Source organism: Myzus persicae, unplaced genomic scaffold, assembly GCF_001856785.1.
Source record: "Myzus persicae strain clone G006 unplaced genomic scaffold, MPER_G0061.0, whole genome shotgun sequence".
Taxonomy (NCBI): domain Eukaryota; kingdom Metazoa; phylum Arthropoda; class Insecta; order Hemiptera; family Aphididae; genus Myzus; species Myzus persicae.
Window position 1 is genome coordinate 333,231 of NW_019100680.1, and position 60,948 is coordinate 394,178.

General features: G+C 28.1%; 4 protein-coding genes across 5 annotated transcripts in view; 2 read left to right on the forward strand and 2 right to left on the reverse strand.

Moving 5' to 3' along the window:
• The window catches only part of LOC111040726 (nephrin-like), a 155,111-nt gene extending 147,830 nt beyond the window's left edge, over positions 1-7,281 (forward strand). The window contains exons 13-14 of the mRNA XM_022324738.1: positions 1-87; positions 5,318-7,281. The exon at positions 1-87 is cut by the window's left edge and continues 429 nt beyond it. Of these exons, the coding sequence (XP_022180430.1) occupies positions 1-87; positions 5,318-5,440 (210 nt within the window). The 3' untranslated portion in view covers positions 5,441-7,281. The remainder of the gene's footprint in view (positions 88-5,317) is intronic.
• A 4,544-nt stretch (positions 7,282-11,825) lies between these two features.
• On the reverse strand, positions 11,826-12,951 carry LOC111040692. Its single transcript, XM_022324701.1, has 2 exons — positions 12,634-12,951; positions 11,826-12,005 (listed from the first exon to the last, which is right to left on the reverse strand). Exons 1-2 carry the CDS (start codon positions 12,949-12,951, stop codon positions 11,826-11,828), a joined length of 498 nt encoding a protein of 165 aa, XP_022180393.1.
• An 11,917-nt stretch (positions 12,952-24,868) lies between these two features.
• LOC111040660 (abhydrolase domain-containing protein 2) lies at positions 24,869-37,826 on the reverse strand. 2 transcript variants are annotated; one of them, XM_022324659.1, is made up of 8 exons: positions 37,402-37,826; positions 36,893-37,323; positions 30,834-31,009; positions 30,566-30,733; positions 28,799-28,985; positions 28,294-28,488; positions 26,328-26,482; positions 24,869-25,970 (listed from the first exon to the last, which is right to left on the reverse strand). In XM_022324659.1, the coding sequence occupies exons 2-8, from the start codon at positions 37,045-37,047 to the stop codon at positions 25,795-25,797; spliced, it is 1,212 nt and encodes a 403-aa protein (XP_022180351.1). In that variant the 5' UTR covers positions 37,048-37,323; positions 37,402-37,826; the 3' UTR covers positions 24,869-25,794. The 2 variants fall into 2 exon arrangements, with proteins under 2 accessions (XP_022180351.1, XP_022180343.1); XM_022324651.1 differs by having other exon boundaries at positions 37,398-37,826.
• Positions 34,528-59,652, forward strand: LOC111040653 (ras and EF-hand domain-containing protein homolog). The gene is made up of 12 exons (XM_022324639.1): positions 34,528-34,672; positions 45,682-46,190; positions 51,181-51,333; positions 51,418-51,604; positions 51,669-51,847; positions 51,926-52,002; positions 52,086-52,195; positions 54,403-54,625; positions 54,885-54,956; positions 56,510-56,634; positions 58,382-58,578; positions 59,384-59,652. The coding sequence occupies exons 2-12, from the start codon at positions 45,856-45,858 to the stop codon at positions 59,472-59,474; spliced, it is 1,749 nt and encodes a 582-aa protein (XP_022180331.1). The 5' UTR covers positions 34,528-34,672; positions 45,682-45,855; the 3' UTR covers positions 59,475-59,652.
• The last annotated feature ends 1,296 nt before the right edge of the window (positions 59,653-60,948 follow it).

Here is a 60,948-nt window from a genome sequence, read left to right on the forward strand (position 1 = left end):
CAAGACCGTTCTGCCGAGATACCTCTGTTGTTGGCCGCCCAACCTGGACTTCAACACCACCATCAGCTTCACCAGCGCGAGAGCACGGTATAAACACACGCTCGTCGACATAGCTCTTCTCCCCCTTCCCCAAAGATGACCAATATATTTATTTATTTTTTACGATTATAGATTATTATTATAATTATTTATTTTAAAATTATTTTTCCATTTTGCATCGTTTTTTTTTTCTACTCTACGTGACAAACTCTTGTCCGTAATTCAATAAAATTATTTTTTTAATTTTAATTTTTAATTTTTTAACCAGTTGGTAGAAATTTATTGAAAAATCAATGCGTTGATTATAGTACGGTCGTAAGTCTGAGTTATACCACTCACCAGTTACCACCAGTAGCATGACCAGGCATTTTCAGTGAGGGAGGAAATGCTATAAGTATTAATACATTTAAATGAACAGTGGTAGTGCCAGAGGTACTGAGGTAGTAGTGTAGTACCAGAAACACAAATAAACTGATTAATGGGTCAATGGGGGAGAAGGGCAAGACACTATTCCTAACCACCCTCTTGGACACATTTCTGGTCACCACTTATTTCGATTTTTTCGTATTCCGAATGTTTATCTAGTAGATATCTAATTTATTGTTCATCACTTATAAATATCGTAGTCTCGTTCGTTTTACAATAAATTACTATAAAATGTCCAATGGATAATCTAAATTAACCAAATTTTACTTCTATTTTTCTGGTTCTGTCTTGGTACGTAACATATATTTTTACTCGCCGAAACAATTTTAAATGAATTCGGAACCGACTGTATCTTATAGAGCATTTAGCTGGTAGTTATATAGATATTGCGTGGTACCTGAATGGCTTATGATTCGTTCGATTTCCTCACATTGAACATTTTTCTACCGATGACATGAGACTGTGGCTTTAAAAATAAAAAATCACACCCTGAAATGTGAATGGCTTAAAATATGAACGCGGCACACAGTATTTACAGCTTATTCATATATTCTCATTATAACTGGTTAAGTATATACATTAAAGTATTTATTATGCTGGCGTATTATATGTGAATACAACGAAAGCACTTTAAACGCATTTGGTAATCCATTAAAATGTACACAATTTAATTCCGCGTTAATATTATAATACAATAATTGCAGCTATAGTAAATTTACTTCTGTGTTGTCATACGGACCACAAATAATTTTTAACGAACTGTACATTTTAACTATGTATTTAAATGAGACCCTAGTCTATAATGTAATTATTATTATTTATTTATTATTATTATGACTATTTTTTTTTTTTTACATTAAATTAAAAACGCTTACTATATTAATATAACGTTTGTAGACCATAGCGTTGTGCTTTTATATTTTATTTATTTGTTTTGTTTGTAAGCTGCATGCATATATTATAATTTATATTTTGTCATTAACACGTCATACAAAATGTACGCTCCTAATAATTGTACTAAATTGTAATATAGTATAGTTCCTATATTACGTTATAATAATATTATATGGGAAATACATTTTGCGTTTTCAATTTAAAATATTCAAGTACAACAAAACCTCCTTATAACGGGCCTCCTATAAGATGGGAATATCATGACAACGGAAAATAACAACAGTTATAGCCCTTATACCGAAATACCGTACATTTTAGTATAGCTATAGATAAATGAAACTTCTTTAGAACTGCAGAAAAATCAGTTGGTACTCTTATAAGGAGGTTTTACTGTACTTAATATTACCCATATTGTAATAATGGGAAGACTGTAAAGAAGTATTTTGATTTAACGCGCAAATTTACCAACATTTTAGTTTATTATTATTATTTTTTTATTATTTTTATTCTTATAACACAATTGTTATATAATCGCATTGTGTATGATTGTATTTTAATGTTTGGAAATCAACTAATAAAACGTTCTTTCGACTCACTTTTATAAAATCATGATTTAGTTTATTTTATATTTTTTTTCTGTTAAAAAACGTTAGTGTGTTTAAATTATTGCACGTGTTTAAAATAGTTTTTCACTCCGCATGAATTTTTTATCACCCTTGAGTTTTCACCGCCTGTAGTAATAAAATAGAGCATTAAGTTTTGTTTTGTATAACTTTTTAAATATTATATCATCTGCACCCCCACCACCCACTTATTTTTGGATTTTGCTTCAAACGATCGAATAGGTATAGTAGATGCCCAATGAATATTTAATTGTTCCATACATTTTATTGTTTTTAATAATAACCAGCGAAAAAATTAATATTAATCAATTTCCGTGAAATTTTTCACAATGGTGTAATGTTATACAGAGTAAAATTAGAGGGTTTTTCTGCTGTTCCAATGATTACTACAACAACCACTCAGGTCTTATAACTTAGTAATAATTTTATTCCAACACATATTGTTATAATACAGGATGTATTTTATTGCAATAACGCAATATTTCAAGCAATAAAAATATAAACACAAATCGTGAGAAAATATTACACATACAAAAAAAGTTTAGTTGAATATTCACATACATTATGGAATAAACCCTATATAATCCCAAGAGTATATAAACTCTTTCAGCTTTAAATCAACATTATTTTGGCACATTTCATTATTTGTCAAAACACATTTATTAAAATTCGCCGTTTGCTCAAAGTGTTATTTATTTATTTATTTTTTTTTTTTTTTCAAAATAATAAATATATTTTAAGCGTAGGTATATGGAGATTTTAAATTATCAATCTCGAATATAAATGCAAATATTATTAGGTATGCCTATAATGGGTTATTACTAATAGTTTGTATATGCAAATAATAAACATTGCTTTATAAATTATAATATTATATTCAATGTCAAACATTTGCAGCAGATACGGAAATCATATATATTTAGGTTTCATGAAACTAATAAATTAATTTTCAATCAGTATTTCTCCCTAACTGAACAGTAATGGTGGACTAACCAATATGGAATTTCAAACAAACAGATTCTAAATTACTCGATATTATGTAATTCACTGATAACTGAAAAATTAATTAGGTATATAATATATATAATTTATCTTATAGGATGCGGATTTCTACGAACACTTCGGGTAGTAACAAAATGTTGGTATAAATTCGATGGGTCAATATAGATAATTCACCGGTAATGACCATGACAAGATAATATTAAGATAGTACTTAATTTGAATCGTGAATCGTAGCGTAATAATTACCAAAGTTAATTTAATAAGAAAACCGAAATCTATAAATGTCATCAACATGAAAATAAATAAAAGCAATTTATTTGTCTGAAATATTTTTATACTTCAATCGTTTAATTAATATAAGGAAAACAACCATACTATCAATTTCTACCCAATTTAAGAACATTTTGTTTGAATTTTGATGCTTTCACTCATCTTGTCAATATAAACCCGACACTGTGGAGCTAAAAAGTAGAATGTCAATAAAAAAAAAACATTGAAATGCACATACATCTAGTCCACTGTGCATGCTGTCATTTATGACAGTCTGGTGATTAAATAATTAAATCCTGTTAATAATATATTATAATTTTACATTATATGCATAATTAACCCCCGTCCCGCGTCATATTGAAACAGAATCATTTCACTAATTGACCTTGGACTTTGCATTTTACCTGAGAAATTAACAATTTTATCCATGGCCTGCTTTAATTCACTCGATCTCAAACAATGATCTCCGCAGTGATCTCGTCAACATATGCAGAGTAAATATAGAGTTATCATCCCTGGGTAAATATTTTTGTGAACCATCTTTTTTTGAAAACTGAAAACGAAGCACCATATATTGATAGTCACATTGCCGTAGCTGTGAACACAATTTTTTTGGGGGAACGTCACTTTAAAATAGTAATTGATAACGTCCTAACGCCATTAATAAGTTGATAAGTTATATTTTAATAGGTAGTGCTGAATATCCAAACAAATATATTTTTGAAAACATCATATTATACAATCAAAATTAAAGAAAGAATAAAGAGCGCTTTGGGATAGGCAAATGACCCCCCCCCCCCCTCTATAAATTCTCTACTGGATAGTAAAAAAATTAAAATAACCTATTTTCAAACGAAATTGCTTAATAATTTTCCCACAAATAATCATATGTTCATAATATATTTTATGGCAAATGACGCATGTCAGGGGTTTGCGGCAAAAACATTAATAAATAAATAGTTAATAACCAAAAGATTATCCTTTCGGTATCCATATGACATTCCACCCGAACCATTAAAACAATCATAATATCGGGATCGAGTATTCTGCAAAATATCAACGACGGCAACTAAGTGATTAGGGTCCGGTTAGATTAGGTTTTCCGTGATTTATTAAATTATTATAATACGTTTATATTATTAACGAACGATAGTTTATTATCTCTTTCTCACCTGTCGAATTAAATTGGTAGCCTACGAGAATACTGTGTGTGTTTAGTTATGGCTGCTGATAGTCAAGCAGCTTATTGAAAGTTCTATATTTATTCCAGTGAACTGTTTATCATATATCTACAATAAACCACACCCAGTAACACTTTTTCACATCCTGACAAGTTTTAAGGGGTGATGCATGAATAATCATCCCAGTTATCTTGATCTAATTCACGGTGACCGATCACAGAAAAAACATGTTCAGGATATCTAAAACAAATGTAGGTATGACTCTTACGGCTTCAAATATAAAAATAAAATCATGATAATTGTACATAAAAAAGTGTACATATGCCTATATATCGAAATGTTTTGAAATTCTAGAAGTGTTTTATTGTTACCTACGTGTAACCAGTAACCAGCGTGTATCGAATAAAACTTAAAGTGAATCTTATTATGATACTTAACTGATAGGAAGACCCTGATAGCTTTACAGTATATAAGTAACCACAGTACATGGCAATAAATCGCGATTTAATCATAGATATGTACCTAATATTATTATTATTAATTTACTCGTTATTGTGAACACGCTATCTATCTGTTGCATTATTTTGCCATTTAGGTGTCTAATACAATAATATAAACTAAATTGTAGTACAAAAATCAATATATAGTTACCACACGAATGCATTACCTGATAGAAATTCGCCATTCACGTAAATCGCCATTTACCCCCCTCACGGCTACCTGTTTTTCGCTTGACGCTGAATCCGCTATCATCGTCTGTCTCATCGCATCGTGCGCATGAAAAAAAACAGAAATGTAAAAAACAATTATAATAGTGTATGCGAAATGACTCCCGGCAGTATTTAATATGTATACAACTTACGTTTCTCAATGTGTGTGCAGACCGACTTGACGGCGGACCAGCAGCTGCAGCAGAGGGGCGCTGTCGGACCAGTTTTCGGCAAACCACCCCCGTCGGCGGTGCCATCACAACAGCAGCAGATCATTGCTGCCACGAGGTTCTGACAGACGGACTTCGAGCCGATTCCCGAGGACGATTTGGTCATGTTGTGAACTCGCCCCCGGACAACCCCCAACACGAGACGACGGCGACCACACAACTGCAACTGACCGTATACTAAGTCCTCGTGAGATTGTAGTATACGGACCGTGGAACTTCGGCTTATACGCAAGACGCATAAAAAAAAAATGCACGAGGGGGATGAACGAAAAAAAAGTGTTTTTTATTTTTCTCAAATTGTTTAATAATGTCTTCTACTGTTGTCGTTTGATTTCTGTACCCGTCTCGAGCTCCGCTTTCAGTCATAGACCACCGTTCCGATCGTTGCGATATACCGCGATAAATAATGTGCTTATACTCAACTTGAATTGCCTACACTTAACCCTATACGTGAGGTCCCATTGCACGAAGCGATCGACCGTCAACTTTCTGAAAAAGTAAATCGCGATCGATGTGCGCCCACCTGTCTCTAGCTGTAAGAAAATAGTATTATGATGTAGACTCTTGACGCCCTCCCCCCACCCCTCACCGCCACCACGAATGAAAAACGTCATGTCGTGATGCCGGCGGCAGATCCGTATCTACGTACCGTCGTTATAAAATTTTCGACGGCGATAATTAATCACGAAAAACCATCTCAAAGTATAATAAATCCCGAAACTATATACGGGACATCTGTTTCGTCGCTCCCGAAAACTCTTACGGGCACACTCAAAACATCATTATAAAAGTTTCGCCGTTGTAATATAATATATTATATTGTGTACGCGCACGCTAGAGGTAAATTAACGATAGTTAATTTTTTTTTTTTTACGAATGAAAAAAACGCAGAATGTCCGCCCAACGTCGTCGAAATTTCTCAACTTAATGCTTTTTCTTTTTTTTTTCTTTTCCTCTTTGATATAGGTACCCGCTTTTTTATGACACTACTACGTTAGTAAGGCCCTCCAAGTCGTCACCTCCAAACGAACCAGGTATAGGCGTATAAATATGGTTTCATCGTTCGATGATTCTGCTACGATTTTTCGTGCGTTATAATCGCATGAATCGCACAACCACTTAGAATGACCCTGCGCTCAAATTGACGACAAACTAGATCGCAAAATTGTATGCCGAAACGTTTTTCCATTTTCCGGAGTGCCAAAAACGTGGTGGTGGAGTTTTTGTTTTTCTTAATATATTATCGAGACAATCCATGATACATCTCACACGATCCAAATCGAACATTTGTTTTAATTCTACTCGGTTTTTGTTGGAACATAGGTGGGTATGTGTGTCCATTTGCCTACCCATACCCGTCTACCTGCCTAACTCTTTCAATTACTTCGTATTTCAATAAATGTGTTGCAATACATTTTATTATAATATTATTAACAATAATGTGTACCACGAATGTTGTAAAATATTAATTTTTCCTTATCGTTCGATGCTCAAGAGTCACTCAATCGACGTAAATGGACGCAATGTTATATTAATGTGTTGTTTATGAAATTGGGAAATTTTTTTTTATAAGTATAAACTGAATGAATTCAAGGTTGTAAATATTATGTCGTAAATTAAAACAGCTTGTGGCCACAATGTATTTATAGACTCAAAATCTTTGTAATATTGAACCATTTTAATCATATTATTATTATTATTAAATACTACTATAACACCTATTATTATGTTTGACTTGTGTTACCTCTGAGATAATTTTCGTTAAGTTTAAAAGTAAAAAAAAAACTTATTAAATGTTACTGCATACTATACTTTAATATACTGTGCTTTTGTCGTACTTATATAATATAGTTATTATAAATGTCTATTATATTATTGATACAACCTATACTGTAAATTTATCTCTGATTTTAAGATAGGTAAATATGTGTAACAAAACATTTCTACCATCACAGATTCGCATCAATTCCGAAAAATATATCTTAATTAATTAATATGTTATACATTTCCTTCACTCATTTACGGTTTTAAAATCGTAGGAACACTGAACAACAAATCGTCAAATCGTATGAAAATGTAAAGTAACTATTAATTTAACTAGTTACGTGTATAGGTTAAAAAAAAGTTTTCTCTAATTAAGACTTTAAATGCGCTGGATTGTTTAAGTGAACGATAATAATCAAATTGATGCCAGGTGGCTAATTATATTAAGTGTTTTTTTTCTGTAAATAAATTAGGTATTTAACTTAATTGTAATATTATTATCATTACGTTATTTATGTATTTAAATGTATGTTTTCTTATTTATGTATTTAAATGATGTTTCTTATTTGTGTTAATTTATAAGAAGGCTTTAATATGGTTTTCTTGTTTCGATATTTTTACATACAAATTGCAATATGTTCTTTGGATTTCGATTATAGACGTAAAAAAACTTTTCTGTGGGCTTATGACTGCACCGTAAACCGTTTTAATGCCGTTACAAACTGTTAAGTTAGATTACAAACCATTTTCAAATTCTCTAAAATGTTTCCAACATAAACAATAATTTTATTTTATTGTTCATATTTTTAACATAACCCAAATCTTTTCCATTTTTGAAAGTTTTGGTTCCAGCTTATGTTTTTTCTTAAATTCAACTGCTAAAAAATACATCATCACAACAAAATGACTAAAATTAACGTAATTGCATTATTCCGATGATTATAGTTAATACTCCAATAATCCCTAAATTAAATACTTCTAAATTGTTTTACAGTGCTAAAATTAAAGTGGCATGTTAAAATAGAGTATATTGACACTACCAAATGTGCAAGATAATTTTTTTTTTTTGCAGATTTACTGTTTAAGAAATACCATTAAGTACATTCATATTACATTACACCCTTTACATTTTAAAAGTAGTTTTCATAAAAACTTTTCGCTAGCCATGCGGCTTATTACATTTATCGTAACATGTTAAATAATAATATTGCAGTATTTTATATTGTAACGTGTTTATATGTGTTGTAAATATAATATATTTATAAGATAGTGTTATTGAAAATCAAAGTTTATAAAATGTCCTTAATTAATATATTATTATATGATTTAAAAATAAATATAAATAAAACGTGAAATTAGTCCAAATGCATTATAATTAATATTATATTATATTGTGATTTGTGTAGATGTCTATAAAATATGTAAGTTATATATTTCATTGTATTTTTAACGTTTTGTCAGTATATTTTATTATTTGAAAAAAGGATATATAGGTAGCACCTAAACATTATTGTTTTATTATTATTTTTAATATTTATTTTATTTTCTATTATTATTATATTCTAAGAGTTTATTATTTATTAATTTCATCTAGTATGTAATTAGATTCTATTAGAATACTAGCTAATAATATACACTATTAAAAAAACGTTTTAATAATAATTCAAAACGATGTGTTTATTTTATTTGAACTCGTGTTTGATAATAAGCTTTGATTGACGTTATTTGGACATATTATTTAAAAAACAATTAACTCTAAAATTTGTCACACACCAGTTAAGTAGGATAGTAATGTCCATATACTCAACTGAATACAGTTAAATAAATAAAAAAATTATAATCATAATAATAATACTGCATCATTTTAATTAGAGGGAAATGAAAAAACTGAAGAATGTATACTAATTTAGGTGTCTACCTTCATGATAAATATAAACTAAAACGGCCATAGTTCATCATAATCGTATTAATGAGTAAGAGTAATAATAAGCATTATACATTTAATTCACGGGCTCATAGCTATAATTTATGAATAGAAATTAAAGGCTTTTTACGGAGGACTAATATTTCCGAAATATTATTTCTAATTAATAAGATAAATTAGTTTTAACCATTATAAATATTAATTCCAAATTCTGAACTCATCGTAATACCTATCTATAACGTTTATTTTTCTAATAATGTTTTCTATATTTTACGATCTTAAAATACTATAGACGGTAATAGACAAAAATATTTTTCTGGATAACATGTAATGTACCTAATAACTCAAAATGTACTTAATTGGGAGTTTAAAAAAAGTACGAGTTGATTTTAAGCTAAAGTAGAGTCAAACGTTGAAACGTATGAGTTATGTTACCAATAGCAGGAAACGTATTAACTTATTAGTGTCCAATCTTTATCCCACAAACACGCTAAACACACAAAACTGGAGACAGATTAAACTATATAACAAGGGTGGGAAACTTTCGAGCCGTTTTTATCTGGCTCGAGCTTCATTTTCAAATTACATCATACAATTTTAAAGTTTGTCGTCTATACTCTGTAATATATTTAACTCTTAAAATATATTTTTTGAATGACCTTTTTTTTGCTCTCTATGCTCTGGAACGCAATATTTTAGTTTTCTAAAAATTGGCCACCTAGTAACTGCTATATAATAATGATTAAAAGACGGCGTACATCCTGCAATATCGTTAAAAATGGTATTCGTCTTCAATTGTTTACATCAAAAATGTGTCCAGAATCAAGAGAGGAAATCAGAAAAATAATCATTGTATAATTATACACGATTTCATATGTATTCATAAGTACATACCTATTTCATTTTAAGATTTGTTTTTTTATCGATTTTTTTATACAAGTTTCACTAATTTTAATACTAAAATAATCTGTAAATAAAAGCAATGATTTAAATAAACATAAAATATTAGATTTTCTTGAACCAAAACTAAATGCATGTTTGAGCCACCATATATTATAAAAGTGTATAGGGTTTATAGTTTATAGGGAAAAAATAGACTATAAGGGACTAGCCCTTTGAGAGAAAAATTTAACCAAACAGACTTCAAAATTGAATTAAAATTTCGTTGCATATAAAAATATACTACAAAGTATAAGTACATGCATTCAAATTGGTATAATTATTAACAAAGGCGGCAAATGTCAAAATTGGCAAGAGTGGTTCATTCGCTAAGTAATTGAAAGTGCAATGAGGAATGTAAAAAGAAGTAAATGGCTATTGATACACATATGATACCTATATCTTGTATGGGAACCAGTCCTGTAATTGTTGATTTTGTAGAGGACAAAAAATAAGAAACATTGTTTAAGATCAAAAGCAATGCAAAGATTTGTTGAATCCAATTTTGATCTTTCTTTGACTAGGCGTTTGGAACTGTAAGCGTCATCTACATTTTTAATATGCTATCACGTTCATTAAATAAATTAGTTTTGATGTCATCATTATGTTCCATTTAAATTCGCATTTTAAATGTATAATATTTGTGACAGGTATCGGCTTTTCTCACTTTAAAAGAGAAATTTGTAGTTTTAAATTATTTTTCATACGTTGTTCTTCCAACTGGTTCAAATGTTGTCAACCGGTATAATTCATACATTTTTTGAGATCAAAATGAGACGGTAAATACTTTTTATTATTTGTTTTAAGGTTATAATGGCTTTCGTAGGCCGGGATTGAAAGCATATGTTTGTGAACATCAATGATAGAAGCTCATAAAATTATAAATTAATTTTTTTTATTAACTTATGCCATTTTTACTAGAGATATAATTACACACTTACAATACAAGAGGCGTAAGTCATATTAAGCCTTATTATCTGAGCAATAAAATGGTATAAACAACATAAGTCATCATTTGACTTTTCTACCAAACGTAGAAACGATTATGGAACAATATTCGTCATATATTATAATATTCGTCACTTATGCCAATAGGACCAACAAAATCAGCAAAAAATAAGCTTTAAATCTACGGGGGAAAAAAAATGTTTTTAATAAATTGACTTAAGCCCTTTCTACCAGAGACCAAAGATTTATTTTCAAATGTATAAATAGATTTCAATCAATAGAATTGTAAAAAAAACAGACAACGAGCAACGGTCAACGAAGCACTTAAATATTCATCAATGAATTTAGAAATCCAAGGTATACAATTCTTCAATGTATAAATATATATATATATATATATAATGCATAATATATTATTAACCTCTGATGATCTTACTTTTACACAAGCTTTACCTACTGGTTACTGCAATACTCAGTGGTCGAAGTGATGGAGGAATACGGTGGGGTGGCATCCCTCCACTTTTTATAATTCACATTTTCCATCCCACCACTTATTTTGTATGACTGTTTAAGCAATATATGAAAACTATATAAATTATGAAAGGCATCCTTTCACTTATTTTGAGCCACTTTGGCCACTGACAATATCACTTCCAAATGATTGAAGGGTTGATCAATAAGTGCGACAATATTTATCATCGAAAATGCTTCAAGAATATTTGCCAGGTTTCAAGCCTATAACTAGTATAACTACAACCATCGAATATCTTATTAGCTATTACCTATGTCCTTATGGTTTATATCTACATATTTGTATAATTGTACTGTACAAATTTTAATTGTGTATAACCGCCATTTGTTATATTTTATTTTATTTAATCACAAACACACGGACAGCGTTTCTTCTTAGTTTTACAGATGTATTCTTCTTTCCATATACGCGCCGGTAGACAATTTGGAAAAAGAGGTCTCATGCAGCCTAATCTAGAGCAGCAACCGGTATGTTTACAGGTATCTTGTAGGCCGTTAAATTTTATACATAAGCATTTTTGAATCTGAAAAAAATTGCATTTCTATATTCTTGAGTTTTATAATGTTGGTTGTATTTGATTTATGTCTTTACTTTTTTTAAGTCTTATATAGTATTTCAGTCAACAGTATTTAATTAATATAGGTAAGACAGATATGTTTTTATCTTTACTTTTTTTTTTACGTTGCATAAATAAATAATAATAACAATAATAATATATTAAGATGTATTGAAGTTAAATTTTTTTTTCGTCATTTCGGTTATAATGACAACCGGTTATTATGACCTATTTCTTAAGTCCCTTGAACATCATTATAAACGGTTTCTACTGTATAAATATATATCTTATATGTAATATTTATAACATGACAATTGTGGAAAAATATTAGCTATCTAATTATAATAACATTAAAACATTTTCTAAAAATCTGAAAATTAAACTTTGCAAACATTATTGTTGATTTATTAATATTAAACTAATATCATATTATGTCTGTCGTAAATAATATATAGACACCCATAGTCATTGATTGATGATAGATATGTTGTTTTATTCTTAATTATAATTCATATTGACGATGTGTCATTTTATTTTGTTTTTACGCATCACTTAAATGTTGTGAGAAAAATATTTGTTTTTAATGTTTACTCACTAATCTTCCTGTTTTTAAAACGAAGTCTTTCCCGTACGGTGTCAAATCATAATTATTACATTCGCCTTTAACTGCTGAGCAAAAATTGCTAATGCAAGGTCTCGCTTTTTCACAACAATTGACATTAACCAAAGGAGTCGGCTCAACGGGCGATAAAGTACAACATTTGTAATATTGTCCAATTTCAGTTGCATTCCTCTGCTTATCACAATCTACTTTTTTGACGAGATCTTTCTCCGGCTCTTCTCGTGTGTTGATTGATGTATTTAGATCACACGCAGAAACCGTACAACATTTAACCTTTGGTATTGAACACATTTCAAGTTCGAGATTAAAAAAATTATTAAGAAATAAAATAAAAATTAATTTTATTTGTGGTTTTAAAATATATTTATATACAAAATATTAAATATTAAAATATGAGTCACAACTCACAACTATATTATTTATTAGTAAGAAATTTAATAGGTTACGTTGGAAACAATGTTTAAAATAACTTATAACTATTATGCCATGTAATAATATAATTGCATAAATATTCGAATTTTAAACGGTGTGAGGTAGAACATTATTTTCAGAAACTCAGTGTTAGAAAAGATCGTCGTTCATCAACACGTTCACATTCATATTTAGTAAACGATACGGTGAACGTCACTCATTTTAATGAAATTGAATGATTTTTAAGACGCTCAATTTATTTACCATTTAATAAATATTTGTTTAAAATGTATTGATTAACTATATATTATATTAGATATATAATAATATTTTATTTATTATAATTCCTATTAAAAAAACTAAAACAATTAAATGATCGACCTAGCGAACGCATTCATTTTTTCAAATAATGTATATGGGTGCAATTATTTTAGCCAAAAATAAAGTATCGTTCCTATAATTGGCTCTTTCTTTGGAAAACTCATTCACACTTTTCACATTACTTTATATTCATCAAATTATTTAATAAAATACCAAAACATTCATATTAATTGATGAAGAAGAAACAGCACATCAAAACAATAGGCTACCTATTTGCACAATTAAATTTATTTTATCCTAAGCTACTATACCAATTTCAATAAAATTTAAAAAATGTATAATTGTGAGTAGTCAAATTACGGGAGTAATTTCGCTTTCATATCTTTTTTTAGTAAAAAAATTTAATAAACAAATCACAAATCCAGGCAACTTCTATGGAACCTATCCGGTATATATAGCCAGCAATACATGTAATTTTGGATGATCAATAAAGGCTACACTTTTAACATAAGTAACCAAGCGAGGAATTGGTGAACAACAATAATAACAGTTTATTTTTTTGTTTTTTATGATGTACGTCCCCACCCTACTACCCTAGCTGTGGTTCAGTGAGACCCGGTGAGGATAATATCAGCGAATCCTACCTGCCGTGGTCGTTATTAAGTGGCAAAAAAAAAATGTGTTCTAATTTTATTAGAATATTTTATAGGTAATTTAATATAGCATAAAATTCTTAAGATTACTAATAATATAAATATAATTGTTTTTAAAATAATAGTATTAACATTCAGTTCGTGTTTGACAGTCGACCGTGCAACACGTGTGTACCGTACCTCGATTTTATTAGCTCTCGATAGCAAAGTAACACAGCGACACACATGGGTAATATGCATATACTACATTATAAATATAATTAGATAACAAACACGCACCGTCTATAGTCGCTCAGATAATGAGCGTCGTCCCTACCGCCGGCTCCCGGGTGCGGCGGCATCATCACTATCTACAATCCAATTAAAACCTCAACCAATTAACAATACCGATAATAATGCTTTCGTAAAATTAACAACACCACCAAAATCTCCGAATTCCAACCTCACGCTAAACGTCAACAACTCGCAATCCAACAACATTTCAAATATAGATGCCAACACCGAAAGCGTAAAAATTCATTCAAAAAATTTTGCTGAGGCAACAGCAACTAATTCCTGCCCCAAACTTAAACAAGCTATAGTCTTTAAGGCAATCGATGGTGTAAAACAAATAGACTACCTTTTAGCAATCAGTAAATTTACAGCACCGGCAAATATAATTTCCGCGTCACGCATATCCAAAAATCGTTTCTGTATCTTTTTCAACAACCAAAACACAGCTAACGAACTGGTTAAAAACCATCAGAAAATTGTAGTAAACAATGAAGAAATTATAATAAGAAAGTTGATAAACCCGTCTAAAAGAATCACCTTATCTAATGTATACCCCGTTATACCTGATAACTCTATAATCAAAGCTCTACACGAAATAGGAGTTCGTACCACATCAGAAGTATTCCCACTAAGAACAGTTAGCTCTTCAGAATTATTCGCGCACGTCACAAGTTTCAGAAGACAGATCTACATCAACCCCGAAGACCACCACAAACTACCTGGCTCTCTAGTCATAAAACAAGAAGAAACTTCGTTTCATATCTTTATCACAGATGACACATTAACATGTTTTGTTTGCAACCAAAATGGTCACATATCCTCATCAAGCAGACATAATACTGAAATCAATTTAGAAACCAACAAAACCACTCTATTAGATTCCAATAGCTCTAACACACACTCCACACATCCGCCACTCCATACCATACCTATAGAAAACGATATAAATGACCCAACAAAAATGGATATTTCAACAAATCAAAACAACCAAGAAAATCTTAACGAAAAAGCCAATCTGTCCATATCTCAAATAGAAAAACCTATGGACACCAAAATATCAACCCCAATAAACGAGGAAATAGTCATTAACGATAACTACCAAGAAATACCCAACAGCGAAGTCATAAAAGAAACAAATAAACGCCCAGCGCCCACATCAACATGTCCCTCCACCCCTTCTGCTCCCACTTCACCAAGTCCCACATCTCATATCTCGTCTACGCTGGAAAACTCACTAATCAAAAAAAACAAAACAAAAGCCAATAAAAAAAAACCAAAACTAGAGGACAAATTAAAATGTAGTGTATCAACAAAAAATTCAGATTCAATAAATGAACAGTTAGCATCTGTGGAGCCAATTTTGTAAAAAACGTTAAAATACCCATGTCCTTCACACAATTCAAGTACATTTTAGAAAACTCCTCCAACAAATTTATCAACATCCAAGATTTGTGTAAAGGGTCTGGCACCGATATAAAGAAACTTTCTGAAACAATCGAGTTAATAAGACCTTCACTCGTTGACAGAAGAATTAAGACCAAGATTACCAAACTTTCCAACATCCTTTTCCAAATCTCCACCCTCGATGAAAACCAAACGGATTAATCCCTCTCCCAATCGTCCTAGACTATCTCACTACCTCATACTCCATTCGCTACTAACTTTCTTCATCTCTACTCTCTCTCTCACTCTTCCCCTTAATCTCTACTAATCCTTACCTCCAAGTATGAGTTCATTAATTCAATGGAACTGTAACGGTTTTTATAAGCACAACAATGATATAAACCGTATTAAATATGAACAAAATCCAGACATTATCTGTTAACAAGAAACAAATTTCAAAAACCTCCAAATAGGCAACATAAACGGATAAAAAAGATATAATAAAAATCGCCCCGATGCAGTCAGAGCCAGTGGCGGAGTTGCAACATACATCAAAAACAATATTAACAGCAAGGAAATTTATGTCAACTCAACTTTGGAAGTAATAGCAATCCAAGTCATTCTCAAGACAACAATAACTATATGCAATATCTATATCCCCGACAGCACCCCTCTATCTCTCATAGATCTAAACTCAATAATAATACAACTCCCCAAACCTTTCTTAATTCTGGGCGACTTCAACAGCAGAAACATCTTATGGGGATCATCACACACTGACAGCCGTGGGAAAACGATAGAAAAATTATTAGAAAATCCATCACTAATACTTCTAAACAACGGCGACCCAACAAGACACAACTCCACAAACAGTTATTTATCAGCCATAGATTTAACAATATCCAACACCATTATCGCCCCTGAATTAGACTGGAATAAGTACTAACTGAATATAACGAAAGCGACCATTGGCCAATCCACCTCAACATTTTCAACCAATCTACACCAGATGAACCAATTAAGCAATGGAAACTTATCAAAGCCAACTGGAATCTCTTCACTGAGTTAGTTGATCACCACCTAGAAAATCAAGACTGGACCAAAAAGAATTCCGATGAATTAGAAATAGACCAAAACAAAATTGACTCCATAGTGACCTCCCTCACCGAAATTATTGTAAACGCGGCAAATATGTCCATAGGAAAGTCTTCCCGTTCTAAAGAAGCTATTAAAAATTACAAAAAAAAATTAAACCGTTTTAAAAAAACAAAATCTTTGTCAGATCACATAGCACTTAAAAAAGCTAGGGCAGAATCAAGGTTTATTACCAAAAATAGCAAATGCGTTGCCTGGAAAGCATTCGTCTCCACAATCAACCAACAAACATCAGCTACTACTATGTGGAACAAAATCAAAACATTTAAAGGAAACAAGTTCAACTCGATACCCAATATCATGAAATACAAAAATGAATACATAAAAACTAACCTGGACATCGCACAAGCCTTCGCTGACCTATTCCAGACAAACAACAGTAACCAAAACCATACGGAATCCTTCATAAAACACAAAAATGAAGTCGAGAACTCATTTGTCACAGACAGCCTACCACAGCACAGTGAAGACTCATACAACTCCGCCATCAGTATGGACGAATTTAACCAGGCACTCCTGAAGTGTAAAAGCAAAAGCCCAGGCCCTGACGACATCCCTTACATATTTCTACATCACCTGTCCTCCTTCGCTCAACAAAAACTTCTTCTAGTCTACAACTTAATATGGGAGTACGGATTCTTCCCCAACCAATGGCGCAAAGCAATTATTATCCCAATACCCAAACCAGATAAAAACAAATTTCACGTAGAAAATTACAGTCCCATCTCTCTAATAAGCACACTATGTAAAGTACTAGAAAAAATAATTAACTCAAGACTCATATGGCACTTAGAAGTCTCCAAAAAATTCAATAAAGAGCAATGTGGATTCCGGAAAAATCACTACACACTCAATACCTTATCCAATATTCACTCCCACATATGTAACGCAGCCAAAGTAAACCAACATACAATCCTCGTAGCGCTCGACTTAACAAAAGCATATGATATGGTTTGGAGACAAAGAGTAATCCTTATCCTACGAGAATGGAACATCTCAGGAAACATGATTACATTCATTACTAATTTCTTACAGGACAGATCATTCCAAACAAAAATTGGTGAAACACTATCAACCACGCATACTACCGAAAATGGAGTACCCCAGGGCTCAGTCATCAGTGTCACCCTGTTCTTAATTGCAATAAATAATATATTTTACAATCTCCTTCCCCCCATAAAGTATACCATCTTTGCGGATGATTGTAACATTTTTTGTAGTGGCGTGAACATAAAAACAACAGTCAAACCCATTCAGCAAGCACTGGATGAACTCCTCAAGTGGTCAACCACAACTGGTTTCAATTTCTCACGATCCAAAACCCAATGTATCATCTTCTATAAAAAGCGTAATCAAAACTTATTGCACATCAATCTAAATAACACCATTTTAATTATACAGATAAAATAAAAATACTGGGAATGACTTTCGACCACAAATTAAATTGGAACCCACACCTTAAAAACATCAAAATAAATGCAAACAATAGCATGAAAATTATGAAAACCTTATCTCACCACTCCTGGGGCTCTGATAAAAATAGCCTCATTACTATATATAAAGCAATTATACTAGCAAAAATGGAATACGGTGCAGTCATTTATAATACAACTAAAAACAAAATTCTTAATATACTAAATCCTATACACAATCAAGGCATTAGACTAGCCACAGGTGCCTTCCGCACAAGCCCAACAGCAAGTATTATGTGCAACGCTGGAGAACTACCACTCGAATTTAGAAGGATTAAAGAAACACTAAAATTTGTAACTAAATTCTCAAATAGCAAAACTCAAATTCCAATCAGAAGACCTCTGAATATACGTAACAGTCCAAACACACCTCGCACTATCGATGACACGTATAAGAACATAGCAGATACAACGAAGTTCAAACCAATTACGTTTAACAAAATTATCTTCCCGTCTTCCCCTCCGTGGATGTGGAATATTAAGCTCAATACCCAACTACTCGAATTCAACAAAAAAATCTCCTCAACCTCAACTATAAGAAACAACTTTTCAGAAATAATTGAAGAAAAATACCCTCACCACATAAAAATCTTCACGGACGCCTCAAAATCCCCCAATGGAACTGGATTCGCATTCATAGAAAATAACAAAACTTCAATGTTCAAACCTCCTCATGAAACCAGCATTTTCTCCGCTGAAAGTCAAGCCATCCAAAATGCAATCTCACATGCGATGACCTTAGTGTCCGAAGAAATACTTATAATTAGTGACTCCCTTTGTGCTCTCCTAGCCCTCGAAAATCCCTATCCCAAAAATGAAATAATTCAATCCATCCAAGAAAAGCTGTCAAACTCAAGAAAAAAAAATCGAATTTCTATGGGTCCCCTCTCACACTGGCATTAGTGGCAACGAACTAGCTGACAAGGCAGCCAACGAAGCAATAACATCATCCAGCTCGGTATTAATAAACAAAATAACATTTCAAGACGCACTCATAAAAATAAATAAGCTAACAAAAAGTCTCTGGCAAGACTCGTGGGAGAAGACTTCAAACAAAAATAAACTAAAAGAAATTAAAACATCAACCGACCCATGGAAAACTCCTTCACCCTCATCCAGGCACGAAGAAGTTGTTACCACAAGAACTCGGATCGGACACTCCCGTCTAACACACTTACATCTCATCACAAAAGAAGACAGCCCGACCTGCGAACTCTGTGACAAAGCACTGACAATCAAACACGTCACACTCGAATGCCCCAAGTTCATCTGCTAAAGACAAATTCTCGAAAACCCACTAACTATGCAACAGGCACTTGGAGAAGAGAACACCAAAAACATATACCTTTTTTTCAAAAACATAGGCTTAGCAAAACTAATTTAGGAAAATTACTATTAATTAAATTGTTAAATGTACATATATCCTACAAACTACCTTTATTGTTAAATAATGTATCCATACAGTTGTTTTTTTTTTTTTGTTTATTATCAATACTATTTTGTAATTTTTACAGGCTAATAACCTCAGGAGTTGAAGCCTTACTTGAATAAAAAAAAAATTAATGAAATTTACATTTAAATATTTTTATTGCTAAATTTGAAAATAATTATTAAACTTAATTCTATACATTTAATTTGTAAAATGGTTTATATGACAAACTCTATATTTCTTTGTTTTTCATTTGAAAAACAATTAATTACTTGTTCCGGATCTACAAGAATATTCCTATGTACACTGGGTAATGCTAGGCCGGTCAATCGGTCTTCTCCAGTTGCATTTCTTAGGTAATTTTTTATTCTTTCAGCGTCGAAAAAGTTCTTTCCGGTGTTGCCGTAGTTAAAGTTTGGTTACAATTTGATAATGTTTCAAGTATTTCAGGAGATCGCTCTACTATTAATAACCTATCTATATTCTAGATGTAATATTTATAGTTATTCAAAATACTCTACAAAAACCAAGCATAATATATTTATTTATTTAGCCTAAATGTACAATATTTATTGATTATTCTAGATTGAAATTGTTATTTTACTACCACATAATACAACACGAAAAAATTCCGGGGGGGGTGAACCCCCCCCCCAGGTACGGCCTTGAAAAAATGTGTATCGATGCAAAAAATAAACTCGCATCATTATAAAATCAATTCATTCATCGCTGGAGTATAATAAATAAGAGTCCAGCACATTATGCCTATTATGTTACCTACTGGCTACTTATAAAAATTCTAGTTTTATTCAAATTTTATTTGATATTTGTAATAAAATAAATTTAAGACCCAATAACTTACAAAACTATAGACGAAGGGATCGAGCAAAGTTTTTACAATTAAGAATAACAAAAATCAAATATTAGATATCAAATTTTAAAACATTCTACCAGTAGTTAGCCTTAGCACCTGGTGTTAAGTACCTACCTATAAAAATCCTAGTTCTATAGGTATCAGCTGTTTTTTAATAATATTACGGGTTATGACTTATATTTGTTGGTAAAATGAATTTGATATGGATAATTTTGAAAAAAATTTATTTATATTTACTTATATATATAAAACTTGAGCAACAAATAATACCTCTAATTTTAGAAATAAAACTGATTTTTGTCAAGATATAAAAAAAATTTAGATTAGATTGTTACATCTGACTATCCAAATGAAAAGATAATATTTATGGATTAGGTACCAGCTTTGGTTAACATTAAACGTATTAGGTACATACATTTAGATTAGTTAAATGGTAAGTGGTAACATAAGTGATGACAGAATTTGTAATACCATTGACATCATAACTACCTACCAATATAAATTCTAAGTACTCGAAGCTGAATGCTTACACTTTAGAGTTTATTTTAACACTAACAAATTCATTAGAAAATCGTACTGTATCACCAGCGTGTCTTATGTTTAAAATTATCAAAGATAAAATGTAGAAGAATTGTTTCCAAATTTAAATGCAGTAATGATAAGTAGTGTAGGTCAATATGTTGTAACCAGTAGCGTATTTTCAAATTTTTTGTTTGGGGGGGGGGGGGGAATACGACACTGTTGTAACTGTATATTTTGTGTATCTACTGATGTTGCAAATTGTACTGGACACTATCTTCCATTCTAAAAAGAGTAAAAATTACATGAGATCAACACTGACAAATGTTAGTCTTAATGCATTAGCTGTATTAAATATTGAAGCATATCTTTTAAAATCTTTTAATATGGATTTATTAATTACCCACCTAATGATTTTGCCTCACCAAAAGATAGAACAAGAAAATTGTAAAAAAATGTTATATGCTGTTGCTGTTGAACACTATTTTAACTTCTAAATATTTTGATGATATAAGTGTAATAGCTAATTTTATGGCATGCATGTAAACAAATTTGTTTAATTATGTAATAAAATAGTATTTAAGGGCTCCTGGAAACTCATGCCTATTATAAGATTTTATCTTAATCTAACCTTGCCTATTATCTCCCAAAATAGCAGATAGGCGCAGTGAAAAAATTTAAATAATCAGAAGGTGTAAAAATAATTGGTTAAAAAACATCTATAGGCAAAAGGTTCTAAAGATTTTTTAAATTGTTTACTATTAACTAAAAGCTTGGTATACCGTATATGTACAGAGTAAAATTTGTATAATAGGTATGACTTAAAAAATAAAAACCATAATATTTCAACAGTGAAACAAAATAAAAAAAACGCCATCGCTCATGCAGATAAGTATAATTTATGGTGAACAATTAAATTAACACTCTGGGTCTCTAGCTAAGATGGGTTGAAAATAAAAAGGAATATTTTTTCAAGATTATGTAATTAATTATCATTTATTATTATCAACCTATAATATATATAAAATAAATTTCTTTATAGACTTTTTTTCTACCATACCACCCTTTTTATAAGACTAAATAAATAAATGAAAATATTATTACTATTTATTAAGTTTAAAATATAATTAATTAGTTATGTAGAAAATATCATAGATATTTTGAAGTACTAGTCAGAAATATTAATCAGAAATATTTTAAGATAAATATATTAAAAGAGGGTACATACATTTATACCATGTACAACTTGTCTTTTACCTATTTAACAAAACTGCCTAAAAAGCAGAATTAACCACAACTGTACAATCTTCACAATATTGTAAGCTTAAGTTTGAAATATATTATATTTCTGTTAAGAACAGAAATACTGGTATCAGTCTATACATTTGCTGCTCACATATTATCAGCATTATAACCTAAACAAACTATTGTTGTAGATCACACAAATATGGCAAATCACTAATAAAACATAATCATATTTTTACCATGAGTTCAATATGCAATAGTTGTTACAGTCTACAGGCTCCCAAAAAGAAATTTAGATAGGTAACTAAATAGAGTATTTAAAACACCTTTAAATTTTTTTATTTTAAAAATATAGAACGGAGTACCTAATATATTACCATAAATAATAGGCAGCAAATAGTTATAAAAAATACATTATACTATTTGGACAAACCGTTCAACAATAGTGTTATTATTACTGTAATATTTTAGAACCTTTTACATTAGAATACATTATGACCAACAATATTTTATTTCAACAAGGCAATATAGTCTTACATCGTTTTTGTATATTATCATATTATGGTAATGTCTAATTCTATTTTTTTTTTCTGTAGGAATTAACAATTTTAATTTTTTTTAATAATTGTATATTATTTATACAAGGATTATGACAGCGTGGAATGGAGTGTATATATACATGAAAATCATGATTCAAAAGAAACTTAAGCAATATTTATAAGTACACTGTAACATTAAATATATTTAAAACAGATTATTTTTTATTTAACATTCTAAGTATACATACAGGGTTTTAGAATAGTTGAAAACATTTAGTTATTTGTACACTCCAAAAGTTTTTTAGCTTTCTTAGGTACCCTGTACTTATGTTGGTATGTAATGTATGTATAAATAATAAGTTGCATATACAGTCATATTAATATCTTAAAATAATAAATAGGCTTTCATTTAAAATAAAACAAATAAATACAAAATAAAATATAGGTACATAAATATATGTATATATATATATATATATATATGTGTGTGTGTGTGTGTTTATGTAAATATTGTAACTTAATAAGTAATCATACAAATGTGATTTAATTAACATTAGTTCATGATATTGAAACATGATAAACAGAACATAATCAATCAATTATCTGTGTATATAAATTAAAAAAGAGGTAACAAATAAGGCTTGCTAAAATCATAATTAGTTACATTAAAGTTGAGCTTGTCATATACTAGTTCTACAATATTATCATGATATTTTAGTTGATGCATCATGTTAGGTCCCAACTTGAAACAAAAAATAGAATACAAAAACCAAATAATGTTTAATTGATATTTTTAATTAACTTCAATAACAAAATTGTAATGAAAAATCTCCAAAATAAATTATACTTAGGGAGGATAAAAAGACACAATACTGTGTTAAAATGACAAAAATTCACTATATGAATTATTGGTGATGTATTTCAGTTGTACAAGTGAAAAGATCTGAATTAAAAAAATAAATAAATAAAAATAAATTAAGGAACTTTCATATTAAGAGAAACCATATATTTGTGTTGGAATGAACAAATTAAGTGTTTATGTTAAGATAATATTTATTGAAATATAGGAGATAAAGTGTAAAATTATACAATGGTATGAATATTAGACAAAATTAAATGTTGAACTATACTCTAATCAGGTTAAAAGTATTCCAGTCTCGCACATACAGATCGAGCCACCAAACCCGTGCGACCCACTAGGCAACTACTATACCCTTTGTCATTAGACATTAAACGTCGGCAATCATTATCAATTAACTATTGGTATAGGTGACAACAGTGCCAGTTTTTTCAGTAGGCTGGCCTACTCTAATTTTGAATAGAGTATAATATTTATTCCAGGGGTTGCCAAACTTTTTTTGGTCACAATCTACTAAAAATATACTTCACATTTGAGGATCAACTATCATAGAAAAATTTTTAATTATACAGATTAAACTTATCGACAATTCGTTCACTACAACCTCGATTAATTTTCACAGGTGTGTTCCTAAAAATAAATTCTAACATGATCAAGTTTAAAATTTTCTGCGATCGACCATTTGGCCGCCCCTGATTTATTACATTCTGTCCATTAGCCAACAATTGGTCTTTAGAATAAAAAAAAATAATGGTTTTATGAACAAAAGCCATATTAAATCTTACAAAACTCACATTTTCTTTCTGATAGAACAAAATAAATTAAAATTAATAGAAAAGTGAAAAAAATTATAATTTAGTTCTAAAAGAATATAAAACATATTTGTATTATTAATAAAACAATTTAAAAAAACAATAACTAAATAATATTTTAATAAATATTTTGAACAAGATAAACTAAATTATAAAATTAAAATAATAACAATAAAAATAATGATAAAAATTAAAGAATATAAATTAAGAGAAAAAACATGATATAATTATTGTCTTTTTATACATATATTATTGATGTAGGCAAGTTGATAAATTACAACAAAAAAAATATTTTTTTCAACACTTAAGTTAAAATAACAAATTGTTTTCATATTTTCATATAAATGCATTCTATTTCAGTACAAATAGTACTGAAACAAAACGAATTAATATAACAGACAATATTTTTAAAAAAATTCGCAGTTGTTAATTTATAAATAATAAGTAAATTTCACCGAAAAACACTCTAATTCCCTAAAATGATAATAGTAATAAAATGTATAATTTCATATTAAAATTTTCAGAAAAAAGTTGATTATCGGTAAAAAGTTCATTACTTTAATTGTAAACACTTAGAATGTCATTCAAAAATTTCGTAGGAATATATTATATAATATATAATATGTACAAGAGGGGTTAAGATAATATTTTATAGTACGGTGCTAATGTATTATTGTGTGAAATTAATACATTAGTCAGTACATACAAATGTTATGTATATTAATGAAATGATGAGAAAGTTTTAGTTTGCGTGAAACTCAAAGCATTCAAACATACACAAAAAAAGTTAAGGAAAACATAAAGAGAGTTTATTCATGTAAATTGTGAGAATTTAAGTTCAAGTCTTAGAAATATTTGAAGAAGGATTAAGGTGAAATATAAATTATAACTCACAATAATGTTTTTATATAATTAATACAAATAAAAAGGTATACTCAAATAACAAGCTAATTAAAGAGTAGGGTTTATGCACTACTTTTGCTTATTTAAAGTGGTTCAATTTGAAATTTAAGAAATATAAGCTCAAACACATAATTTTTTGAAGCTACCTACTACTATCTATTATATTCTATAACAGATCAGGTATTATATCAATAGCAGTGTAATAAATAATGATAAAAATCCCATTTACAGCATAGTATATATACATATACATAAACTTGTATATAGTGGATAAAGATGGATAAATTCAGTAAACTGCTGTTTTTTTCATATCATCAAGACAATGTTCCCTGAGACCCGGCAATAATGTTACTAAAGTCCGATCCAACCATGCTATAGGATTAGGATACATAAATCCGCCTTCAAAAAATCCAAGGTGGCCACCGTGCATCAGTTCCAAGTACAATATATTATCTTTTGATTCTAAAACAAATGCATACATAATATGTTAATGATAACAATAGTATCAAATAAATATTTATAGTACAATAATTGTTTTTTTTCTTTGAAAAACTATATGAATATTTTGTTAAAACTTCTTCTATTACACTTGTGTTTAGCACTTTTACTTGTACTTAAAAATTTAAAAGTTTAAATTGATTAAACAGAAATTAAATGGTATTAAAACACATGCTAATAAAACATATGGCAATACTACCTATACAATATAATTTAAATTACACTTTTAAATATTTGATAACCATGAAAAAAAGATTAGAAATATGAAGTTCTTAATGTGGTTTAGCTTATATATTTAATAAAAATTAATAATTATCTTACTTGCAAAATTTTGAATAGGTATTAATAAATCTTCAGGTACCAATGGATCATCTCTTGAATTAATAAATATCATTGGCGTTTTTACATTGGGTATGTAATGCAAGCAACTCGACCATCGATAAAACTCATGAAGGTTTTTGAAATTATTGACTTTTCTAAAATATAGAGTTTAAAAATGTGTTAATTAAATTTAAATATCCACGGAACTGAAGAAATCATCAATAGTAAGTCAAGTTTAAATCTTGTTTAAGTAATTTAAATATCCTTGATATTTATATCAAAGTATTGCCTAAAAAAAAACAATTATGTTTAAATGTGTTAAGTTGACAAATTATAAATTATAATATACATATATGAATGTGAGATTAGGTATATAAAATATGCCATGATAAAGTTTTATTTTTTTGTACATAGTAAAATTTAAAAAAAAAAATGTTTAATAACTGCCTTTAGCTGTATGACGTAAAAATAAAACTGGTAGTTACTAGTTTTGGACGTTGTCAATCATTAGATTACATCTGATATTAAAGCTTCTATTCGTTTTACCCAAATTAAAATTAAAACATACCTTAACTACAATGTAGTTTATAAATACCTGTATTATTTTAATCACTGAAAACTATAGTTGTGTATTGTTAATACTATCTTTTATGTTTTCATTATATTATTAGTTTTGATTTAATAATTATTGAGTTTTTTAAATTTCCACAAATTTTGCTGATAAAAAGTTATTAAGTTCAATTTTGTAGGAACTGTCAAAGTAGCACTACCATGATCGTAAATTTTAACTATCTAGCACAGCTAGGTAATGAGATACTGCAGTAGTAGTTCAATGTCAATTGCTGCTATATAATTATCTACACGAAAACAGTTTGATGATAGTTACTGTTGTGACATTAACTATCATCATTTACTGTCCCCGTGTAAACGAACAATAATATGCACTCATTTGAATCAGTGTTATGGTTTTTGGTTTTTTAATATTCAGTTTTACACTTGTTTTCTTATGTGGTGTATGGTGTTCGTGTTTATGGTAATGTAACATCACATATTATTATGTCTGTAACTAGTAGTTACCATTTTTATTTTTATATAATACTCAAGGCTGGAACCCTAAAAAAATTTAGATTTATTATTTACAAATAAAATTCAACGAGTAACTTTTGTAATAATTCCAAAAAATTCTTATTTTTGTTTCTCACAAAACTGATTTGAGGGCCAATTTTTGAATATTATACTTAAAATCCTAGTGATAATTTACTCATAAGTTATAAAAATAACTTTTAAATATTTTTGTAAGTGTCTTTGAGTTGTAGATTTGAGTGTAAATTAATATTTTTATCTAGATCAGAAATATTAAATTGTTTAGCAGTATTCTCGGAAAGACTTTCCGTTTATTGGTAGAACTATACAAAAAATAACCAATATTTACAAAGGACTAAAAAAGTTGAATAAAGTGAATAATTCAGGTGTTATTAAATAAAAACCAAAAAAATAATTAAAAAGTACTCTCAGTTCCTAATTAAATAATCAAATTTAAGATATTTATAAGTAATCAAAAATATAATTCATCAATTACTTAACTACAATTATATTATGTTAAAATAAATAATAATTATCTATGTTAGAGGTATCTATTCCCTAAAAATTAATACATTGTTTTTTAGTGTTTCATTAAATTTTACATTAGTTTTTTTCAAAGATGAAATTATATAAATTGAAACTTAAGTAAATTTAAATTATAAATATGTAATACCCACTTATTAAGAAAATAAGTTTTTTTAACACAAAATCATTAACACTGCATTAATTAAATTAATTATTATTACAATATTTACAATTATAAAATTAAAAATTAACTTTGATAGTTTATCAAAAGTATGGATCAAAAAAACATTACATATTAGAATAAAACCATAAAATGTATAAAACATTAATTATTCTATAAATGTATTTAAAATTTTACCTGGTATAAGCATCATCAAGTTCTGGTAATGTAGCAGCAGATATTATATCTTTTTCAATTAATGAATATCGTTCTTTAACGTCATCTGCCAATAGTTTACTTCTATGTTTCAAAATTAAAGCTTTTATTGCTTCTGTTAATGCGTACAAATAAAGTCTTCGGAAGTTTTGCCAATGTAATAAAACACCAGTTGCCCTAAATAGTTAATGAAACATTAGTTTTGTTTTTTTTTTAATTGTCCTTAAAAAATAATAATATTAAGTCATCCAGGTGATGAACTCGTTTTTATGTGAAACAGCCAATCTAAAAACCAGACTTTCAAATCAAACAATTAAATAAACAATGTCATATTAAAACCAATATTTAATAAATATAGATATAATTGCAGGTATCTAAAGAAAAAACAAACATAAACTAAATAATACCCACATCATTTAAATAATACTATATAAATTCAACAGATTTCCTAAGTAAATTTTAATAATATTTGATACATTTTGCTTACTTCAAAGCATCATAAGGTTGACAAATGGATACTCCAGCAATAACACTACTTGGTCTATTATGACGAGATTCTCCAAGGTATTTAGTAACCAAATTACCACCCATACTATATCCAATAATTATAATTTTAGTACTTGGATAATGTTCTGATAAGTTGCAAAGCATTACATGAAGATCATCTGTGTGACCTGTAAATTATTATTCAACATTATATACATAAAAACTTAGAAAGTTTGAGTTGAAATCGTACTAAATACTTTTATAACAATAAAGTTTTAGACTTATAATGTTGTGGTCAATGACAATATATGCAATGTTACGTATGAGTACTATATATTTAAAGACAGTGTCAATATTAATAAATAACATATATTTTAATACAAAAATCAAGTTTAAAATTTAAATCAAATTAATTTTTATATAATTTTTATTGTGAGAAAATGTTAAGAATCAACAAACCACTGTTTATTGCCTTCTTATATTTGGAGAAGGCCTTCGATAATGTTAAATGGGCAAAACTATTTAGGATTTTGGAGGATATTGGAATGGACTATAACGATAGGAAAATCATACATAATCTATACATCAATGAAATCGCAGTCGTAAAAGCTGAAAAAGGTAACAACCAGGTGGAGGCTAAAATTGCTAAGGGGGTAAGACAAGGGTGCAATCTATCACCTACTTTATTTAATCTGTATATAGAAGAAGCTTTAAAAGAAATAAGAAAAGAAAATATTGAAGGAGTAAAGATAGGAGGAATACTTGTGCAAATGTTGTGTTTCGCGGATTATATTGCTGTAATTGGAGAAAGTGAAGAAGAAATAACTAACATGATCGAAAAAATAAACAATATGCTTAAAGAACACTACATGAAAATAAACCAACGGCAAACCAAGATTCTTATAAGTAACAAACAGCAGATTTATGCAAATATAACTCTAGATGGAATATCGCTGGAGACAGTTCAAAGTTTCACATACCTGGGGAGCATAATCACAAGCGATGGGAAAAGCCATACAGATATAGTATGTGGAATAGCGCAAGCCAAACAGGCCTATTATAAAAAGAGAAATCTTTTTACTTCAAATAAAATAAGTCTGGACACCAGGAAAACACTTATAAAAAGCTTTGTGTGGAGCGTAGCTCTATATAGAGCAGAGACTTGGACAATAATGAAGGCTGAGAAAGCCAAAATAGAAGCCTTTGAAGTATGGTGTTGGAGAAGAACGCTAAAAATTTCATGGACACAAAAGATAAAAAAATGATGAGGTTTTCAGGAGAATGAATACCCAAAAATCAATATGGAATACGCTGAGACTGAGAAGGAAAGCATGGATCGGACACATAATAAGGAATAGTCCTTGGATAACCATAATAATAGAGGGAAAGATTGAAGGAAAACCTGGAAGAAGAAGGCCCAGAACCCCATTTCTGAAGCAATTGATGGAAGATACCGGAATAGGAACATACTGGGAGATAAAGAGGGTCATAAGTGACAGAGACAAGTGGAGAGAAACATCAATAATCATTTAACCAATCTTTGGATTGAAAAAAAAATAAATAAAAAAAATAATTGTTATTGTTTATGGATGAAATTTGGTGTTTTCTAACATAAAATTACATTTTTTTTATCATAAATAATAAGACATAATTTATAATTTATTTATTGAAAATATTGAAATCAATAATCACAATATATTATTAATTTGTATTGTGTCTACATATCAATATTTTTTAAAGACAATTATAAGTATTTAAATTTTTTTACCATATGTGAATATTCTAGAAGCAGTAACAGGTACATTATGCAAAGCTCCCACATGATTAAGAACTGCACATCTATAACCTTGGTTTTGAGTATAATTAACAAATGTTCGAATATAATCACTCTCTGAAGAATTGCAAATTCCAGGAACTATAACTACAGTAATGCCCTCTAAAAATAATTAATAAAACATTTTTAATCCTGTAATATATAGTTTAATTTAAACCATAATAAGTTAAAAGCAAATATATTAACTAAACAATTCAATCACCTAGTTCTGGTTCAATAAAAGTTGGCTTAAACAGATCATATGTAAGTGTAGTTCCATCATCAAGAATTAAGAATCTTCGGTCTCCTTTAGGACATGGACATCTCACTCTACCAAAAACACTGTACAAAATAGTTTGAACATGACCACTGAATCCCCACAATCTAGTTGGTACATATCTGGAAAAAAATTTAAAGTAATTAAATAGCATGATAAGTAGGGAACGGATTTTTAATGTAAATACATGTTTTTATTGGAATAAGATATTTTAAATCTGATAAAAAATGTGTACGATTTAGATCATTCTCATTGAAATAAACCCAAATTTATTTTACATATTTATACATATTTAGTAAATAAGTTCATATTTTAATAATTTTTGATTTTTTCATTGATTTTTGACAACTAAACATTATCTGTAACGGTAGTATTTTGACAGCATTTTTTCGGCCGGCAGCTATTTAAAAAGCAAATTTGCTAATGTAAAATATCAATTTAAAAAAAAACTTGAAATTCATTTCTGCAAATTTTCGTTTTTTTGATTCAGACAATTTAACAATTGGAAACTTAAAACATGTCTTTGATAAAAAGTATCAGCATTGTTGAAAAATCTGTAGATAAATTAGAAAAACTCAAGGGCACATAGGAGAAATAGTTAAAACAAACACAAATTTGCAAGTATAATTGAAAAAAAATCTGAATTTAAAACCATTAAAATCAGAGATATTTTAACTAGTAAAAATCAACACAGAATTCTGGACATTGAATTCACTCCTTCTGATATAGTGAACATGAATTACGCCATTATCACATCTATTGACATAGAATGGTGTTTTAGTCAATAAAAGAGTATTCTCCGACCAAACCGTCGCGATTTTTCATTTGCAAGCCTTCAACATTATGTTGTTTCTCATTGCTTTGTTCCGGAATAATACTCATAGTTTTATAAATCTACATCATTTGTATTATATTTATTTATAAAAATATATTTTTTTTTGTAATTTTCAATGCTAATGCACTTCTTCGATACTTGCATATTATTAATTTTCTTTACATATTTTGATAAAAATAATTACAAGATTATCTACATATTTCTTATTTTTTATTACAATAAAATTTGTTTCCTAATAATAATGTTTTAAAATATGAATATAAGTAAATATGTATAAGTAGGTAAGCATAGTACAACAATTTAAAAAAATTGAAATGAATAACTCAATACTTTATTGCTCTTTAAGAATGATATAAAAACAAAAGTAAAACATAAAGCAAATTAATAATCAAGTAATTATTTTATGAGAAATTTATCTAATATGCACACCATATAATATATTATATATAAATACATATGCATATATTTAATTTAACTCCATGGAAGTAACTAACAATATATCTCGCACTATTAATTTTATGATTAACTAAGTACTTTAATACTGATATAAGATGTTAATGAATGATATAAAGCAGTTATTACAACATTTTGCCAGTGACGAAGCGTCATAGGAGACAATGAGAAGTCTCCCCACTTAGAAATTACAGCACGGGATAAATAAATAATAATTTTGCTATAAAAAATACTTACAAATTTGAATTTATATTTTATATTAAAAGTGTGTTGTATGTTTCAATATTTGTTAAGATTGGTTTTTTGCTGTACAGTAATAACATTTTTAAAATAGATTAGATGAGAGCGATACTGCTGTGCGTACAAGCTGGAAATGCTGATCATTCTAAATATGGTATTATATCAAATAGACTTTGAGATGCAATGTCTCGCAAATATAGGAGCGCGGGTACAAGGGGATTTTTAATCGTCTCGCCGTTCGTAATAATACTTGATGGGTGATACCTCGGTCATCAATTATCGACGTCGCAGTTGCGTAGTCACGACATCATGATAGGAACATCGTACATGTTTCTTAATATTTAATTTTTTTACATGATAATTTGTAATTTGTCCTCATGGCTGATGATTTAATCATTTTGAACGATGAAATTATTATATAATTATATATAATATATATAACATATATTATATAATATATATAATTATTATATAACTACCTACTCATATGAAAAAAATTTGAATTTAAAAATAAATGAACATGTCCATTATTGAATTTATTGTCATTGACTTATTTTTCAGACAAAAATAGAAAAATAGATTTAACGTAAATTTGTTTTTTAAACCTCATCTTAATGTGAGTTGCATGTTGTCAGTATATTAAATTTTATTTTGTTTTGTTTGCTATGATGATACCTACATTTGTTATTTTATTAAATTATTATTTTAAGGAAGTTGTAACATTTTAAATATAATATTTAATTTTGTTTTTAGTTTTTGAACATTTATTTCGTATTGTATAGATAAAATAGAAAAAGGGGGAGTCCAGACGTATTAGTGCTATTTTTTTTCAGCGTCTCCCCAACCAAAAACCTCACACCTTGCTACTGCATTTTTCACTTGAATACGGAATTGCCACTAATTAATACAATCACTCTATAAATGCATTTTGTTTGGGCCTTTATTATATTCACGTCATAATAGTTATCTTTATGAAAAAAGGCAAAATGATTATTATTTTTTGTATGATCTAAAGTGGAAAATAAAATAACTCTTTTGATTTTATTATGTATATAAATTGTTACATATAGCAGTTAAGTTAATAAATATTATTAAAACGTAATTTATACAAAAACCTAATTTAACTAAACAAACTTAGATAAAATTTTTAAAAAAGGTAGGTACTTCATACTTCAATCATAAAAATAATGTAATCTTAGACTTGAATAAAAGAAGTTTCCATCCAATATTTGTTTAGAAAAATTCTTATTAACCTCTGAATCAACTAAATAAAAAATGGAAAGATAAAATAGTATAATTAACCTTTGAATCTAAATACCTACAATAAATTAACAAGTTTACAGATTATTTTCATTAGATCTACTAACAATTGGATAATACTTAGATAAATATTGTTATCTAGTTATTGAATTAATGAAAGCCGAAAGGTTAGCCTGGGTGATGAGGAGAAATGTTTTTATTACATAAGAACTCAAGAATAACTCATATAAGATAAAATGTTTTTTTTTATAATAATAAACACTCACTGACTTTACTTTTGTCAAAATATTTTACAATTTGCAATACTTTGACTTGTGCTTCTTTTTTAGTTTTCTCCTTGTTAATTGTTTTAATATTTAAGTGTACCTAAGTGCTGTTTAACCAAATTAAATAAATCCATGTTCTCTGAAGTAAACAATGGTTACCTACCTAGCCCTATTCCAAATAGATTTGGACTTGCATAATATGCAATTTAAAGCTACTATATAGGTATCTAGATATTAAACCATTTAATGTGTAACAAAACTATGTTAAATATGACGTGTTAAATAGATATTCATAAGACATGTGTTTTCCAATTGTTATTTTATTTTAAACATTTGCTAAGTTTACATATTGCAATAATTATTGTATTAAATACTCATACCTACATATTTAAATTTACAATTTACAAAATGAGGACTTATTTAAATTTTATACTTGTTATTATTTGTTATTTTACATCTCATAACTAAAAAACATAATATCATCAAACATTTTAAACTAAATATTAATGCCTATATGTTATATATTTCTATCAACTAAAAATACATTGTTTAACATCAATCTATGAATAATTCATTCAATATTATATGATTACTTAATTGCATGGTACATATTAACTATTTTTAAATGTTGATTTCAATTGAACTTATTTTTATAAAAGGTACTAATAAATGTGGGCGTTGAGTGATAATTGTTTTAATTACACATTTCTTTAAAAAAACAAACATTTCAAGTAAGTTATTATTATTATTTTTAATACCTAAGTAATAATTCAGGTACTGCTTCGTTAACATTTTATTCTTGGCATTATAATTTTTAATGACATCATACCTTATTAAACTCTTATCTGGATTGTCATAAATAATAAGATATTAAAGGAATGACTAATATTTTTAATAGCTACCAACACAAATTAAAAAAACACAAAAGTCATACCGATCTTAAGTGGACAATATTAGCCAATTCATAATATGTTTACTACTTTTATATTCTTACATGCAAATTAAATAAAACATTTAATTTTTTTTAAATTTTAAATAAGGTAAATAACTATTTTAATTAGTTAAAAATTATATATTTACCAATTTGTAAATGTAAAAATACAGTCTAAAAAATATTCATTCATAATAATACTAATAATTTGATAAACTAACTGTTTAACTAATTGATTGCTAAACAGGAACTGTGGGATAGGTACCTATTTAATATTATTAAAATCATTAAATAACTTACTCAGTAAGTAGCGAGGTAAGTAGGTACTTAATAGTTAATAGCCATTCAATAAACAATCACTGAAAGAACTCGTTACTTACATATACGTAATAAGTAGGATTATGTAAAAAAACGTTTTTCTTACAGGTTAATGTGACTGAAAGATAATATTCTCATATTGAATCATTATAATTACAATGAAGTAAACTTTACTTTGCTTTTACTGCCCATAGTCTCCATTTTTGCTAATTGATGCACAATTTTTTTTAATGTCATCTATTTCAATTCTATTATTGTATTATATTAGCCTAATAAATAATTAGTAGAAATAAGTAATACATGAAATTGTTATATAATAGATGGCTAATCAAGTAAATATAATCGAAATACCCAAATTGTAGTTTTGTCAGTGATATGAAAAACGTCAATAATATACCTATATAATTGCAATGTATTAACATTTAATGTAGAACAGTATCTATAGCTTAAAAGATTTAGCTTAGGTATATGAAATTTGGTCCCAATACATCAGTAGGTGTAGAAAGATCATTTACAACAATTTAAAATTTAAGTGGGTCTAATAATACTGTTTTAATGAAAACAATTTAATTAAAGATATAGATGATATTAAATTTGTTTTTTGCTGTATTTCAATTATTAACTCTTTTTAATGATTCATATTACTAAACATTTGAGCATTACTTATAAATCATAAGGAAAATAGCCAAAGAATTTTATTAGGTAACTTCCAATTTTTATCAATATAATAAAGTTTAAAATAGTACAGTTAAAAATGTATGCATATAATTTTATTAATTATAAGTCATAATATATCTCTTATCCATGTAATTATAAACTAAATACCTTTTTTCTCAATGATTGACCACATAAATGTTAAATTGACCAGCTCTAATGATATTTTAATTAAAATACATGTAAATAAAATTACTATAGGTTATTAGAAATTAACGGAAAGTAATTTAAAATTGATTAAAGACAAGTACCTAACCTATATACGTAGTACAATTAGGTAATAGGCACAATATAATTATATTAAGTACCAACTAATTAGATAGTAATTACTAATTAAACCCACAAAAAAATGATAAAATGTCTATCATTTTAATATTTGAATAATAATGTCATATTAAATTATGTTACTAAATGTGGTCAATGGGTCACATGGATAATTAAACATTGGTGTATAAGGAAAGTTAAATGAACATAAGTAGTCTAATAACTAATAAGTAAGTATCCTATTATAACATATACTAGGTAGGTATATTATTAGGTACTTTGTGGTACCATTAAAAAATTATAACTCCAGTCCATTGGTTTAAAGTTAAGATAATGTATTTTAGAATTTAGGTACTCACCTACGTATTAATATTGATCAATTTATATTAACTAGGAAAAGAAATTGGTACCTACGGTAATATGTATAAAATTAGATTGAAATGTAACTATTTCTAGGTATATTAAGTAAAATCTAGGCAAATAACAAAATAAATCCATAATATTAAATCACCATACATTACATTTGTATGCATTGTGTGCGTTTGTCAGTCATTAAATACATATTATAATCTGGTAGCATGGACAGTTGGTATTATTTCGATTATTCCAGGGTCAAAGTGGAAGAAAATTACAGACTTTGCCAGCAAGCGCGTAAAGTGAACAAATTACACAGGCTAACAAGTTTGGCGGAGGTGAGAATAAAAATTTGAATAGGTGCACTTACGGTTCCTCAAGTTGGGGCGCGAATTTCAGGACTCTGTTGAGGAACTGTTTGTCCCTGCAAAAGAAGGATGGTTTTTGAGGTTGACTGGAAACGTTGAGCATACGAAACACAGCGATGATGAAAACCGCGATGGCAGTCAAAACGGCCACAGACATGTTCCGCGGCCGATATCGTTTGTTCGCCTACGACTAGGATCAGTGGTTGTGGCGACGTTGGTGTCTGTGGACGCAGATCGTCATGGAGAGGATCTCGTGTCGATAGAACACGGACTTGGCACTCGGATCTTCCGAAACTATCGGGGAACACGTTCGAGTGTGTACTCCGAAAAGCGGTATTCGCGACGTGTGGATGAGCAGTCGTCGTCGTTCTGAGCAGCCCACTCGCCGGGTCCTGACTTCTCTGTCGACGACGACGACGATGATAAAAAATGCCTAAAAAAAAATAAAGTTCGATAAGTTTTTTTGGGCGGGAAAAAGTCGATAGAAGGTAAAAAAGTAGGCACCACCTACGGTGTGCGGGCGTCGTGAATTATTCAAAAAGTTTGCGGAACGTACACGACGGACACGGACGCACACGGCAAACACGCACGCACACGGCACCAAGGCAGTACGGCTCACACACACACACACGGTGCACACACACACACGCACGGCACACACGCACACTAGTCACCGCCGGTCGACGGTCGGTCGGCGCGCGCGTCCTCGTAATACGTGATTCACTACACACCGCCGCCGTATGGTTTTTATTTTTTTTTTTCGGACGGTCAGATCTCCATCTTTCGAGCAATAAAACTCTGCAGCATTGCACTTTGTTGAAATATCGTTTTAATAAATTACATATTTGCATGTAAAATCATACACTCATGTATATTTTATTGGCGAGTGATAAAGGCTAAGGAGATAACCGGCGTCAGTGGTAGGCGTACTCGCCCGCCCGTCCACACTCCACGCGAGTTGTGAACGTTATCAATTATGCATGCTGATAGTACATAATAATATTATAATCGTCGTGGTGATGTGTGTTTGTGTGTGTGTATTATTAAAACCCCCAAAAAGGTGTACATTACGATAATGATAATAATAATAATAATAATAATAATAATAATGATAATTTCGAGTCGATAACGCGAAAGATAGCCGCCGTAGCTGGGCGTGGCGGCGATTGCGGGGTCACTAGAATTTTAAGCCGACGCGCCCGTGGCACCGTGGCAGTGTGGCGGTATTCGAGCATCAAATCCGCCGGAAAACGTCGAAAGAATTTTATTAGTCATTCGCATTAAAATATTATTTTTAACATTGAATACAAAAATGTATTAGTAATACATCTACTGTACATTATTGTGACGGTAGTTTCGAGTTTGGTACGTATATTAATGCGCCGGAAGAACGACCGAAAACCATTGAATTGTGTGGATGAAGCTCCCACTGTTCGATTTGAATGCTATATGTTATTATTCGAGATTTATTTTTGATCTACGGACGAACTATTATCCCATTCCGTTTGTATTTTTCCTGCGAAAAACTTGCCGAGGCCATTTTCTACGCCGGCTAGATAGCGCTATCGCACCCTCCCGTTTGGCGGCTCAATGCCGATTATTTTCTTGTTTTTTTTCCCCCTATTCGTGCGTTTTCATTATTCAAACTTTTTCTCTCCTCCGCCGCCGCCGCCGCGCATACCCAGCTGCGTGGCATTTTCGATACTCGCGTTATATCGATTTTATTTCGTACACATGCTCGCGCACACTCACACCACATTGTATTAGAATATGTAGCCATGTATGTACCTACCGACGAACGCGTGCGCGCCGACGTAATAACATTATTATACTCTATTACGCATTATATTCGTATGTTTTGTGGGACATAATACGATATTTCGTATGCATAATACGAATTATCGGAGAACCCAGCCGAAAACCGTCCAGGTGCTGCTGGTCTCACGTAGATACCCGCCAACGTCCTGACTTGTTGACGTGTATCCGAACACCTACAATAACTGGGGAGGCTGTTAGAATAAAATAATCATAATAGGAATTACGCTATATTATTTTCGATCATATTATTCCAATGTTCTCGTACACCGAGGTTTCTTGATTACATAACATACCAAAACAAATTACCTATACATTATGATGAACTCAAAAAAACTTCATAATACATCAAATCTATACTATATACACCCAACCCTCGCCCATAATGCTCTTTAGTCTTTACTATAATTAGACATACACATACCTATACAACATCCTACTTTAATAGGGTAAAATTTTTAGGATAAGGATCACGAGAAGCCTTAAACTGTTACGTATAGCTGCCTACTTCGTACCTACCTACATATTAATATCTTATAAGCATCTAATATTTTAATTAAGTGTTAACCTTACTTGAAAACACTTTTAATAGCTTGTAGCTGCCTATACTAAATATACAAAATATTGACTGAAGTCGGCTTCTTTGAACTTTTTCCTAAAATACGTCTTTCAATTTAAATGTAGAAACTTAAATATTTCACCAAAATATAATTCTCAATGTAATTGTACAGTAGTTACAAAAATGTCATACAAAAATCAAAATACAAAATAAAAAAGGGGAAAGTAGGTAACCCCGCTCTGTTGTGCTGTAGTAGATACCAATAGGTACCTTGTCATTGAGTAAGGTCACCGTAATGGATGTGTTCAATTTGAATTGTATAGATGGTCTGACGGCCTATATTACTAAGTATATTATTTTATGATATACGTATAAATCAATAATTCTCATTAATGTGCTTAAATTATAACCAAATAACTAAAATTATTAATTATTCGACGTTTAATTATCTAATTTCGTCCGAATTTTAACTTTAAACGACCTTGAAAAAATTGTGAAAATTTTTTTCAGATTTTGGTTCAGTATACGAATTATTTATGAAGAACCTTGTACCTTTTGCATTTTCAATCCACAATTAAAAAATATTGAATTTTTTATGAATGTTTAAGTAACTATAAAATAATTTGAAAACTTTTGTGATTTTAATGAATTTTGTGAAAAATTGAATTTGAAATAATAAACAAAAAATAAAGATCGATTGTGCAGGATTTATATATTTAATATTTTTAAATATCTTGAATAACAACTTATGAAGAACCTTGTATTACATTTTAAAGTTTTTTGGCCCGGTAAAAAATTGTTATGAACATTTCTTAAAAATAGAAAATTAATTTGATCATATCATTAGAAAAAAATGTTGTCACTGAATTTTTCAAATTTTCTAATTGGTATATAAATAACTTATGAGGAATCTTGTATTAAATGTTCAATGTTTATCGAAATTTAGACATTATAGAAAAAATAAATAGAAATAATCAAATATCTAAATTACCTAAAAATATAGATAGCTCAAAAAGTGTCAAAATATTTTGAAAATGTTTAACTTATCACAAATAGAAAATGTTAATACTTTTATTAAAATTAAAAATTTTAAAACTACAAACTAAATCTAATTTGCACTTTTTTTTTTTTAATATTCACATGAATAAGGTTACTGTAAGTCTGCAAATATATATTATGTACCATAAGACCATCTAGATAAACCTACCTACTACATTGAGCACTGACTTTTAGTCTTATTATTGCATAGTAATTAATAAATAAATAAAACCACATCATATAGGTATATTCACATAGGTACACTTTGAACTGTTGAAGTATACATTGACCATATTGTCTAACGAAATTTATGTAAAAATACCTATAGAAAAACAGTAATATAGATACAATATTGAAACCTCAAACCATTTCCCTAGTATAACATAATAAAATAAAATAATAGGTATTAAAGGTGATACAACTAGGTAATATTTTATTTTGCTTATCGGACTAACCGCCCACTGACGAGAATCCTTGTGCTAACGGTTTTACGCGGAAAGTAGGTTGCCGACATAGACCTTATACCTACTTTTAGTAATTATTTACTATATAATATTAAGTCTACACAGTTAGGTAGTATACAAGGTCAATAATTGTTTCCAAGCATTGATCGCGATTATGGATTTTTGTATTAATATTTAAATATTCGCTGCGTATACGTTATTATTAAGGTACTAAAAAAAACCATGATAATATATTAATATATATTTTCAATATCATAATATTACGAAACTTTATAAAACACAAAAACAAGGCAAGGCAAACAAGATGATATTTAATTAAATAATATATTAATATATGTAGGTCGAAATAAATTATAAATTTTTTAGAGACTATATTTTGGTACAAATTATAATCATATAATGTAAATATAGGCACATACCTATTAAGAATTTTTAAGTTGCTGATTATTGCACTTTTCTCATAATATTCTGTTTACTGGCATACTCGCATACTGCAGTGTTGTAGGTATATCATGTAGAGATTGATGCTTGTTACACAGAGTTATGGCAGCTTGATGGTACCTACTCGTGTTGTTTTAAATGAAATTATTAAACACTCATTTAATGTTGTATAAATGTTTGATTTTTTAATTATTATGTGGAACTGGGAATGTACCTATTGATATATGTATTTAAAACATTAATTTATCTATATAGCTAAGGTATTAGGTAGATACCTGATGCTATTCCGACTATGTATCTATTATATATAGTTAGGCTAGGTAAACTGGTATAGGTACCTACTACTCGTATATCACCTAGGTACCTGTAGCATTCAATTATTTTAAAAGTTTTATTTATATAATAAATTAGTATTTTTTTTATCCAATAATTAATATTAAGTAGACAGGTAGGTTAATATGGCATAATAATACTGCTATAAAGATAATTTGAACTTTTATACGTTTATGAAAAACATTATTGTATCTATATACTGAGCATTATCTACGAAATGTCAGAAATTTTAGATACTGACATAATATATTATATGACTAATGCAGGTTAATTGTTATGAATGTTAAGGTTAATTTGATAAACTTAGTAGGCACCTCCTATCTAGGTAGGTACCTACTGAAAAACGAAAAGTGTTACCTAATGGCTAATACTGAATACTGATAGGTAAAAGTTGTGATTAATACAATAATTATGCAATTATCTATGTAATATTAATTCAATACATATAGGTACCTTCCTAAATATTATATTAGATGACGTATAGTTAGAGTATGGTATTAAATGTCACCCATAATAATATAGTATTTATAAGCTTTTAATATTTATAGCTGTATAGGTACACGATAATGATTAATGTACACAATTATTAAAGTATTTTATTTTTGAACAGTTTAATATATTATTATATCTATCTAATATGTTAATAGTTATAATAATTCAGAGTAAACAAAATAAACTAGAGTCAATAAATAATAATGCACACCAAGTGCTAATCATTATTACCCAAAGATTTAAAAAAATTCAAGTAACTCGTACCTATAATATTATGAATAAAGTTATGACTGTATACAGTATAATAGTATATTATATTGTATTTACTCACTGATTATTGGTTTTTAATTCTTTTTGTCTGTATTACATATATCTATTACAGAGGAAGGGTTTTCAAAAGTTATAAGTTGGTGGAAGTCCTATTTATCGATTGAAAATCGAGATAATTTAATTGGTCTAGGTTATTTTTATATTTATTTTTTTATCATTATTTTATTTTATCACCATGAGATTAAAAATATATTACCTTAAAAAAAAATAAAATCTTCAAAAATTATTGAAATAATTTCTAGAGTTCAATTTCAATTTTAAATCGAATTCCTTCTGTCCGCTTATTGGTTAATTTTTTGTTCCTTTGTAATTTGTATCATTTCAACTTTTGTTTATCACAATGGCCGTTTTTTGTCACGGTTACATATCAGTTATTATACTTATCACTTTTTATACCCTAATAAAATCACTCTCTGTAAATTTAAAATAATATTTATGAAGTTAATATTAGTTTTAATTACATACAAAAATTAAAGATCTGTAAGTTTATAAAACAAAATCTTTATGTGTTTATTAAAATGTTATCCAAACAGAAACGGGATATATAATTATTTCACGTAAAGTTTATTTAATACAAGTAATAGGTGGGTAATATTCTCTATACAAACATATAATAATTACATATTTAATTATCTATACAGTTTTAAATAATTTAAAATTATATTTTAAACTTTCCATAGTAATCAAATAATAATGACTTATCCTTAAAAACCAATTTCACTCATAGTTATTAATTTATTGCAGCCAACTGTAAATTATAATTATACTATTATAATATAATGTGTACAATACTGATTAGATGATTAGAATACGAAAACAAAATACAGAACTTAATTACTACGTATACAATTATAACAACATTTTATCGAATAGCTTTAATAATTAATAGTCACGCACCATGCTAATTGACAGTTATTGTATTAGGCGCATCACACTTACACAACCGTAAATAATGTAGGTACCATAATATATAATACTTTTCAGAAACTGCCATCACAAAATATTGTGATTCACATTAGTTTAGTCCATATTATAGTAACGACACCGATCAAATTGTAATTTATTTGAGACATTAGAATAATGATCAAATTAAATAGACTTTAGTTTTGCGTAAATATTAAGTCAGTGGTGGCCAATTAATACCAACAATATTATAATCGTAGGCTGCAGCAAATAGCTGCAAATTGTATGTGTAATACACTACATATATAATTCGTATTGTTACCAATTATAGGTACCTATGTTTAATCCATCCGTCAAAACAGATCGTTTTTAATTTTAGGTAAAATGCAACGTGTAACGTAACCTTAAAACAATATACTTGTGATAGCCTTGTTGACTTATAAATTCGTTTTAACATAGTTTGTGTATGTGTAATGCAATGAACATGTACACTTAAAATTCATCACTTATTGTTTGAATTGTACATTTTAATATATTCGGTTAAAATACCTCAACATTTATACAGTATGTATTCAGCTTGTCAAACATTTTAAAAAATGACCGTTTTCATATTAATAATTTTTAAAAAAAGTTCATGTCAAATTTTTTGTATGAATTTACTTTTATGAAAAACAATTCTGTTTTATATTAGATTCTGTCAGAATGAGTATTTTTAATTTTGTAAAATACATCAACGGTAAACTACAAATTTGATAAGATCCAGAAAATGATAGTTAGTAATTTGTCTTTATTTGTTCACCCGGGAAAGTGTTAATAGAGCACAATTAAACAAACATTTTAATTAGATGGGTAGTATTATCTGACAAAATAACATGAAGAATCAAATACATTTAAAATTAAAATCAAACTTTAATTATGCTTATAAAACTTATTGGCTATTGGCTTATAACATATTATAAATTAAAAAAAAATTTTTTCATCATTCACTAAAAAGTCAGCGTTTAGTTTTCATTAGAACAAAAAAAAAAATTGAATATTATTAGGGGAATTAAAATACAATGTTTAGCATGGGTACGTATAAGCCTATTAAATGCCTATCCATGAGAGTTATTTAATATAGTTTCTGAGCCTAATAGTTTACTCTTAACTTATTATCTAAAGTGTTTTGACCACAAAAATGATAAAAATAAAATATTATTATAAAGCAATGCTATCCAGCTTCGATTAGATTATAAAAATATTGATAGAACTCAGAGATGCTTAATTTATTACAGTATGTCAATATGCATCTAACCCTAAACTTTAATGTCCTTATAAGTACTGTGAGTGGAATTGTGAAAAAGTAAATAACCTTACACTGTACTGTTACAATGATCATATACCATAAAACAGTCATGTGAGTATCAACAAATGACTACCTATTGAATTGTTAAGATGTTGTTTCAGTATAAATATTATTAATAATTACCTATATGATTTTTAAATTTAATTTTGTTTTTATTTTAACATTTTAATTAAATTATCAATTGACAAATACCTGTATGTTTTAAATCAAAAAATCGTTAACGTAATATAAGTAACTTAAATAGCTTATAGCATTTATATTAAATAATATACTTGTTTTACACGAAATAATTTATAATTTAATATTAATCGACTGATGACGAATGGAAACAATGTCTGTCGTCGTTTAATTCAATTACACATTTCATTATGAATTTATTCAAATCTCAATGATTTGAAACAATTCGTACACCAATATAATAAACAAGATGCCTACCTAATTGATACAATGATTTATATTTAAAATTTTTTTTTTCTATACATTTTTTGTACAATAAGTAGATTTGATAGGTGACATAGAAAATAGTTTAAGTGAATCTTAAGATTGTTCTACACCTTACCCAGTGGTAACACCTTATAAAGTGACAATAACAGTGAAGTTTTTTAATTTAAAACCTGGTAATTTTGTTACCTGGTATAGTAACACCCAGCACTTATTTTACTATGAATAACTTATTGTTCTTAATAGGTACAATATTTTTATTTAGAGAGATTGAATCTTAGAATATTGAAGTGTAGTATATTAATTTATGTTCATATAGATTTATATTATTTACTAGAATGACAAATAATAATAGTCGCTGATATTCATTTTAACAAAGTCATATTTTGGTTGTAATATGTAAAACAATAATATGGGTACCTACTATTTATACAATGATTCGTGCAGTGTTTAAACAGCTTAAGCAACATGCGCAAATGAATAAATACATGACGTCGCGTTGTGTGATAGACCAAATTATATGTAGATGTAAAACATTTCTGTGACAAAATATATTTGCCAATTTCTAGTGATGAAATATGTCATATTTTTTTATAAATATATGTTATAGGACATCTTGTTATGTTACAGTGAGTACGTTTGGTGCATATTCGTCATCGATACTTTAACTATTAACTACGAATGATTTACGTGAGCATATTTATCATCATCGGTTTGGTTTTTATTATCATGACACATATTAGTCGGTAATTACAAGTATCATGTAGTGCGCAAGTAGAGCCATCACACAAATAACAACACATCATGAGTGACGTCCATTTAGAAGACTTATTCTATGAGTGCGACCGAAATGGCCAAGGAAAAATTGGCCCAGAAGAATTTCAAGAATTATGTGCTAAATTTGACATCGGACCCAGCGATTCAGATGTGATATTTTCAGACTTGGATCGTGACGGTGACGGACAAATATGTTTGGAGGACTTTGCGTGGGGCTTTCGTGATTTTTTATCTCCTGGTAAACAAGACAAACCAGATGAAAATAGGGCTTGTGGAGAATTGGAAAGAAGGAACTCACAAGCCTGGCTAAATTTTGTATCTGTTATCGGAGAGCCAGCATTAAAGAAATTATTCCATACCAGGTATTTATAATTTATATGAAATTATTTATATATATATATATCGTGACATTATAATATTATAGAATATGTATACATGATTAATTTTAGTTTTAAGAATAACTAACTCAAAAATATACATTGTAGGTACATTCTGTATAATTGTATAAGAAGCACACCTACCCAATCCATATAAACTGTATGTCCTACACCTAATTTTATACAATCTACATCCAAACCAAGCTAAACCTATACAGTAAATAAATACAGTATAATATATTTTACTTACATATTGTGTATGATTATTTTGTTAATTTAAATCAAAAATTAAAACTGATTCTATATGCACTATTTAACCCAAAATCAAAAGCTAAAAACTGTTTTTGACTTCTATAATTTTTAATTAAATTAAAAGTTACTTTTTTATCATGACAATTTAGTGAGTCAGATGTATCAGGTATTAAAAATATATTTATTATTTTTGTAATATTCTTATACATCTAAATTTAACTCTAAGGTTTATCCTAATAACTATATGTGGTTATTATATCGTAAACATTATACATTAGACAAATGCTACACTACTACAAAAATATTATCTCAATACAAAGATAATATCAAAATATGTTTTTACACAACTTTTTATTATTAAAACTCAATTATCATATTTTTTTATTTCGGTAGTTATTTACTTTCTAGGTAAAAGAAAAACTGACTTTTAACTTAATTCTTTCAGTCTAAGACTTGACATTTGATTTTAACACTACGACGTGACAAACTTACAAACTATGTTCATGTATAATACAAGCACAGGAATCTAATTCATCTTTTTTCCGTTTTGGTTTGGTTCTTAAAAAAAATGGATTTAGTTCCATAAAATATCGATATAAACTAGTTCTTAAAAAATCTTTCATTTTTCAGGGAAAACACATTTAACAAAACATCACAATACAAAATTAGTTAGTTAGTTTAGTAATAATTGTAAAATTGATAATTGTTTATTGAAGTTAAGACTTAATAATAATTTAGTTTCGGTCTGAGTCTTACCTACAAGTCCATTGATATTTAAAATATATAAATCATTCGTGTTTTTATTTGTAGTTTGAAAAGTTTAATACCTACTTATGTTAAAGAATTTCGAGATAGATGCTTATTGACACTGTTTTACAAATTAATTTCTGAATATTCAACTCAGCATTATCATATTTCTAAACTAATTTAAATACACTTTTAAGGAAATCTTACCCAAACTCAAAGGTTTATTTAATCATTCCACTTAAGTATACATTGAGATTTCCTCAAATTTAATAAAGCATTAGAAGAACTCATGACTGTTATTCGATCATTCTGTATATTGTTACTCATATGTTTGTAGACAAAATAATCGTTATTTGTCGTCTGATGTGATAAATTGAAGCTAAAATACTATAGACATATTAAACACAATATATGTGTATGAAAAATAAACAGCTGTGAGTACCTATATTTATTTATGTTTCATATTTTTTTTTTAAACCCAAAATTAAAATATTATAATCTTCAGTAATATGTCAGGACCAATAAAAACCTCTTTGTTAAAAATGATTGTTTCATTTAAATTAGTTCAGGTTTTAATGCGGGTTCTAAGCATTACAAAATATGTATTCCAATAAATATTTCAGTTCTTACATTAGCCCGGAACCTGGTATAGTCCTTAGTACAACATTTCACTGCATCTTCATGATTAACTGTCTTCCAACTGGTTTAGCGTTTATACTATTCTTAACCATTAATTGGTGTCTGAATAAAATATAAATAGGCTTAGGCAGTTTGAGAGATGAAATTTGATATTGGTTGTCATCTTCTATTCTTCTGGATATCCCATCTTCTGTTCCATCAAGGTATCAGGCTAGGAAAGACTAACATTGAACTTGTATCAGTTTAATTAGTGTTTCTAGTGGAAAATAATTATCAGCTCGAAAGGCAACACAGAAAACTTGTACGCGCATTGAAATGTGTGGTTGCAGAAATAAATACGGGAAACCCTGAGAAGATGATAGGCCAAAGACAAATACTCCATTATCATAAAAATTAATGTTTAGATTTCAAAAAATATATCCAGAACAAAATAAATAGCAAAATAAGGGTGAGAAATGAGAATCCAAGATGTTATTAAATATTATTTCGGTTTGACAAAGCTTTTATGATTCAGAAAACTTTCAAGAAATCCAAAGAATTAAATTTATCAGACACTTATTAAACCAGTTGTTGATGAGTCGGAAACTTTATGTAGTACGTTACAAAAAACAGACAAAAGTTTATCATCTGTGTTAGAAAGAAAGGCACTTAAGAAAGTTTCCACCCATGCATGTAAAGACGTACATACATGATAATGGAGAATATGGAAAAATAGGCAACTACCCATGGTACTTACCCATATTGTTATATAAATCAAACTAGATATCAAATATCTCTCTTTTTTAGTCTACATTCGTTTCTTAATAAGTGATATTAGTACTGGTTTTGACATGAGTGTTATCATTAGTGATATCAGTAAAATTGTAAGACACTGTGGAGTGTGTACATTCACATTCTCTTCTATAGAGTTAGGCTTATTTGGTAGTCGAATAGCGGCTGATTATGAATGTTCTATTTGGCCATTCTTCTGATTTTTAATATATTCTACTTTAGTTTAAGCATTTGGAGTTAAAGTATTGTCCTCCACTTCTTTTAGGAACTCAATCAGTAACCTATCTACAAAAAAACCCATTGGCTCAATTTGTTTTGTGTGTTTTATTAAATTCTTCTCTAGTTACCTACTTAGTTAATTTCATCAATTTCTGTTTTTATCTGTCTTGGGTGCTCTTTTATTTTTAGAGTAAAATATATTTTCTCTAACTCGCTAATATTACTCTATGTTGCTTTGTTTATTTTTTGATAATACCCTTACACGTTTCATGTTTCGTACATTTTTGTACTACCTCAACTTCAGAGCCTTGGTTACAATCATGCTATCCTGCATTATCTGTTCCTATTTTAAAATTTACGAAAATTCCAACTCCAAATTGTGTTTATATGAATAGATTATCAGTAAATGCATAAAATGATAAGACTTTTTTGACTTGAATGTTTACTATAATCATTTTTTTTATAATATTATTTGATATTTGATATTTCTTATTTTAATGATCAGATCATTTATGTATTTAATCATTTTTTTATAACATTTTGAATTTGATCAGTAATCACTGATTAAGAGTAAACAAGTCAGGAAAGCTAACTCTCTGAGCGTACTAAATTTCCGGTTTCCAAAACGTATTTTAACACAAAACAATAAACTTTAATTCCAAATAATTAACTGTTCATTTATTGTCTCTGATGATTTTAATATTCCTGGTATCCATTGGTCAAACGGCAAAAATTGTGTAAATTACTCGACTTCAATCAGATGCCATGCATCTGTATTCCTGAAAGTTTTACAAACCTAATTTTTTTTCAATTGAATGAGATTGAAATTTACTACTGTTCCGTTTTAGATTTGGTTTTTTGCAGTCAATGCATTATGATTATTACGAAGTTTGATGAGTATGTTGTTCTTGAAGATCGCTACCACCCGACGTTGGTTTTTAAAACGGGTTTGGCCTCAGTTCCGAATAATTCTGAATTGATCTGCTCTTCTTTGATTTTAATAGAGATGATTACGTCAAAATTGAATAATTTCTCTTATCTTACAATTAGAAAGATACTATTAACTCTTTAAATTCAAAAGAGGCCACTAATGCTTTTTATAATGATCTTCACTTTTGTATTATTAGCGTTGTCCCGCAGGTTGAATTCAAGAAGTCTAAGTTTCCCTTATGGTTTTTTAACGGCCTTAAAGGTTTGACAATTCAAAAAAAGAAAGCCAATGTCACTTATAGCCTATAAGAATTCAATGTCCCCACTTGACTACTCCGCTTTTTCTCTGCTTAGTGCTTCGCGAGTGGTAAAGTTTCTTTCTCAAAAATGTCATGCAAGCTACAATAAACTAGTTGAAACGTTCTTTTGTAAGAATCTCAAATATTTTTTAGATTATGTGAATAAAAATAAAAAAAAATTTCAACATGCCATCTGCTGCTAGATTGAATGGTATTCCTAGTGTTGAAAGAACTACTATATGTGCGATCTTTTCTCCAAACATTTTAACTCCGTTTTTTTGCCTGAAGATATAAATGTTGATATCTGTATTTGTGGTGCTTCTTTTCTCTTGCATAATTTTTGTCTAAGTGATGTCGGAGTATGAAATAATCATTTGGGAACTATGCACACTTAATGGTAATTGTCAACTTGAAAGAGTTCAGCGTACATTTTTGAAATTGGCTGCTTTCGCATTAAGTGCGCACCTCATGAGTATGAACCAATGTTGCAGCATCTCAGTTTGTCTACCATATTTAATAGAAGGAAACAGGGCAATCTAACCTTTCTTTCTAAACTTATCAATGACAAAGTTGATGCCTCTGCTCTCCTACCTAAAGTTAATTTCAGAGTCTTTACTTTTTGTTCCATATACCCTTTCCCTTTCCGCATTCCTTTTAGCCTCTGTAATTATTTAACTAACCGCCTTATTGTCTATATGAAGAAACTTGCCAATGAGGACCCTCAATTCGTTAGTACTTTGTGTAATGATTGTCTGTTAATTCTTAAATGTTTGTAATTTTCTTGTTAATTATTATTTGATACAAAACAATGTAATTGGGCTCCTCCCGTATTTAATGCAAATAAATTACAATTTGAAAATAATTTTCGTTCTAATATATAATGTATAATATGTATTTTTAAAGTATGAAATATTAAAAAACTAATTAATAGGTATTTCAAACGGAGTGAGAAAGTTTTATTTAGATATTTAGTAAAATATTTGAAAGGTGCATCCACAAATTTATTTACCACTCAGTGATCTATGAAATCTAACACATTTTGAATTCTGTAACGAAATAATATTTCTATAATTTTTATAGTTTATATTATTATGATGTTTACTCAAAAATAATTTCAGTGGAAAAAAATTAGCGGATTTGTACATGGAGATTCAAAACTGTAATCCATCACCAGAACTTATAACACATTTTGAAGGAGCTTTAAGTTCATTGATGGAAGACGTGAAACGATTACATGAGGACAATGAAAAACTCGAAAGCATGTTTAATCGGTATGATGAATAAGTATAATATATAATGTATAATCTTTATAATTTACAATGTAGTTTAAACATTTATTTTATTGTTTTTTTTAGTGAGCGTCAAACACATCTAACAAGACTGCGAGGCTTAGAAGAAGAAATAGATGCGCAAGTTGCAAAAGTTGAAGCTCAAGCCAGAGATGAAGCAAGAGAACAATTTGAATTTGAAAAAAAAGAATTGATGAAAAAAATGGAAGCCGAAACAATAGAGTTAAAAACACATCTAAAATTGTTTCAAAAGGTTCATAGTATATATTATTAATACATATTCTGATTCGTGTTTGCTAAATTTGAATTGTATAAAGGTGAACACAGTGTTAAGCCAAAAAAAAGTAGACAAAAACGATATGGACGAGACTATAGAAGAATCAAGGGAACTGAGACGTAAATTAATTGACACACAAACTAATTTGGCAGTAGTTCGTTCGGAAATGGAAAAACTTCGATCTGAGTACGAAATTAAATGCGAGGAATTTAACAACAAGTATGTTACTTGTTTCAACTATGTATCAGTAAATCAATTCACTAATATAAATAATAAACATGTACACAAATATTATAGAATTCAAGTAAACATCGATCCTTTAGAAGAACAAAGTGGTGCACAATATACTATAAAACGACTAATGGATGATATTGGTAATTGTAGAAACTTTAATATTAACTTATTAACCACATTTTATAATTTTACAACGCCCTTTTTATGTTTTGTCATATTTCAGACAGCGGGCGATCTACTCTTATAGAATCAAACAATTATTATCAAAGGGATCTACAAGATGAGCTCTCGAGTGCATCTTCAATCAACGCACCTTACCATTCAGCAAAAACGGTACTTTAAAAATTATTTAGTAATATGTACCTACCTAGTTGCAATTGTAACCATTACATGCGTAAACAATTAATATTATGTTTAGTAAGTTGGATAAATAATAACCAATATTGGATATCGTTATAGAATAAAAATGATTTTCTTACCTTTATAATATTAACTGTTGTCTGTTACCTATATAAAAACAACTTTTTACAAAAAGTTTAACATGAATATTTTTTAAACAACGATCATTTAGTAGCTAGCATTAAAGGTGTTAGTAATTAGTGAACAATAATAACTTTAATATTTGAATATAAAACATAATATTAATAAATATGTGTTTCATATAATGAATGATAAGACTATTATGTGAATTGGATTAATTTTTTCGTTTTGAAAATTCATTAAATGATCCACGTATGTTATTGATGTTATTCAATTAAAATAATATACTAAAAAAAATATAACAATACATTGGTATGATTTTTGGTAAACGGTTTGAAGTTAAAATTTTGCCATGATTCGTTAAGCTCAAGAACATTTTCAAACAATTTGATTTTTAACTATTGTTTTGTCACTAAATTCTTACTAGGTAGGTACAACCAATAAATCTGACAATTATACTAGCATAATTATTCATTTAGAGTTCAATTATCGATGAAATTAGGTATTCGAATGAAGAATAATGATAATAATTATTTTGTTGCAATACGAAAATATTATTCAAGAGAACTTTTAACTTTTATATAATATATTATTATATTTTAGCACACGAAATTATATTTTTTAAATATATTTAGATTCATATAAAGCTAGGTATTGCCACTTCACATAGCAGAATTACACCAGATATATTTACGCCATTCCACTGTAAGTCAGTAATGACTCAAAAGTTAATGTATTAAAAATAATATAATGTACACTATTATTATAAATTAATTCTATGGTACCTATATGCCATATTTAAATCAAAAATAATTTATTCTACTGTATTAATAATAGTATGATAATTCAGCAATTATTAGTATCAATATTAACATACTGCATTGTGTAATTGTACAATTTAACAAATAAAATAATTAATGTAATGGCAATTTGTTAAATAGTCCTGTTACACCTTATATAACAAAGTATACACTATACTGAGTAATATAGATTGACAAACTATGCACAAGAAGAATCGATTTTTGTATGCAATAATTCATCATTTAGTTCAAATGTAATACATCGGTACCTAATCTACATTGATATAACTGATGAGCTACACTCAATTCATACTGTACACCAGAGTGGTTATCTACTTTACCATTTTTAAAAATTGCACTTTATTTCAAACTACTTTGCTGCCTGTTTTTTCATTCATGCTGTTGAATGTTTTTAATATTTTTCCATGACAGATTTTTGCTTACTTCTACTAGTTGTTGATATTTTCACTAGTTGTTCAGGTTTGAAAATGTCTTTTTATGTTTTTTGTAAGTTTTTAAGATCCTAATAAATTATTGTAATTAATAACTATTTTATTTCCTGATCCATCATGGACCTTTTAGTCTATTATTAACCATACTATTTTAATATTTGTATCCATTTAACTTTTTACCTAAATAGGTTATTTCTGATTCTTGTATGTAGGTAATCATAACTTCAAAAAATGTTTACTGTTCAGCAGAGAGATTATCTATTAACTAATTTTATTTCTTTTAATTTTTATTACATTTAAACAATTATAATTAACTATTATGTATATATATATTTTTTTTATTCAAATGAATTTATTACTAATGATTCGATGATTAAACAGTTTAAGGGAAGACCTTTTACAAAATTATTTTATTATTTTTTGGTTTACTTTCAATAATAAATAATAAATATTAAAAACAAAATTACCCTGTAGATAATTATTAGGTAGTTTCCTAAATCATGACTCTATTTTCAAGTTAACGTAGCTGACTCGTTTCGTTAAAGGTTAGGTTAGTCTAAGACATCTAATGCATTATAACTGTATCCACCTACATGCATCACCAACATCAAAATTGTTTAAGAATATTATATAAGTCTTCTAAATTTACATTTTTATGCACTTAAGTTGTTTTAAATTGTTATTCTTGTGTAATATATCAATATATCATATACCTAACAACTAATGTCAAACAAATAATGTAACTAGTTTAAACTGTGTAGCCGTCAGCTATTTATTTTATTAATATTAATACTTGAATTGTTTTCAGATAGAATTTGAGGAAATGAGTTTATCCGGTCGTGATTCACAGAATATGATGCATTTTCACACACCAGCTAGTGCAATGAGTATAAGTAGTTATGATATGATCGGTGGTGATCCAGAAAGAACATATAAAATCGTATTTGCCGGTGACGCGGCTGTTGGAAAAACGTGTTTTATACATCGTTTTTGTAAAGGCACCTTTTCAACCAAACTTGGATCTACTTTAGGTGTGAATTAAATTTCATTAAATTATTAAGAAAAGCTTATAATTCAAAGCAGCAACACTAATTATTAAAATAGTCTAAGAAATAATAAATAACACATAATTAACAACTTTTTTCTACGAATACTACTTATGAGTTATGAGTTATGAGTAGATAGAGAGTTCAAAAAGTTACAGCATAGGTACCTATTAATATAGATAAGCAATTTAAATGGGAAATTTTAGTTTATAATTAATCATTGTTTTCAAAATTCGTTTTACAGGTGTTGATTTCCAAGTTAAGACAATCAGAGTTGATGATCGAAATGTAGCATTACAGTTATGGGACACGGCTGGTAAAATTTCAAAAGATAAATTAATTCTTTCAATGAAATTAATTATTAAAAATTAATGTTTCCTAAAAATACTTTAGTGACAGCATAAACTTATTCTGTACACACAGTTTGTTCACGATACGATTGACATCGGTAAATTAATTCTTTCACTTGTAGCTTGCAGCCATTTAAAACTTTGGCTACCATAATCGAGTACCTAGACTGAAATAGTTTAAGTTTGATATTACACTAACACATACATACATTATAATTATGAAAGAATGTTGAGTAAATATTATTTCAAATAGTTTAAAATTATGATATAAAGTTACATTATTTGTATTAATGTAAATTAAGTTACGTGCATGTTTTATAAAAAAAAATGTACAGACCAATTAAAACGAGTTACTTACATTGTAAAGTATATTTGAAAAATGTGTAATTGATTAATCATTATTCAATTTGTAATTGAGTTACGTAACTTTGATTCATATAACCGACACTGTTTTTGATGTCAATCTCTGCTGATGTATAAAAATGTGAGATAACTTGAGTTCTGATATAATATACTAGATAGGTATAATATAATTATGCGTTCAACATTTTAAGAGTTCTATGAACGTGCTTAAAATATTTAAATGCTATTTATCTTGAATTTTGAGGGACCTTGCTTCACAGTCGAATAACTAATGAATATACTTTGATCGTAATACTCTTAAACAAATACCATAAAATATTTATTTTAAATAAAATATTATTTATGAAAGTTTAATTATTCTATTGAAAAAATTAGCAATAATGACTCATCTGCGATGGTTTTTATCAATGAGAAACATCATCTTAGGGTGTTATTAATGTACTATTCATCTTGAATATACAAAAATATACAATTAAAATACTTTTAAATTATATAATATCTTCACGCTTAACTGTTTTATACCTGTTGAATTATGAAATATAAGCATTACATATAACATTTTAACCTAACAAAATATCTTGAAATAATATTTTGAATATATAAATACATGCACAAAAAATTACTAAAAAGTACTCTACGAATCGAAAAACCGAGAACAGTTCGAAAAATAACTTTATCTGTTACATTATTACATTAATGGAATGATGTTATTGAAATGTGTTATTTCAGACACTAGAGCACACAAAAAAATGCACTTGGCATCAAAATCTGAAATGTGGGGATATTATTTATTAATTCACAACATGTTTTCAATATTTTGGTAAAGTTTGGCACGATTAAAACAGAATAGATATTCAAAAGGTGTTTAATTCAAAAAATTATATTTATTGAGGAAACCCATACTTTGATAATTTTGAAAATTTAAAACATTTAGCCTTCGAGTAATGAAGATTATTTGAATACATTTGAATACTTTTATGTTCAAAGCTCTAACTAATTCGTTATCAAGATTCAGAAGTTTTTAATAAATAAATTAAGTATATCATTTGGAATTTGGAACTCATTATTATTTTTATAATTTATAAATTAAGTTGTATATAATAATTGATTATATATTATTTTTGATTTATGTTTAAAAAATGTATGATGTATAAAGGACAAGAAAGGTTTCGTTCCATTACAAAAGCATATTTTCGGAGAGCAGATGGAGTCATTTTACTTTATGATGTAACTAATGAAAGATCTTTCATCAATATTCGTCAATGGGTTTTATCGATAACGGTAAAAATGATTTTTTAAGAAATGAGCATAGTTATTAATGTATTTAAATATCTAGTCAATAAAGATAACTACATTACTGCATTAGTATGTTGTATTATTTTTTAAATTATTGTTAACAGTGTTGAATTAAATGAACAATTATAAACAATTATTATTAAGAAATATAAAATATAAAATACGTAACGATAACTTATGATAGTTAAAATTATTTTAAAAGAACTACAATATAATAAGAACACCTTTTGAATCATCATTAATAAATATTAATTATGTAATAAATTGGTATGTTTAAATGTTAAATTTAAATACCAATATTGTAATTGAACTAATCAAATCAATAAGCCAATGATAAGATTCTAAGAAAACTATTTTGGTTAAATGTTTAGTTTATTTTATATTTTTTTAATAATTTACTATTTATTTTTATTTTTTAAAGTGTTTTTTTAAGTCATCAAATATTTTAAATACTCTGCTTATAATTTGATTATTATTCTCAAAAGTTATGGGTCTATTATATTTTTTTTCAAACTTAAAATTCGATGACGTTAATTAACTTAATTTTGTGAAAATTTTAGAACTTTATGCATAATTGTTTTTAAGTAGAGACGCCCCTTAAAAATAATTAAAATAAATACAATCTAGACAACAAAATGTTAGAATGGTACTCGTATATTATATATAAATTATTAATTCAAAACTGTTTTTATACTCATAATTTTTTTTAAATATTTTATTAAGAAATCATCTACATAAAAGATCTTAAAAATACGCTACACAGGCGTTTGTTGTTTTAGTCTCATAACTGAGCAATATAGAAAATATTTACTCACAGAAGATCACGTTTAGCTTCGTTAGCTTAAAAATTAGATTGAATCGACCTATTATGAAATTTAATGATAAAAACATTATCTGTGTTTGTTAGTGTGTTTTTTACGATACTTCAATTTTTTAGCAAGTTTTGAGTATTTAGCTCGTAAAATATTGTGCAAATTAAAAATACTTATAACTCACTTAAAAATTGAATTATAGAAAAAACCCACATTCAAACACACATAATGTTCTTATACCATTAAGTTTCGTTTTAAATAGATTCACTCTAATTTTTTAACTAACGAAGCTAAATGTGAACTGCTGAACTCACATTTTCTATGTTTCGCATTGGTTAGGTTAAGACAACAAATGCAAGAGTAGGACCCAGATTGCCCTTATTTACGAGTATTCCATAATATGGTCGACTTATGTTTAATAAATTAAAACATAAATTAAAAATATAAATATTTTTTTTCTAATAAAATTAATTGATATATTTTTAAAATATGTTCATAACACATACAGCATTGCTTATTGATAGTAATTTATATAGGTACTACATTTGGAAAAAAAATTTTAAATAATTGTAATTTGGAAAAATATTTCACTTACAAATTATGATTAAATACCTAACTCAGAATTTTTCAAGGAACAAATTTGTCTAATAATTAAGTGGCATTTGTATAATAGTTTATTTTTTAGAATTTAGATATTGTACCTACCTGTAGTTACTTGTTACTTGTTAGTGTACATTTAAGTTCAATATTTAAGATTAAGTGGTTTTTGAAAAAAATAAATAATAAAGAGAATTATCAGATCTTATTAAAACAATAATAATTTTAATGACGAATATTTACCAAGCTATAATGAAGTAAATCACCTACTATGTCACCTAATTAATAATGTTAATTCATAATGCCAACATATTTGCCTATAGGAAGTATCTGATAAACAGTTACCAATTTGTATTTGCGGTAACAAACTTGATTTAAGACGAGAAGCAGAGTTGCAAGGACTAACGTGCGTGTCCACAAATCACGGTGAACTTTTAGCTAAAGATTACAACGCAGTATTTTTTGAAACTAGTTCCAAACTTGGAACGAATATTAATAACGCATTGGTTACACTATGCAGGTATGCATTTTTTTAAATTTATTGTTTATACATAGTTGAATGTATAATTTAAAAAAAAAACATTTATGGATATATGCGTAGGATTTTTATAACTTTACAATATGATAGTCATAAGTACATAGGTGCATCTATTATAATATATTTATTTTATTGATTACAATAATATATTATAACAATATATCAATATAATATATTACTATTGATAACCTGCCTAAGGTAAATGATAGAATTATATTACCCCGATGAGTTAGTAAAGTGTTAATAATATTATAAACTCAAAATAAAATAAAAATACAATATGTGCTGACACAAGAGGCTAAGAAGAATTGGGGAGAATGATTTTTTCTTATCCGTATATGTATACGAAGCGATACATATAATTATAGACGCATTTCTACCAATTATTTCATTATGAACCATTGAACCTTTTACCAACATAGAATGTCCATTAGTAACATTTCGTAAAGTATTAGAATATTTAGTGATTAAATTTCCTTTTGAGCAATTTTACAAAAAAAAAAAAATGTAAACAAAATTGTAATTATTGTGTTTAGGCAGAAGCAAACTCTGGTCAATCCCCCCCCCCCCCATCGATACTCAACAAATATATATGTACTTACTACTTACATATAATTTTAATTTTAATTCATAATGTATATTGATAATATTATATTTTTAAAAAATGACCCTATTCCTTCAAAACTCCTGAGCACACCTATGTGTTTAGGTATGGTATTTTTGCCATTGTGAATATTGATTAATTTACGATTGTACAATTACTATATTTTCAATAAATTATTTCCAGAGAAATGTTGATTAGAGAAGATGTTGACATTCAAACGTCTGCTTTGTGTATCGCAGAACAAAAACCAAGGTTTGCTCCAGGTTGCTGTTAATAACTACATATATACATATATTTAACTACCTTTAAACTCTTTTATTATACTTTTTAAATAATTAAGACATTATTACCTACTTGCTCTACAGTAATATAACACTATATTAATAAAATATTTTGTTCGACGTAATTATAGTAAAATCTAATTATAATAAAAAAAAAATATGATATGGCTTTAACTATGAAATGTATTAAATTAATAATAATACATTGACCCTAAAAAAATACATCAATTGAATATCAATAACATTTGAACAATAATAACATAGTACAAGAAACAATATTACGTTAATTAATATTAAGTAATTACGTTTCATAAAACATGTCATTAAAACGAAGTATAATTGAAAATATTTAACACAATATATAAGTACCTACGTCCTACGTAATGTACATTGTCGGAGATTTTAAGTTTACAGTGTTTTGGAACAATAAGTTACGTTAGTTACTTGAAGGGTTATAGTGGGTTTAACGCAAGGAGATTTATCCCTCCTCCTAGTCCCTACTAAACTGACCACACATAAAAACTTCCTTATTAAAATTGCATTCAAAAGATACCTATGCTTGTATAAGCACAAGCCTCGAATTTAAACAAAAAATTGTCTCTGTTAAAAAAATTACTCATTTACTTTTGAAATGGTATCATTTTAGTTTTATAAAGTTATTGTACTTAATATTTTTTGGTTTGGCAGACATATTATGACATAAATTACATACCTGTTTAGTTTAATTCCTTTTATCATCTCACTAATCTTTATACTTGATTATATACCTACTTTTATTATATTTAATTTAATTTAATTTAATTATATTTTACAATTATTAAACATATTATATTTTTATTTTATTTTATTTTGTTATTATAAAATATGTGCTAAGAAAACTAATTTAGATATGAATAATTTAATGTAAGCCCTAATGCAAATACAATTAATATTTAAATTATATTTATATAGTTTATTACTTATGAATTATAATTCAATTTTTTGTTTTATTTATTACACAATTTAAAATCTGAACTCTGAATAAGGAGAAATGTACCTACTCAAGTTTGGATAAAAAAAATTGTCTAGCTTGAATGAGAAATGTGCACGTATATTGAATTAATAATATGGTGTGTTAATTTAGAAATTAGAAGTGATAATAAACACAAAAATCCTCCCTTTACTATTACTTGCGATAAGGTAATAAATTAAGAACTTCTAAATAATAAAAATTATTAATGTTTACTTGGAACGTAGAAAATACTAAATAGTATATAGAACACAATAGTGAATAAGTATACAATACTATTTTCCATTTTGAGCAACTTTAAGCCCTGGTTACTTAGTAATGGACTTATGTTTATACAAGATTTCAGGGTCTAAAAAAGTTGTATGAGTGGGACCCTTAAATTTCAATAAATCGCTGTAAATAAATACTTGGTAGATACTTAAAGTTTTTAAAAATATATTGAATACCTATTGGCTATT

Bases quoted from the DNA above. Each gene is read 5' to 3' on its own strand.
- LOC111040653 (XM_022324639.1), top strand. From the start codon at position 45,856: ATGAGTGACGTCCATTTAGAAGACTTATTCTATGAGTGCGACCGAAAT. The intron at 51,334-51,417 runs GTATGATGAATA...TGTTTTTTTTAG, and splicing joins CTCGAAAGCATGTTTAATCG to TGAGCGTCAAACACATCTAA. The intron at 51,848-51,925 runs GTATGTTACTTG...CAAATATTATAG, and splicing joins TGCGAGGAATTTAACAACAA to AATTCAAGTAAACATCGATC.
- LOC111040660 (XM_022324659.1), bottom strand. From the start codon at position 37,047: ATGTCTGTGGCCGTTTTGACTGCCATCGCGGTTTTCATCATCGCTGTG. The intron at 31,010-36,892 runs GTAAGTGCACCT...ATTTTTTTCCAG, and splicing joins GCGCCCCAACTTGAGGAACC to ATATGTACCAACTAGATTGT. The intron at 28,489-28,798 runs GTAAGCAAAATG...TTAACTATTTAG, and splicing joins CAACCTTATGATGCTTTGAA to GGCAACTGGTGTTTTATTAC.
- LOC111040692 (XM_022324701.1), bottom strand. From the start codon at position 12,951: ATGTGTTCAATACCAAAGGTTAAATGTTGTACGGTTTCTGCGTGTGAT. The intron at 12,006-12,633 runs GTGAGTAAACAT...AATTTTTTTCAG, and splicing joins TTTTAAAAACAGGAAGATTA to ATTCAAAAATGCTTATGTAT.